Raw genomic sequence first — 69,990 nt, 5'->3', positions numbered from 1 at the left:
CAAAAGGTACTCAAATGGTCAAATCATACATTTAGATCTGGAAAAAAAAAACCCTGAACATTTCAGTAACTTTTTTTTTTTATTTCTAAAAAGGCAAACACAACGTGACAAAAATACGGGCACTAAACAAGCAATGTATAATATGGATAAGTTAACAGCGCTTTACGTGTGCCTTGCTTTTCACAGTGGAAACAAAGAATCAAGCGATCAAAAATAATATGCGATTGTCACTCAAAAAAAAAAAAAAAAATTGATTAACAGCTGCACAGAGCCAAGACGTGTAGGTCATTTGTTGAATGTGTAGTTTTGCCTGAAAATAAAACCTAACACAGTGAAAAGACTAATTGAGAATTTGCGTTAAAATATTCCTTTTTCATTAATCTTCTGAACCAGTCTTGCTGGTTGCCAGCCAATCGCAATTAAATATAATTAAAACATATATATATATATATATAAAAAAAAAAAGATTGTGCACTTCCAAATGTTCACACTGGAAATGTCAAATATTAAAACAGCACACAATGGTGATAATTATATCACACTTAAATATGTCCAGAATATGATTCAGTTTGGGGATTTTACAGCAATACCACACAATCAACAACATAACATTATCCACCACATTAATAAATAAAAATATTTCCTGATTCAGCGCACACAGAAAAAGAAACAGTTTGAGTGTCTTACAAAAATATTTGCACACTATATACATTTTTTTTTATCACTACTCAAGAGTCACATTTGACATCTTCAATTGAAACAACTTCTTCATTTTTGGTTTAACAGGAAATTCAGCAGCGTACACATTTACAAAGCAAACCACCAACGCTATTTCCTCTTCATTCAGACGCAATGTAACAAACACATCACAAAGCAAAATACGTGCAACACACTTTTACCAAGTAAACAAAAACTTTAACATTCTTTACGGTTGTCATGGCTGGAAAAAAAAAAAACTACTAGTCTGAGCTATAATAATAATGGACATTAACTACCAGTATGCGTCTGAAAGGCACACTTGTGTTCTAAGACATCACTGGCTTTTGAATCCTGGAGTCATTGGGCGCTTTACAGTAGCAAAAGGCAGCAGCCAAGAATAAATATATTACCAAAGCTGTTGGTTACATTCAAACCGGCACAAAAGAAAAAAAAAAAGTGCAAGTGTCGTCTTCTGAACTTCATTCTGACAAAATGTTGAGGTTTGACTTGCATGACGACCCCCCCCGCCTTCATTTGCCTAATCCAGCCATGTCTGGTGCTTCTTTGGATTGCGCCAAGGTCAAAAAGTCACAGCAATGATAAAGTAACGCCAGGAAAACAGAAATGGCTTCATTTCTCTTTGTGCGGGAAAACCAACAAAAAAACAAACTGAATGTCTTTGGCATGTTATCATGCAATGTCTATGTCCTCCGTACACAGCATTTGCCTCTGCAAAACAAAAATTATATTCGGGTTCAGTGTCAGTGTCACAAGGCAATCAAAAAGTTGAGTACTAAAATATGTATAGTGACTTCTTTTGGTACAACTGAGTACCAGAAAAAAAACGTATCGTGGGCGCCTAAACTCATTCTTATAAGTTACGACAGTACTCGTGCGGAGAGTTGGCAATTTTCCATGATGCACTTGAACACAGCAGAGTGTAATGAACTCACACAGGCTAAAAAAAAAACATTTCTGGGTTTTAAGCAAGCGAGGTCTTTGGATTACAGTTTCGCACGTCATTTTGCCTCAACGCAATTAATGATCAACTATCAATAATTTGTGAGGATTACCTGCAGATGGACGTAGCCTTCAGAGTTCCTGCAGATTTGCATCTCGTCTTCTGTGGTTTTCTGGTAAACGGGGTTGATAAAGTGCATGGTGTTGGTGTTCCTAAGTCGCCAGTGTCTCCAGAGCAGCATGACTCCAAACAACAGCATGATCATGACCACTGCCGTGAAAAAAGAAGGCACCAAGGTGAGGTTTGAATGTGAGACAATGCAGAGAAAGAGGAAGCTTGACTTGGAGGATGTTTACCAATTGGAATTACGATGAAGAGACCAGCAGTGTGGGACGACTGCTCCTCGGTGGTCCCGTCTGCAAGTCTGTTGGCTAAAAAAAAGAACAGCGAATAATATTTGCTATATGGCTCATTCTTTCATGAAAAATATACAACTGCTAAAATAATTCATAAATAAAAGTGCTAGGGGTGTCAAACTCTGGCCGGCGGGCCAAATGTGGCCCAAGGTGTAATTATATTTGGCCCGCTAAGACAAATTGTGTCAAAACTACAATTGAAAATTGTCTTGACTTTTAAAAAATAGAGAAGTTTCTAGCAATTTTTATTACCATTCATCTTTTTAAAAATTTTGAACAGTTTATGCAAATCTGATTTCAAAACTAGTGAGTCGTTTGTTGTGTAACCTATACTGTATGTAATACGAGACGAGGCCGAGTTCAATACCCCTATTCAGGAGATACTTTTAGAGCGCCACTAGATGTGACTTACTTTGAGCTGGAGCTGAAGGTTTCAGTCCAGGGGAGTCCGGCTTCTGGGAGCTGGTTCTTGAGGTAGTCGTGGTTGTTTCGGCATCAGTTGAGGTATTTGTTGGAAGCGGCCGGTCCTCTGGCGCTACTGAGCCTGATGGCCCAAACACGAATCAGTCTCTGAAGGTTTCACGAGCCACTCTGAGGAAACGCCTACCTTCCACACATTTCCTCATGTCAGCCGCCATGCTCATGTGATCAGGGCAGGCGCAGGTGTATTTCGGCGAGCGTTGGTTGATGACAGGAGCAGGAAGGCACAGGAACTCACAGCCTCCATTTATACGGTTCTTCTCAGCGCACCAGTTGGAACCTACGAGCAGAAGAAAACGTTCAAGAATGGAAGCCTTGTGTTTATCTGAGCTGTGGTGATTTCTGTGTACCGCTCGGTTGCTTGAGGTCGTGGAAGAGCACGATGTCCTCCGGCTGGTACAGGTCGGAGGCCAGCATCTTGATGTCGTGTCCCGTCTCACGGTTGGCGCTGTAAACAGCTTTGTTGCCCGTGTCGGTCCAATACACTTTATCCTGTTTAAAAGAAAATGTATTTTAACCAGTACTTTTTTTTTTTTTCATACAAGAAGTGCACACAACATTTCACACGCTCAGCACGAAATGAGCTTGGCAACATCCAAAAGTGGAGGCCAAATTACTTTGAGATAATTAGTTAATTGTGCACACACCCACATTTGAGGACAGAGTTGTGAAAGAAACACTACGCAGAAAATTTAATTGAGCCAATTTCTCTGCAAGAGGACAAAAAGAAATTTTATAAACTATTTATAGACTTCTTCACTAACCTCAAAAACAGCCAGCGAGAGGGGATGCAAGAGCTTTTCTTTACTGACGATGAGTGTGTGTCTGGTCCCGCCGTTCACGTCCACGCTGGACAGCGTGTGTAACTTGGAGTCCACCCAGTAGAGACGCTGGTTGACGAGGTCTGTCGAGAAACATTATTGCCTATCTTGCTCATCTTGATTGGCTTCAAAATGACAAGTGATGGATGCGAGCTTACCAAGGGTGATTCCATTAGGCCACACAATGTGGGTGGTTACCAAGGCAACACGGTCAGCTCCGTTCAAGCCGCTCTTTTCTATCCTCGGCGTCTCGCCCCAGTCGGTCCAGTACATGAAGCTGACAAAGACGGTTTGAATTACGCTCAGTAACGATTATCAACAAAGCGTTTCAACTTACTTGTTCACGGGATCCACCGTTATGGCTCTTGGCTTCTGAAGATTGTCAGCAATCAGCGTTTTCCTCTTGTGGCCATTTGTGGTGGCCACAGAGATGCTCTGTAAAGAACTGTCGGTCCAGTAGATGTTGCCGTGGATCCAGTCGACGGCGAGGCCTTCCGGGGCCTCGATCCCAGTGCCGATCACCACCGTGTGCTGGGAGGAGTTGGCGGCCGTGTCCATCTCGCAGCTGATTCAAATCGACATAGCATAAATATTTGGCCTATGTTGAGATGATTCATGACAGATGACACTTTGATAGATTTATAACCTGTAGATTTTCTTGTGGGAAAGGTCCGACCAGAAGATGATCTTGTTTGAGATGTCCATGTCCAAAGCCACCGCGTTCTTCAGCCCGTTCATCACAGGCATGTAGTCACTACGATCCACCGTCAGCATCCTCACATCATGCCGATCGGTGAAATAAAGTGCGGCCGTGGTGCCTGGAAGAAACGGCGAGATCAAAAATGTGGTCTCCATTCCGGAGCGTGATTCGTGTTCCCGAGCATTACCTGAAACGGCTTTACACGTCTTGCTAACTGGGTCCATCTCGTAGTCGTCTTTACAATCGCACTTGTAGCTGCCGGGTTCGTTGATGCAAATCTGGCTGCAAGTGTCTGGCTCGGCACATTCGTCGATGTCTGCGAGGTCAAAAAGCTGCGGTTAGCATTTATTGAAATTTGTCCACATATCTCAACCCTTCTGCCATGTTCACCTTCGCAGCTTCTGTTGTCCGCCTTCAGTATGAATCCAACAGGGCAGGAGCAGCTGTAGCCAAGTTTGTGATCAATACAACCATGGGCGCAAGCGCCATTTCCGACCAAGCATTCGTTGTGGTCTGCCAGAACACACATAACAATCAACACAATGATCAACAAAGATTGATTATCTTTGAAAAGACACATTTTTATACTCAATGACTGAAGTGTCCAGTAACAACAGCCAGTCAATTCTACCAGAACAGTGGGGAAAGCGGGAAGGACAACACCTACCACATTGGTCGACGGGTTCATCGGAACCGTCTCGACAGTCTCTCTGCGTGTCGCACACTTTGGCCATGTTGATGCACTCCCCGCTGTGACATTGGAACTCAGTGGTACCGTCACACACATTTTCTAGGATGATCATGAGCAGTCACAGCGGTCATTTAATATGCATTACAAATTTTGATTGTACATGATTTTCAAAACACAAAATTTCCAGATGAGAAATTCAATCCAAATTTATAATTCCCACAAATTTTTATAAATTTTTCAAAAATGACAATAGATTATGTAAAACAATCAGGTTCCAAAAATAAAGAGTCACCTGCATAGCAGTCGATCTCATCGCTGGAGTCCGAACAATCGTTTACTTTGTCGCACTGGCGGCTGCCGTGGATACAAGTGCCGTCACTACACGGGAACTCATCTGGGCGACAAGTGGGGCGAGCTGGAAAGAAAAAAAAACACGGATGAGAAAGAGGGAGATATAGTATTTAAGTGGAATTTGGTTAAAAACAACAAAGGATGGGAAAATTATAATCTGTGGGTAATTTTAGGTTCACCATACAATGCTAAAAACAAAATTGTTAAAAATCACTTTTCCCTAATCTTTCCAGATTTGCACAAAGCACAGAGTTGGGATGTTTTGAAAAATGTCGCTGAGGCAGATTGACCTTCAGGTATTTTAAAATAATCAGCATCAATTTTATCCAGGAAAAAACTTTTGACATTGGTTTCATGGTTGCATCATATTTTTGTGTGCAGGACAAAAAAATAGTCAGGCTTTTATAAAATTAACTAACTATAACTATTAACTCACTGCAGTTGACTTCATCCGACTGATCGTTGCAGTCCGCGCTTCCATCGCAGCGCCATTTCTCGGGAATGCACTCTCCATCAGCACACTGGAACTCATGGTCCTTACAAGTCACAACCTTCTTCTGGGGCGGCTTGTCCGCACAGTTCTCCGGCCACTCGTCCGATCCGTCGCTGCAGTCGTTCTCGCCGTCGCAGCGCCAGAAATCGAACACGCACGCCGTGTTGTTACACTGGAAGAAGAGCGGGCTGCAAGTGGGTGGCGGGCAGGAAGCCTCGTCGGAGCCGTCCGGGCAGTCGTCGTCGTGGTCACACACGAAGCTGGTGGAGATGCATTGGCCGGAATTGCAGCGAAACTGTTCGTCTGTGCATTGTTTTGCAGCTGTGGTTGAGGAGGCAGGAAGATGCAGGTCAACACTAATCTGGCTATTTTTACAGTATTTGATATATAATATTCATGTTGAGTACAAATAAAACAGCACAGATGACAGAAAAGAATATATTCAAGTACACTGTATGTAAAATTTGTTTTCCGAATTACAAACTTACTGCAATTTTGTTCATCAGTGCCGTTTGCACAGTCCACTTTTCCATCGCAGTGCCAGCTCAGCGGCACACACCGATGCTCGGGGGCACCGCAGCTAAACTCCGACGCGAGACATTTTCTGGCCTCTGAGGACACAAACGGAAAGTATTGAAATGCAATCTACTGAAAAAATGTTTTTTATACATAAGCGTTGGAAAATGGATGAGAGGATTCACAACAAATTCCTTCATTGAAAACTCTATTATACAAAATCCAGGTTGATAGAAATGTATACGTGTCGATAAAAAGTTGCATGCAGTAGTGAGAAAAAACATACCGCATGTTTCAGGCAGTTCGTCAGTTCCATCGTCGCAGTCGTCGAAGCCGTCACAAACCCACCTGCGGGTGATGCAACGGCCGTTGGCGCACGTGATTTGATCGGAGCTGCATTCGAATGCTGGATGAGGATGAAAAATAAATGCAAGTTAAATCATGAGAATACGTTAATCAATATTCAGAGCACTTTTTTAGAAAGGTTAGGTTATGTCAATATACACACACAAAAAATACTGATAACCTTGTCGTGTTGTTTAACTTTGCAAACAGGATAAAAGTTCCAGTTAAAAGGCCACTGATAACAAAAACACCTTTAATATTTGCATTTCACAGTAAGTATTCCACAAAAACTGACTTGTCCTCGTGTTGAATCAAAATAAAACATTTGCAAACATTTGCTATTGTAAAACACTGATAAATATTTCTGCACATTTTCTGACATGTTATGGACCAAACCAATTACTAAAAAATTACTATATTACTTTAAATAATAATTATTCAAAAATAACTATGAAATACAATAATGTCTTCTTTTTTTTAGATATTGGGATGAAAATAAAAACGCGCGTTACTCTGATTCATTGACAAACTAAAGCAACAGATCAATTCGACTGGTCCAAAAAAATGATTTTGTTGAAATCCCTCCAATAAGGGTATTTCTGGGCTTATGTGAAACACAGACTGGCCCTTTAAGACAATAGCGCGGAAGGAATATCACGCCACCGGCTGCTGATTGGTCCCACCACAATGTTGCCAAGGTAACCAGACAGTAAGTACTGCCTGACTAATTCTAATACTTATTAAAATCTTCAGATTATCAGTTAGAGCCGACAGGCCCACCTGCTTAGAGAAACAATTTGATACAGAAACCCCGCTCTAACCTCAATCTCCCTCACGATAATCTTTTACAATTTACAAGAATAGTTTCCAAAGTGAATGCAGGTGTTTTGTTGACGCACACCGACGACAAACTGACCACGACATTTGCAACAGCTCCGAAACGCATCCCACCATCTGCTGAAAAGTCACGCACGACTACAACTCAACTCAGACTGAGTCCTTTTTTCAGAGAATGGAAACTAAAGCATGCAAGGCCTTGTTTCAGAGAATGGAAACAAGGCGAATGTTTTCATTTCCCAGAACTAATCTTCCCCTGGCGGCCTCGTGAAATTGGTCAGGAGCCAGAAAATGACGCACAATTCCCACTGAGGACCTGGTTTGTGTCTTACGCACATCAAGTGCATGTACATTAATTTTACAATGATAATATTAATATTTACTTGTATAGTGGCAGCTAGATTCACTTTATGAGAATATCAAACGCCATCACATAGTTACTAGCACTTTTTGACTGACCGTTAGCACATGCTCTGTTTATGGAGGCTATTTTTACCCCACTGACAAGCATCGCTGCCATTTAAGGTCAATTGAAAAGCAACTCAAACACTTTAAAAAAGCATACTAGTCATCTGACAGCGGAAACTCGGATCACATGTGCATCATAATTGAACAATCCTTCTTTATGGCCATGTGTGTGTCTGGAATAAATTACAACATGCAAAAAAAAAAAAAAATCTATTCAAGGGGGGTTTCCTTCCAGAAATGCGTCACACACTCTTTGGGTGGACTTCCCGAAAGCAGGACTGCTTCCTGAAGTGGTACTTAGCAACCAGCATGGTGAAAGCGCGGAGTAATTTGCCACATGAATTTGGAGATGATGAAACTACTACAGGATGTGGCGCAGATGCATGACTCGGATAATTACCACAACAGTTGAAAAGGCTGCCTTGCGCATCACTGGAAGAAAATAACATGTCATCTATTCTAAACAGAAAAGAAACTTGATGGTAATGATGAAAACATTGAATAAAAGTATTTTGTATATCTGGGTCGAGATTTGAAGCTTGAAGTCAACTCATCCCTAATTATTTCGTCTGGACGTGGAGCAAAATGTCGTGCAGAAAAGGTGACACTTGGCCCAAGGAGAAATCCAAACGCATTTTCAACTGTCAAATTCATGATGCAGCAAACAACTCAGCCACGCCCACCGGAAGAACGACAACCGGCCGGCAAATTGATTTTATTTCGTTTTCAATTTTCTTTTTGAACCCAGCTTTAAAACTTAGGTTAGTTAAACATTTCTTGTAAGCAGAGATTTTTAAAAAATATATTTTTTTTATTTATGCATCAACATGTACGCGGTAAAGTGATAACATGCGCGTCCTCACCTGTAAGTGCAGAGCAATGAAGAAGCATCAGTAGGCAAAAGCTCAGTCGCCTCATATCCAACAGTTTTTTTCCCACTTGAACAAGAAAATGATGTTTGGAGGATTGGGCGAGGTTCCAGTGCTGCGTGAGGGCTCCCGTGTTTCGCCTGGACACTGCGTGTTGGAAGAAGCAAATGACAGCGAATGAACGTTACTTGTCATCTTGGAACCAGGACGACCGAGAGGGCGGATCTACAGCAGTGGCGTGATGTTTGAAATCAGACACCGTGGAGGCGGAGGAAATGAGTTGGCATTGGCAACCTTGTTGCGGGCACTTCCCGTCACTCATTATGATAAATTAAAAAGTAGTTTGTTTTTGTCATTGTTAAAGTTGGAACGAAAATGGGTAGAAATTGAAAGTGAGTCATCCATTAACTCACGCACACAAACGCACGAATACTATGAAGATGAGAAATTTGAGGGTTTATATATTATGATGACTCCAACATGCAATTACAAAATTTGTGGCCATGACTATATCCTCTACACGTAGCAAGACACCTTGGCAAAAGAACTGATAGACATTTGCAATTTATTGAACAACACCTTGGATTGGTAGGATGTTGCAAATCATTTCCTTCTGCAGCTATTCCTCGAATTTGTTACAATAAAAAAGAAAAAAAACATTACCCTGATAGTAACTCACAGACATCTCTTTTGCAATAAGAGTTGATTTGCAGCCAACAATTAAAATTGTATGAGCGTGGGTGACGCTGCAGTGACGAACGGCTTTTAGTGGGCGTGGTTTACCTGACGGAATTGCCCAATAAAGGACTTATATGAGAAGGGCAGGGACACACGACTCACTCCTGGGAAGTATTCCTAGAATGGGGAAAAACCTGCTGGATTACATATTTGGACACGACCTCAACCAACCACCCACCTCGCCTAAGCCCTGCCAACGTGTGTGTGCCGATGCGCGATGAGTCCAAGGGCCCATGACGGACACGGTCCTTAAAGTCCGCTCCAATTGCATGGACGCTTATTTATCATTTGAGTTTATGTGACTGTAAAGTTTGGCAAGAATAAAAATAATATCTTGCACGTTTTGCCTTTTATGCAAAGCTGAATTTAAAAGATGGAGAAGCTTCAGACACAACTGTGCCTGCTGTCTACGCAGCTTGATCGGTTCAATTTATGTTAAGGCGCCGTCTTGTGGACAAATAGAGTAATTGCACCTGTCAGATAGCATTGCATTCAATTGATTAAAAGATTTTAGTTTTATATTCTTTTTTATTTACAGAATATGTGGATCTGATTTATGAAGAGTGCTGAATATATAAAAATATAAATATAAGAAAATAGACGGATATCCATCACGCAAATTTCAACAAACACGTTCACGCTAAATTTATTGTTACAATGTTCTTTCCATTGACAACGACACAACACAGCACAGACAAAAGTGTTGATGCTTTGGTTGCATGTTCTTGACTAGCTACCATCATAATAAAATTACAGTACAGTACAATTCTCCAAAGAGAGCCACCAAAACAAATCATACATATACAGAATATCCAACACCGTCCGGCCATGAGGCCTTCACAAGCAGAGAGGAGCCAAAGTCCCTCTGGTCCTTTGTCTTGAAAAAAGAAAAAAAAATAATAATAACAGCAAAAGTATATAGATGAGTTTTGGCAACCTAAAGTCACCACATCCAGAAACCATTAGGAAGCAATTAAAGATACAGTACGAGATCGAAACTTCAGAGCGCTCGATAAAGTTTGAAGTGCTACGAGACATGCTAGCAGCAGCATCCGGGCTGTTATGATGCAAACATACACAAACGTGAAGCGCCGCCGCCTTCGCAAACGTTCACTCATGTTGTCGGTCACCTCTCAATGTCCAACCCAAACATCAGCGTACACAAACATACACGTTGTTTTTGGAACATCTGACTATTTGACTCGGTCGTGACCACAAGTTGAAGAAGGCGGTTGATTTTTGGCAGTTTGAAAATATTTTCTGTGTACATTCAGTATTATTTTTAAACTGGATTTAGTAGTTCTCTGAATTCAATAGGTGGGATAGGGTCATTTTTGTAACTTTAGGCACATATTAAACCTTTACAGCACTAATTGCATGTAAATATATTTAATAGACATGGGATTGTTCCATTTAGGACTCTGGAATTTTTTTTTTGCATTTTGTGGCATGTTGGATTGTGTTTCCCTTGTTGTCTTCCGTGACTAACATCTAAGATGTTTTTTGGAAAGGGTTGCTCAAAAAGTGATTCTATCAGAAGTTTTACAAAATTAGTACACACTATTTTGACCACCGTTATTAATTATTAGTTTGAAGTCAGCAGACTGTGAAAGCAAAAACTTTTTGCAGTATGTGTAGTCTCATTATTTGGCAAGTCAGGCAGCAAAGTGGAAGAGTTTGACTCCTCACTCTTTTTTGTATTATGTGTAAATAACCATTTTATAATTACTCAAAATAAAGTGCCCATAGGACAAAATCAAGTTGAAGGCCGCTCATATTATAACATACATGGGCCGGAATTATGTGTTGATTTAAATGAATTAATCACAGTAAGAAAATACACTCACATTTAATTGTAATTTTCCATTCCACATTCCAAGTAAAACCCAACATGGCGCAAAGTTTAATTTGAGAAAAGTGCCTGATGGAAGTGTGGATAAGAGTATGGGTTTGTGCAAATTGTGCAAAACAAAAATGTCGCTTATCCCCAAAGCACTTTGGGCCTAAACACAAAATATGTTGTAGCGGTCGTGGGAACTAAGGTTAGCGTCAACCGCTAACGAGCAAGACTGATGCAAAGTCAAGTTGCCAATCTCTGTAACGTTTCCCATTTTGTCAATTACTGTATTTGTATTTAATGAAAATGCAATTTAGTGCATATTATGAATTACTACTCTTATCACCGAACTAATAAATGTAGGCTATTGCAGATAAAGCGACACACACATACCCAAGTCATTGACTGAACATGTGAATTTAAACCTTCAGTTTTATCTCAATCTTAAAATTTGAATGGAGGCTTTATGTACCGATGAAAGCAGACAGAATATTCCTTCCTACCACACCTCTCGTTTACATTCTTACATCACGGTACCATTTAGGATTCTTCATCAGTGGCACTGAGCGAGTGTTCCTACCAAATACACACACAGGCAGAAATTTCAGTCTCAATTTGAAGTTTTTCTTGGAATTAATTTTAGATTGAACTACAGTTAATATACATTATAAAAGCTGGAAGAATATACAGTCTACATGTGTTGCAGCACCATTTGTGGACTGATATCCACATAGACACAAACGATGAATTACCTCTTCTTGTTCTTCATCCGAGTCATCGTCACTAACCACAGGTTTGGCTCGAGTGCGTCCCGATCTTCTGCTGCGTCCCTTTCCACGATCCCCACCTCGCTCCTTCTTGCCCAGTCGGATCTTGACCTTGACTGAACGGGCTGAACATACGCAAGACAAGGTTTAAATGAGAGGCATAGAGATGAAGGAATACAGGAGAAGGAAAAACTTACATTCTGATTCGGATTCATCATCCTGCTCGTCCTCCTCTTCCTCGCTGTCATCTCCTTCGCTCTCCTCCTCCTTCTCGATCTTCTGCCTCAGACTGGTGAAGACCGACTGCAGCACGATGGAGTCCTCGTATATCTGCTCGCATCACATGGCAGGGAAACGTCATCATCATTGTTTTTAAAGAGGAGGTCTCGCAAATGCTCTTCACCAGGGATCCCTCCAGGTTGAAGGTTTGAGCATTCTGGAAAAGCAGCATGACGTCTCTCTCCAGGTCGCCAAGACTGCGATAGCGGTGACCTCGAATCCTCTCCTAGAAGAATGTCACTTTTATTTTTTAATAAATAAGGGAACTTTGAGAAAAAGTGAAAGCTGTACTGTGACGTTACTTTGATCTTCCTGAAGTCCACCGGCTTGCGGATCAGCTCGTAGTATTCAGGCAGCTCTTTGCGAGAAGGCAGCTGGATGAAGACCTCGCTGAGCTGACGTCCACTCGTGCTACAGTAAGTGTCATCACCAAGGTGAAAGGTCAGACTCATAGATGTTGAGGAACAGATTCAGATTAATATTGATTTGGGGCTGTCGAACAGTATTTAGTATTTAGTGTATTGCGTCATACTCTGAGGAACAAGTGGATATTAAAAGTCTACACACCCTCGTGCAAATGCCACGATTCTACGACACAAAAATAAAATAACTCATAAACCAATAAAAAAACAGCATATAAATTAAAATCAACATCATAAGAATAATCTATCACAGAAAATAAATGTATAAATTTACAAATAGTGATTTTTATTTTAAATCTATTTAAAAACTAATAGTAATAATATTATTAATGCAGCATTAAATTATTTTTGGCAAAGGGCCAAGCTGTCAAATTTTTCATTTCTGACTGTGTTTGGAACAAAATCAGTAAACCTTTCTACCCTTCTTTGTATCTGATGACGGCATCAATGATCTTCTTCATCTTCTTGGTGAGGGAAGGAGGATTGGGGGATATCTTCTCAACAGGCGGTCTTCCCCTTTTTCGCTGCCTCTTTGCATCTTCGTCTTTGTCCCCACGTCCTCTCCCCCCCGAGGAGCACGAGGGCACGGGGAGGTCCAGGTCTCGATCTCGCTTCCTCTTCCGAGTGGTCTTCTTGTGCCGCACCTCCTCCTCCACCTCCTCCAAGGTGCCCTCCTCGATGGCCTGCTCGGGAGGGAAAACCGAGAGTCAGTCGACCCTTCGCCTTGCTGTCTTCCCTTCTTTTTCCCCGCCCCTTTTCCTCCAATTACCTTGAGCCACTGCTTCTCAGTGAGCGAGTCGCTGTAGTCCACCTCTTTCCTCTGGCGAGAGCCTCGTCCGAACATTTTCTCCTCCTCCTCCTCGCAGGTGAGCCGCTCCACCTCAGCGTCGTCCTTCATGATCCAGGTCGGCAGCTCGTCCTCCTCCATTAGACGAGGTTTGCGACGAGGGTTGCGGGCGTCTTCGCGCCGGCGGTCCAAGTCCATGCGCTGCCAGAGAACAAGACCCCACACAATTTCACGACCTCAGCATGTATTCTTCTGTTGCGCCGTGACTCACGTTTCTCTAATTGACCATTATCATGTGTCGTGGTTTTTTTTTTGCTGGTGTTTGCTCTACCACTAACCATGAACTGATCAAACTCTTCCTCGCTCCTGGCGATCATCTGATTGACCGTCTCGTCATCAGGGACCTCGTCCTCCTCCTGAATGCAGCAGATGCACATTTGCGAACAGAGCATAAGCAAGGTAAACCTTTTTTAGAAACCCCGGCCCCCCAAAAACTGCTGTGTTGTTGGTGCACGCACACACATTAATCCGTAGACACACTTCTTGTCCCCAGACCTCGTCTTGCTCCTCGTGCTCCAGGATGGCCTGCAGGAAGGCCCTGCGCTCGTGGCTGGACGACTTCTGGTCGAACATTCCGGCCTGGATCACCTTTTGGTCTACGTTGAGTTTGTACTTGGCGGCGGCTAAAATTTTCTCCTCCACGCTGTTGACTGTGCACAGGCGCAGCACGCGCACCTCGTTTTGTTGCCCTATGCGGTGAGCTCTGTCCTGGGCTTGCAGGTCCTGCAAAAAAAAGTTTTTATTCAAACCTCACATGAATATTACATTTTTATTTGGAAACAGAGACTCGTTCCATATTAACCAGATATGTTTTTACTTGTCCAAGTTACTTTTAGAACAGTGGTTAACTTTTTTGTACACTTGTATGACAGTTACAGATGTTAGCGCCTCAGCATCAGACATTTTCAGGACGTTGGATTAAATCTAGTAAAGAAAATAAACACAAGAAGAAGAAATAATAATGTGGAACCTGATGCGGGTTCCAGTCCGAGTCAAAGATGATGACGGTGTCGGCAGACTGCAGGTTGAGGCCGAGGCCTCCTGCTCGAGTGCTCAGGAGGAAGATAAAATATTCCGACTCTATATCGTTGAAGGTCTTCAGTAACATTCCTCTGTCTTCGGCCTTTGTGGTGCCTGCCAGGACGACAGTTAATTCCCATTCGTTCTGATTAATTCCCATGGAAAGTCTAAAAAAATATCCCACAAGTCATTAGAGAGATTTTTTAATTTTTTTACCATCCAAACGCAGATACTTGAAGCTGCGGTAGGCAAAGTAGTCCTCCATGATGGTCATGAGTGAGGTCATCTGACAGAAGAGCAGCACTTTATGGTTTGTGACTCGCAATTTGGGGAGGATCCGATCCAACACTTCAAATTTTCCCGAAGCGCGATACAAATCGGGACTGAAAAAAAGAGACGCTGAGATTACATGATATCGAAGGCATGACGTTTGTATGGGAGCCGTCATGAGAACTTACCCCTGGACTATACCACCAGAGAAACCTAAATGTTCGGAGAATGATTCCTGCAAAAACAGTCATTATGTGACAAAGAAATAAGTCGTGAAAATGTTTTAATTTTTTGTCTTGAAATAGGTTTCGCAACAACATTCTGATAATAACTCATATTTTTTCTGTGACTAATAAAAATCCATCCTAACACTCTTTTGTAATACATCATTGGTAAACAAATCCAACATACCTCAATCTGCTGGAACATGTATGGATGGTTACAGATCTTCCTCAGCTGCATGATTGTGTTCATCAACGTTTTGGTGCCTCCTTTGCCCTGATCACACAAAATAAAAAAACAACATTCAAATTTATAAATACATTAGTGTCGACAGTTTGGAAACAAAGCCTCTCGCTTTTAGGGGACTCTCAAAACTTGTGTATCTACTCTACCTTCTTGTCTTTTTCAGAACCATCAGTCAGCAGAACGCCCTTCGCCTGCATGTGCCTGTAGAGCACTCGCTGGAGAGACGACATGTCACACTTGATCACGTACTCCACCTACAGGGATGTGCACAAGATTCAAAACCTCAAGTACACAGGTCTGTAGATTGCAAAAAGAGATTAGTCATGCCTTCTCTGGAAGCTGGGCCTCTACTTCCTTCTTCAACCTGCGCAGCAAGAAGGGGCGGAGCACTTTGTGAAGACGACGGATGATCAAGATGGTCTCCTCTTCATTGAGATCCACCTGCAGGGAAGGATGAATGTAGAAAGTGAACGTTATTTTGATATTTTTAAACCTGACATTTTTACACAACTAGTTTCACCTTCTCTCCGGTCATCGCAAAAGGTGCATTGAACCACTGCTCGAAAGTGTTGCAACTCTTGAAGATGGTGGGCAGGAGGAAGTTGAGTAGTGCCCACAATTCAGGGAGCTTGTTCTGCAGCGGCGTGCCGGTCAGAAGAACCCGCCTGGGTGCCAGGTAGTGCGTGTTCAGCACCTGGGTCAGCTTACAGTGGTGGTTCTTCATGCGATGGCCCTCGTCCACGATCATGTACTTCCAACGGATCTGCGGGAGGTTGACAAAAGGAGGGGAACTGAAAAAAAAGAGTCCCTGGTGATTTAAGCAAATCTGTGATGATTAAAAAAACAAAATGGGAGGATCTTCTAGGACAGCTCGGCTGGGTTCGCATGCTGTGCTGAGAAGAGCAACAAAACTTTTAGCTAGGTCACATTATTTGCTAAACAATATTACGTTTGGGTGCTCGCAAAGCCCACCTTAGCTAGCACTTGCTTGTCCTTGATGATGTACTCGTAGGTGGTGAGGAGGACATTAAACTTGCCACTGCGTAACTGAGGGACAAAAGCTCTTCTGGCAGCTGGAGAACCCTAAAAGAAGGACATCGTTCAGAAAAAGTGTCACTTATCTGGCCTCGTGCCTGGGTGGTCCAAGCATATTTTGGGGAGGCAGTGCCCCTGTGCCCCCCCCTCTAGCTCTGCCAGTGTATTCAAACTGTGCATAACGTTACAATGTCTTTTTCGGAATAAAATCCTTCACGTTTTTAACGAACACTACTGCGCTTCTGTATTTCAATGTTATACTATTTGAATTGTATAAAATGTTTAAAAAAAATTACTAAAAGTGCCAGATAAAGGCCTAACACAAACACACAAAATCTTACCTTATAGGACACTTTAACAACTGTGGGTGCCCACTTGTCAAACTCATAAACCCAGTTTGAAAGAGTCCTGGTGGTCAGACAGAATGTTGAAACATCACGTTGAAATCAATTCTCAATGGAGATTTGTTAGCTCACGAGAGGGGCACGATGATGAGGTAGGGTCCGTTGAGCCGCTTGTGCTCCATGAGGTACGTGATGAGCGCGATGGTCTGGATGGTTTTGCCCAGGCCCATTTCATCAGCCAGGATGCCGTTCAGGTTGTTATTATACAGCGACACCAGCCACTCCAAACCTTTAATCTGACAGCCAGGATCGGAAACGTAAATTTGGTTTCAATCCCACACTTCCGTCACGTGACGTGTTTATTTACCTGATATTGTTTGAGTTGTCCGTTTATCAATAAGGTGGACTGCTTTTCCACCTTCTCAGTGACGGCATGAGCCACGGCGTAGTAAGACTGAAGTCCCCGGGCAAACGCCGCTCCACTGTACTCATCATCCACATCCTGTTTAGCGTTCCTACAGAGTAAATGCTAATTGAGCGCAACTCATTCACTGGCAGCTCAGTTGAATCTTTGACGTCTATAGTTGTCAATGGGAATGAATGAGTGAATCGCATAGGAACGATCAGAATTTTGTTCACTCACTCTATAATGTGCCTCACGTCCACTTCCGACACGTCCTCACAGTCAGGGTCACTGATCTTCTTTTTTTCTTCTGTCGGTGCAGTTGAAGGCTGATGCTCCTCTTCATCTTCCTGCCACACAGCAGGTACAGTAAAATCAAATTTAAAAAAGTGTAACTAAATAAAACAAAAAGTTTAACTGTGGCAGGTACAGTAAATAAACAAACACCCACTTCTTCCTCCTCTTCATCTTCACTGTCTTCACTATCAGAGCGTGGGGCCACCTCATACCTTATAAAAAAAAAAAAAAGTCCAGGACCTTCCATTTGCCAGTGTTTGGTTGTTTATTTAAAAATAAAACTCTTTGTATTTATTTCTCAAAATATTACAGTTTTGCATTGTTTCCCCCAAACATGAATATTTTATATCATAAATATACCAGCATGACTTTAAAAAAAAAAAAAAAATCTTCTCACCCAGGGTTCATCTCCAGCCACGTTTCCAGTTGCCCCGCCTTCGGAGCATCCACCCCGGTCAAGATATTGCCACTGTCCACGTGGATGACCTTCACGGGCAGGTCACTCATCTGACTTGTCTCATCCAGAGGCTGCGGAGGAGGAGAGATCAGGATTTACATTGGCAATAGAAATCACTGACATAAAAAAAAAATGGAAAGAACATCTCACCTCTCCATCAGGCCCCAAAGCTGGAGTCTGTCCTTCTGGACTCTCCAACTAAACAGGGCAAGTAATTTACAATTTTTGAACTCTTTTAAACATTTAGCCCATCTTACATCATCAGCACCATACCTTCTTCTTCTTCTTTTTCTTCTTCTTCTTCTTCTCCTTGAGGGCCTGCGCGGCCTTGTGCGCGCGGACCAGCTCGGTGAGGTTGGCGACGTATTCGTCGGTCTGCTGCAGAAGGTAGGCCAGACGCTTATCTTTCTTTTGGTCGATCAGTTTACGGTAGCCCTCCTCGTCTTCGGCCTGAGTGGGTAGAATGGTGTAAAGGGGAGTGCGCTGGAAGAAGCGAGCGTCGGTCGCATGTTACCATGAGTCTCCTCATTCGCTCTTTCTCGATGCGCTCGTTTTCTTTCTTCTGCTCCCTCTCGGTGTTGGCGTGATAGGTAGCCACAGCTTTGGTCAGCTTTTGGGTTTTGCCCGTGATGGACCGATGATACTCTTTGAAGTCTTTGGCATGTTGAAGGATACTGTTGAGATACTCCTGCAATGATATGGTGAGTGATACAAAAAGGTCTATTCTTCAAATCATTTATAATCCTCATAATATTAGGTGAAGGTGTTCCTAATGGTTTGCCCGGCAAGTGGTTTTCCATGGTGCCCACCTGATGCTTCTGTCTGCGCTTGCGCTCTTGTTCGATCTTCTGCTGTTTCTCCAGTTTCTCTGTGATGCGAGCCTCCCTCAGGCTTTGGCGTTTGCTGCGTTTGTAGGCCTTGGCATCCAGCGCCGTTTCCAGAGCCGTGTCACGGCGCATGCACACCACCACCTCCTGTCGCAGCTGGATCCAACCAAGAACCGTAAAAACACGTCAAATCTTCTTACGGGTTTTGCCTGCCGCGGCGCTCACCTGTCTCTGGAAGTTAAGCAGTCGTAGCGCTTTGAGTTCTATAGTTGCTTTGGTACGTAAATCTCCGGCGAGAGAGCCTGGCAGGTTCTCCAGCTCGGCGATGCGATGCGTGATGCGAGCCTGCAACCTGCAGCGTGCAATTGAGTTATCGTGACTCGTTTTGCTCATTAACGGAACTAGTTTCTGGTACCTGTACTCCCTCTCCTGCAGGATCTCCACAGGGTCTAGGCCGCAGGGCTTCTGGATGGGGGTGATGCGGCTCTGCTTGCTGTGGTAAGGCATCATGGGAGGAGGCTGCGCCGGCTGCCCTGGAGACTGCGTCTGCGGAGGCATGACGGGGGAGGCCGCGGGGGGCACCGAGGGAGGGGCAGGGGAGGGTCGTCCCGTGGGCTGAGGCGGGATCAGCTTTTGGGGAGCGTTGGACGGTGCTGCTGCATTCACCAACGGGCCTGAAGTAAATCAAGAGGTGGGCGCTGATTTTTTCCACATAACCAAAATGTAATGCAATTGAAGCCACAGACCTTCAGGCCAGGACTTGGGAGGTCCATTGTGGTTTTGTCCTTGCATTCCTACTGCTGGGCCTGATGGACCTGGTGGAGGCATATTGGGGCCCATCATACCTAGGAGGGAATTTTTTTGTGTTAATGTATTGTCACAAAAGATCATCAGCAGCAGAAAATCCCGGGAGAGGTTAACGAAGACAAAATGCGGTGCTCACCGTGAGCACGACTGTAGCCTGAACTCATTGGTCCTGGAGGCCCAGCTCCTGGGGTTAAGCTCGTCATAGGCTGCTGCATACCAGGCATAGGCCTTTTCCCTTGGACGGCCATCTGGAGGTGGTCCGGCAGGGGCTGACCTCGGGCCAGCATCTTATAGGCCATGATCTGAGCTCTGAGTTGGTGCAGCTGGCTCTGGTTGAAAGGAGTGGGGCCACCGGGTCCAGAAAGGCCACCGGATTCAAGGCCTGACACGAGGGTGGGGACAGTGGCGCCGAGGCTCGGTCCGGGGCTTGGCCCTGGCCCTGAACCGCCAAGTGTTCCGGGTCGGTTGGCGGGGCCCAGGGAGTGCTGATCGCCACCAGGGCCTTCTAAAGGCGTAGGGGCCGAGCCGGGGCCAATTGAAGAGGAAGATGAGGAGGAGGATGGAAGTAGAGGTCCAGATGGAGGACCGTTAGAAGGGACTGGACTTGAATGATCTGAACCACCTAATGGAGAGTGATAACCTGGAAGCCACCAGGGACTTGTGTCAGGAAAACAGGAATTCATGACGTAAGAATGGAGTGTTTTATTTGCCAACCTTGCGAGTGTTGGTCCAGGGGACTCGGTGGGGGACCCATACCAGTGTGCCCGCCTGGCCTCACTGTCAGTCCTTTCATTTGATTGAAACGACTCTCCTCGCTCACGCTCTTGTCATGCATACTCTCCATGGGCTGAAAAGACAATCAGGAAAAAGCACTGTTGTTAATGTTACCTCCATCAGGGAGCTTTTATATATAAAATATAGAAATATATATAAAATATATAGTTTGACTGTCCTTACTTTGTGCAGGGGGTGCATGCTGTCCTGGCTGTAGCCAGATGGGCCCGGCTGGGAGAGTCCAGAAGAAGGAGGACCGGGACTTGGTCCCATCATGCTGTGAGCAGAACCTGGAGAAGGTCCTGGGCTTGGGCCCAGCATTGCCCCGGGAGAGGGACCTGGACCGGGGGACGGACCCGGGCGGGGATTACCTCCCATGGAGGGATCCGGGGTGGACATTGCGGTGGTCTCCTGCTGCGGGGATCTGGAAGGAAAGCTACACTATGAATGCAAACCTTGAAGAAAAAAAAACATCTGAATAGAGCTGTGCTACCTGATCTTTACTGAGCCAAGGCACAGACTGAATCATCGGGCAGCACATAATGTAAATCCTGAAATAATGACGCGCTGGTCTTAATTTAATTGGACCAATAAAAACTGAAAGGGACAGGATGTGCAAAAAGACATGATGCTGCAAAGAGAGGGCCACCGTACATTCCGTTCAAACGCTTTAATAAGTTGCTGCGCCAAATCATCCCCAGTGCGCATTAACAGTTGCGGCTGCACCGTCCACCCACAGTTAGACTTGGATCATGTAAGGCCGCGTTGGGTATTAAACAAAAAAAAGGAGGCAATGGCGGACTGTGCAAGTCCGACTCATCCACTTGCACTGACACATCTGGCAACCCGTGATGGATTTTGGCGTGGAATTTTGGGAGGATGACATTTTGACGCATCAACGCGACACGCAGCAAACGAATCCACTCACCGTGTTTGCAGTCGAGCGATGAGGATTTTATTTCACCGACGTGGCTCGAGCGCCGCCCCCCCCCTCCACAGAAGGACCCCACATCCACCGCCTCCTCCTCCTGCTCCGGTACCGCCGCCGCAGCTCCTCTCCTATGACCGAATGTCTAGTCCCCGCTGTATCAAATGCGCATGCGTGGACAGTCGAAGCATCGCTCAACACGTACAATGAATACCGCACAGGTAAAGCAGAAGCCACATAAAAAATTAATAGGTGGCGTTTGGCCCCACTAATGATTGTGGAATATAAACGCAACAGAAATGTTTTTTATCCATCACAGGCTGCCATTTTGCCCTGTTGTCGACTATAATTGACGCCACAGTGTCTACGCAAATGTCACATGACCACTCTGTTAATAAAATCATAATTACTGAATGACTTTTCAAACAAAAAAACACCCCGCAAGATGGAAGCTATTTACCACATTTTGTGATGTTGCAATCAAAATGCATCACAACCACATGAACAAACTATTTAACAAGATTCAATAATTCAAAATAACGCTCAATAAACTGCACTGCATTACACCGTCGGCCAATTCTAATAGTGTGACAATGTAATTTAACTGCATCAATCAAAATGTGCATTTTTTTCCTTTATGAGGGAATTTTTCTTATGGGACAGCAGTGAGTGATGTACTTCAGACACAAGATATAAAATAGATCACACCAAGCAGTCAATAAAATGCAGCTATACTATAAAGAACAAACCTAAATATATCTATAACAAGACAGCAAATCTCTTTTTATGTCTAAAATACAACTTTAATACACAATCTTCCGTTTGGGGTGCTTTGTCATACATCTTATTGTCTATTAATGTCATGAAATTTTGTTAAACAAAACTATTTTTTTAAAGGCCACCGGTGAGAACCAGCAGAAAGAGATAATATACAGGCGACGTGATTTCAGTGTGTTTAGTTTAATGAGGAAAATAAACACAGTAGTAGTGCAACCCTCCAGTAGTAATAAACTTTACATACGGTCAAAGACTAGATCATGATCAGTCCCTGTGAAGAGTGACAAGAGAACAACCACAGAGGAAACAAACCCAGAATGTGAAATGAAATCAGGTGTTCTACCATCAGCACCGTTATCGTGTGAAACCCTTGCGTGAAATAAAAGAGCGGCAGATATGCGACGCGATCACGAGTGCACTATTGTGATTAGCGAGTACAAGACAAACACGAACGAACGTACAGCGCTTTGAGACGTCTTACCTTCAGTGTGTTGACACATCATTACTTTTATACCTGCCAAAAGTCCAAACTTAACATGCACACTCGCACATTCATACACTCGATAAATAGTCAAAGAATTAGAAATCTAAAGGAGACACACACACACACACACACACACACCAACACACAACAGCAGAGCTTGCTCCTGACCAAGGATATGTGACATTGAGACTATGAGACTTGTCAGCCCGTTTTTGGTTTTTTTTTTTTTCTTCCAATGACTTCTTGTCCAGGCGTGCCTGTCATGAACGGCAAATGGACCAATGTTAGCTTATAAAACCCATGTTTGTTTTTCCGGGTCAGGTCGCTCCAATAAAACAGACAGATGGCCTCGTGGTCTCACAGGAAGACAAACTCGTCACTGTTTTGTCTGTTGTTAACTCGAGCTGCCTTGCCAGGGGGCAGGATGTGTGGCGCGGGGCCAGTGTGGTTACTGCTGTGCGCCTCGAGGCCATAGTCGTGACTCTCGCCCTCCACGAAAGTGAAGATGGGGTACCTCTCTGTTGACGATGACAGGGCCTGACGGGAAAACAAAACATCACACAAGTGTCATTTGGAGACAAAGATTACCTGCGCAGTTGGAAAATATCCAAAGTATTTCCTCAAATAGTGGCCTCAGGTATATTTGAGTAAATAAAGTAAAACACACATTTTCTTCCCTCAGGAAAAAAAAAAGATCAGGTCAGAGCGCTTCATTGAAACCAGTTGAGCGTTCTTCTGTGTGTGGTAGCATCTGCAAATTTACAACCTTCAGACAAGATGCATTGCTCAAGGCGCTTTCTGTTGAAAATAAATGTTGCTCTAGAAGCTTCCACTTAGGCAAATTCTATCTGACAGGCGTATAAATGGCAGCTGCACCAATTTGGACCAAAGGGGCTGCAGATCCACTTCAAACTTACCAAACTGACAGCAGAACATAAAGACTCAAAGTCTTTCTTGTTCCTGGCATAAAAGCCGATGGTGCAGCTGGGATCCATTCGAGTGAAGGGCATCTTTTTGGGAGAACTACAGTGGAAGGACTAGATAAAGAAATGAAGGGAGGGAGGGAAGATCAACCACATGATTAAACATGTTATCTTTAACGGTCACACTTGGAACAAGTGTGAAAGTCACATTGGTTGCAGTTGGATGAGATCAGAAGAGAGGAAATCCAAATCCACACAGCTTGAAAGCAGTGTGACGCTGCAAAACTGACCTCAAGTGGAAAGTTGACTTGAGTGACGTCCACCACTGGTTGGCAGTAGTGAGGGTCCAAATATAGCAGCTGCTCATCTGGCAAATGGCGAGAAAGGACACACGTCATCGCCGTGCATACTGGTGACATCTCAAGAGAATCTTTTTTTTTTTTTTCTGGAGTATATTGATGACAATGCCACCCATAAATCTATTTTGTAAACAGAACAACGGGAAGAAGCAGTGTCTTACCTTGGAAACCAACAAAGTAGAGAGAGTGCTTTGGTTTGCCTCCAATGATTCCAATACAACATTCCAGCTTTAAGATGTTCTGGAAATAAAAAAATAATAATTCGAATGTAAAACTTTTCAAAGACTTCCCGCCATAAGAGGTTAACATAAAGAACGCCACCTTGACACATTCAATGTAAGACGGGTTGAGGGCCTCCCCGCCCAGGCGGACAGGCACCAGGATGATGACTGACTTCCAGGTTTGGTTGTCCGATTCTGGGGGACTGTGGCCGAGTGGTGGCTCACACAGATGCACTACGTCCTCCTTGTACACTACAACCAAACACAAACTTGATAAGGGAAAGGATGTGCATCACATGTCCACATGAGACTGAAGTGGCAAGTGTCACCTGTACAATCCTGAGCGACATACACAGCCAGGTTGTGTAGAACAGTTGTATTAGCCACAGCTTTCCTAAAAAAAAAGAAAAAAAAGAAAAGAAAATATTGGAATCCAAATTTCTGAACAGTTTCATGGAGCAGCTGAGCCTTACCGCAGTATGTGTGCCACAATGGACGGGCCGTACCAATCCCCGGCCTTCTTTCCCGAACTCCTCCCTATTGCCACCAGCTGGTGCACTCCAAAAGGTGTCGGCGGTTGATCCCCGAACCAGGTGAGCAGTTTCTGATGGATGGGCTCGGCTTGTCGATCCCGTGGAGTTTCGAACTTTTTCTTCTGACTACTCTTGGGCGTCGGATCCCTTTGCGGCATCTTCTCAGGGGTGCCGGACCCTCGCGGGGAGCCGAAAGACGGGATGGGCACCCCGGCGACGCGCACCGGCGAGTTTATTCGCAACACTTCAAAGTCCACGTCTGTTAACTGCTGAGCATCTGGCCAAGTCCAGTCTAGGCAACACAAATAGTCTTCCATTTTTCACTTTGAAGAGCAGATGTATACTCTCTGGTCAAAACATTTGGTACACCAGGACATCTAATGAAATCCAATATTCCGTCTTTAAAAAAATAAGGATGCTGAGTGAGCTTTCAAATGAGCTCTCACGAGATGGCGCAAGTGTACCTAATGTTGTGGCCGGTGAGGCAAATTGATGGAGAGCCAAACCTTGGGGCATGAGATGGACCAGCAGGCCCTGAGCCAGCAGCATCTGGCCGCTGCGCAGCATGCAGCCCCAGCCGCAGTCGGTGGTCCAGCTGGAGCCCTCCAACTGGGGGAACTCCCGTCTGTAGGTCAGCCACAGCCGGGACACAAAAGCCAGGCGGAAACGCTCCACCTGGTCTGAAACACACAAGAGTGAAGAGGGAACAAGGTAGTGAGAGTGTTTGTGGTGTGATGGCCATGTGAAAAGCAGAAGCAAGTTTTCCCATTTTTGGTCTGATGAGACGCTCAGACTTCTCAGTGATGCTACTTTTGAAGTGAAAGAACATTTTGGTCAAGAATATGTCTATTCTCTTTTTATATTTTACTCATTCAAGCGGTTCAGAAATAAATTGATTCATCAACAGCTACTCTACCAAATGAATAGATTGTTACTTTTGATAATCAATTAATCGTTTAGAGACCTTGAATCAAAATGAAACAATGGCTTATGTAATTCAGAATTCCTTCAAACATTTTCAGCGAATCACAGAGACGTCCCAATTACATTTTATTCACACCCAAGTTGAGTCATGTGTTGTATGCTTGTAGGTTTTCCGTTAAATCAAGACGACCCTAAATTGTCCGTTCGTGTGAATGTGAAAGATTGTTTGTCTTTATGTGCTATGCGATTGGCTGGTGACCAGTCACGCCTCTGGCTCAAAGTCAGATGGGATAGCTAACTTGAATGTATCGTTGTATGGTTTGGACTCCACGTGTTCCACTGCGACCTTAAACAGGATAAGCCGTGTGGAAAATGGATGGATGGATGATTGACGCAGGTTACCTTCACTGTTGAGCAGATAGGCGTGTCCAAGGACAGTGACCGGTGAGATCTTATTGAAGGAGGTCTTTGATTTCACAGTCCAACCTAAACCCAAACAATCAGCAAATGTAACATTATTCTTCATCAAGGATGTCTCACAAGGACATAAATTGTCTTTAGATCAGATGAAATTTTCCACAAACCATATTTCACGTTGTTCCATGCTGACATTAATTTGGCTTTGAGTTTATCTATCTCCTCGGGCTCTCCATTTGCTTCTTTGCTTGGATCCGGACTCTGCGGAGGTCTGAGTCCAAAGCCGCCCTGCTGAGCCGGAGCCTGCGGCCTTCGGCTCTCCGTTAACTCATTGAGCATCACGCCGCCAGTGTACTGCACCGCGTTGGGGGAAACGGAGTTCATGGCCCGTAGCGGTCAGAGCTGAACTCTGGAGCGCCTCATTGCAACACAGAAGAACTAAGGACGGGACAGAAGATGAAGAAAATGAGAGGGAGATTTAACGTTTGACTCTTTGGAACATGAAGGCACACCACATTTAAGGGTGTCACTGTAAATAAACTAACTTGCATGGTCCAATACAGTTCAGCCAGTGAGGTTATGGTTACAACTTTTTCATATATATATATATATATATATATATATATATATATATATATTTTTTTTTAAATTAAATAAAAAGTGACAACTTTATTCTCAGCAAAGCTCATTGATAACAATGAAGTTTTTGAAGAGCCCAACAGGAATTTGTCTGCCAACAGTTACAAGTATTTATTAAGAGACTTTTGTGCCAGTAAACTATACTGTTAGTGAGTTATGAATTAATAACAAATAGCTTTATAGCTTTGAGCAGGTACAATAGAGCAATTGAGACGCGGGGTTTTATGACTCACTTATGTAAGATTATTATTGTTGTCTGCGCTATTATGATCACTTCCAGGAAAAAGCATGAATGGGTGCAGCGTCGACAGTTTCAATGCAAATTCACGTCATCTGCCTACGACAATATTGCGCAACAATAAGGGCTCACAATAAAGTGAATTCCCCAATAAGGAACATCAAATGGTGAGCGACTATTTGAAGAAACCACGAGACTGTCATTTGACTGCAGACGCAACTGTTTCCCGCTAATCTGCAAATGCGCAATTTTCGACTATTTCACAACAAACATGGATACAACAACGACATTTTAACAGAAATAATCCAGCCAGGCAATTACGACATCAGGTGACTCTTATTCAAATATTTGCACATTGAACATGGCAATAAACAAATACATTGTTACACATTGCATAGCTAGGTCCTTGGAACTTACTCTAATTAGATGTACATACCTGTTCGACTGCTCGATCAGTAGGCTCATTTTGGTGATTCCCTTTCTTGCTTATTGACTCTTTCAGTGCTGTTTATTTCGTTGCATTATTAGCTTGAAAAAGCTAGCCGATATTAGCATGATTTCCAGCCGGCGGCGAAAGCGAGCTCGGGGTCAAGCCCGACTCACCGTAACCCTTCCTCCAAAAGAAAACGACACATAATTTAGATGATAATTCGAATATGTCTACTGTAAACACAACTGACTTTACAGCCAGAAGTGCAAAAAAATAAAAAGTGTCGATGGGAGGAGAAGATTTTCTTCTGTGGGACACTTCCTGATGGCTCGCCTGGACGCAATGCGATTGGTTGACACAGGTCTATGTGTAAGGTGATTGGTGGAATGTCATACTCGTTTCCTATTGGTCCACGGGATAAACGCGGAACAGTTGTGGCAGCAAATTTGTATTTAAATAAATAAACATCTAAAGGTTAAATAAAACTAAACTTTACTTTAATATTATTACTTACTTTATTATATTATATTTAATATTTCATTCCGTGATACTTGTACGGAACCCTATTTTGAGAAGTCAATGTAACATGCGCATTTAGAATATAGTTTTAGCATTTAGAATATAGTTTCCATATAAAATGTGTTTGTTTTACCAGTGTTTTACTGTAAATAAGTGAATAAATTATATGAAATCTTCTTGCAGCAGGAACAAATGGAAGTGGAAAAACTTTTTTTTTTAAAGTCAATGATAATTATCAGCACGGCCGGCATTTAAAAACACCACACAACAAAATTAAAAATTCGGGAACAACTCTCCACATTTTATTCCACTGACTGCACTTCAGGTGTCTATCACAAACAAAAATTAAAGTCAAGGTACAAATAATTACACGATCAGTGAACAGATAAAAGTGGAATGTTTTCAATAAATCATTAAACTAAAAAATGTATTTTTTTTACCTCAGATTAACACACATACAAATGCCACCCCCTCAAATAAAGTGCATTCAAATAACTCAGCAGTCTCAAATGTGTAACACTAGTGTAAACACTACTGTGTTGTAAAAGGCCTGAAAATGGTAACAATAGCAGTAAAATATTACAATTAGTTAATGAACCTAAGGAGGGCCTCAAATTGTGTCAATACATAACAGAATCCCATCCTGACCTGTACAGCAAATTTAATAGAATCGTTTGTTTGCTCATTACTACCAAGAAAAATTGAGCACACAAATACAGAAAACTTAAGAAACAAAGATGTGATTTTTTTTTTTTTTTACAATACTGCTAACACATGTAAATGCATATTAAGTAAACCAAGTTGCAGCTACCAACGTCTGTCCTACACCACATTAAGGTCCTTCGTTTTGTTTGGATTGCAGTGAGTTATTGCACATTTCAGTGATTAAAGTTGGATCCACTGGGGGGCAGTACAGTACCATTAAATAACAAACTGCATAAAGTCCACGCTGTACTGCATTTCTAACCTTTTTTTTTTTTTAAACCAGTGGGAGTAACAATGGAACTGCAGTATATGTTGATCACAAAATTATTCATCCGATCAAAATCAATTAATGCCTTATAAAAGACAAAATCTTCTATATAATGGCCCGGTGATGTGTAACCTTCACGTGACTTTGGTTTTCGGATGTAACTGTAGTCGTTTGGAAGATCAAATGAAAGTTTTTAAAAGTCGAACATTTGAATGTCTGATCTATCCAAGTGTTTTCAAATTAAACTGGTAAACAATGCACTTAAACAACTGAAGTGAGCTCATGTCGTCCTACTGTCTGTCACGTGCACAGTTTGCATACTGTCTAGCTATTGTTATGAATTACATGGAGATGAATGTGATCATTTTTCTGATTGACATTAAACACTATATAGCAATATTTCGGCTACCTTACACCACTATATCTTTTATTTTTTTTATTTATATAGAACCCTATTACAAAGTATTTAATATATATGTATAGCCCACCCTTTGCTATTGAGCCCTTTTTACAAAAGCGTTTCTTTCGGTTATTTCCACAACTTCCCCCCAGTTTAGGCTCAAATCAACGTTTTCTTTTTGTGTGTGCATGTGCTCATGTGTATTTTTGTATTAAGGAAGGGTGCACAAATACCGGGCCAGTTGTTGCTTCTAAACATATCCTGCATGTCATCCTTTCATGATACCATACTGCTTTAAAGCATTTTTATTTTTTTTTGGGGGGGGGGCTTATCTTCAGTTGTTATGATTATTTTCATGAGTATTAGGGCTACACTGAGAAGACACAAATAGTAACATTAGGAGTAGTGATGTTGCCAGAATGAAGCGATGGGAATATTCAAATTTGAACTCAAATGCTTAGAGCATTTGTTCCCCGTGTTGCCCTAATAGTTTTATATGATTATGCAAATTAACAACTGTCTGGAGGAACAATGTCATTAATTGTAAATACATTGAGTGCACGAAAAAGCATACTACCACTAACCCCCCCACCCCTCTCCCTCAAACTGAGCCACTTCTGTCATGCTGTGCTTGATGACCAACCTTTTCACCCCCCTCCACCCAAAGTGTGCTAAATTCTTTCAGGCTTCAGCACATCCCTTGGCAAAATGACAAATTCTACCCAGGGGCAAGGCCAGAAATTTGGTGTATAACAGCAATCGGGCGCCCTTATTGTTTTATTTCCAGCGGTGTGTCATTTCTGAGCACCATGTGTACCGACCGCTTGGCTCTCCGTCAGGCAAACACATTTCATCGAGCTCTGGATTAAAATTGCAGCAATATCAGCTGCTGACCTGCTTGCCTCCCGTGGCAATGTGCATGTGTGAAGGCTTCAATCATAGTGGAGGCAGAAGGGCTGCGGTGGCCCTCCTGTGTGGAGGAGATAAGCGCTGAGCCTGAGCTGTCAGCACCGGAACCACCAATAACAGACCCTCGCTCACGCTTGCACGCACACACATGCGAGATGTGGCACCCTCTGACAGCGCCATCCGCTGGGCCAAAATAAACAGCTGCGTGGAGCCCAATCATCTCATCCCCGTGTGTCGTCAGATGCGAACATTCCAGCGTGACTGTGCGGCGATTGACGACAAAACGCAGTCGCTGAATTTGGTCTTCACAGTTTTGATGACTAAAGCACTTTTCCACCTTCTTATACCTACTTTACATGTACAGTACATACCAAAGGACATGCATCCACGTGGACTCACACATAAAGACATCTGATAAAGTGTTCCACAATACATTAAGAATCTTCTTATTAAAATAATCCAAAGTTAATGCACCTTTACAGTGGATTTTTTCCTCATTGAAGGTAGAACCAGTCAATGATTGGAATCAATAAATAAGATTTGATAAGCTCTAAAATTGGAATGTACAAGGTTTTAAGTGCTCGACATTGTTCCTCCCGTGAAGGCATTTTAGTTTGTGGTTTAGGGATCACATTTTGGTTGGGCTGCCTTCTCTTGGGATGAACTTGCGGGGCTTTGCGTCACCGCGGCCACGAGCCCCCGACCACCTCCCGCAGGGTCACATCTCGCAGCTGTGGCCGCTTGCTTGTCGTCCACCGTCTTGCTCTGCTGCTCTTTGCTTCTGGAGCCCTCCTGGGAGCCCAGCTTGATTGGGCCCAGCACGTTTTTGGCCACGGTAGTCAGCTGGCTGACGAAACTCGTCTTGTCACCGGGGGAGACTGGCCGCGACTTACACAGCGAGGGGCCGCAGAGGGAGGGGGTGACCGCGGTGGGGGAGGGCGACGGAGAGGGAGAATGCTCTTCGAGAACCTCCAGGCGACATTTGTCCTCCCAGTCCAGGGTTCCCCGATAGCAGTTGACTTGCCCCAGACCCTGTCGAACTTTTGCCAGACTCAGTTGCGGCCCGTGCGGGGGGACTGCGGGGGCAAGGATCCGAGCGGGCAGTTTGGGGCTCTTGGAGCTCAGGTCTGAAGTTCTTGAGTCAGTGCTCTCAGCTTTTCTCAAGCTGTCCCCCATACCTGAGGGTTTAAAGGCTTTCCGCAAAGCGAGTGGACTACCCATCAGTGTAGCGTTGATGATTTTGTCAGGAGTGGCGGAGGAGTTTTTCCGTAAACAAGGACCGTTATTAGTGTCTCCCTCCTGCTTGGTTTCCCTTCCACTTCCTACAAGGTGCTCTTGAGATGATTTACAACCAAATAGTATACTTTTGGCTGCCTTGAGGTCGAGTTGTTTGGGAGTTGGACGCTGGGTGACCTTCTCGGACCCTTTGTGCCCTTCTGGACCTTCTTCTCTTTTGGCGGAGTTGCTCGTAGCGGTTGTTGTTTCTCCACCTGGTCTTGAACTCAAAGGCTCTGCGTGATGTCTTCTTGTCAAGGATGTCTGCAGTGCCGCCGCTTCGACCCGACTCAATCGCTCCTGGACCGACTCGCTCCCGGTCTCCCTTTCTCGCTCCCTTCCCCTCTCCTTCTCTTCCCTCTCTCTGCTAGCCAGCAACGTCTCCCTGCTAAGCGGCGACTCTTGCCTTCCTAATCTCCTCACGGGCTTCAGCACACGAGTCTCCGAGCTTGGGGAAGACGAGGAGCACGGCAGGGGTGGAGGATTAGGTGGCAAACTCTCCCCATCTGTCTCCAGCAGACTCTGGAGTCCCAGTTCAGACAGGAAGGCGTCCTTGCGGTATTCGGAGTGCTGCACTTCGAGGCTGTGCTTCCTCAACGGACCCCCGAGTCCTCCCGTTGTACTGGACTGGGTTAAAGGCGAGCCGAGCTTCTCTGCCGACTGCACGCGTTTCAGAAGGGGCGAGCGTGGCGGCTCCGCGCTCTTCGGCCTGGGACGGACCACCGGGGGGGATGAGTGGAGCTTGACGGGGAAGGACTGAGTGGTGTTGGAACTTCCCACAGTGTGGCCCGGTAAAGGAGGGGGTGAGGACTGGGTGGGGGATGGGGTGTGGGCCAGCGGGGATAAGGGGATGTTGCCAGCGGACTTGCAACGGGCAGAGCGGTACTGACGGTGGAGTTTGGGGGAGAGGCCATGGAGGGAACTGGGCCGCATGTGCTGAGAGGGAGCGGGGGAGTTTGGAGTGCTTGAGGCTGGAGAGCTGCTTTGAGATGAAGCGCCTAAAAAGTTGAGGCTCGGTTTCAATGCAAAAATTTGAGAATAGCAAATGGGGTTCACTAATATTATCTAATAACGTACCCAGGTATGATGGCTCAGCGGAGGAACGGTACCCCTGAGTCGGGGAGCGGGCAGAGAGGCTGTGGGTCGGCGAGCCGGGAAGACTCTCGCTGGAGGACAGTGAGCGATTCAAAGAGGATAAACTGCGGCTGGTGTGGAGGAGATTGGACTGCTTTGTGATCTTGCGGAACAGCGAGCTTCGTTTCTTACTGCGCCACGTAAAAACAGAGCAAAATATATTCAGTGAGGAGCTCGTCAGGGCTTGCGGTAATGATGCGGGGGCTCATACCTGTCTTGACCGTCCTTGCCAATGGTCCTCTTGTGTCTCCGGGCCATCTTGCACTTATAACTGGCCTTGCGGGCAGGACCCACTTTAATGGAGGTGTTCTCAAACGGCGTGGTTGTCACTGTCACCTTATTGCCGCTCTATGAGAGCCAATAAATGATTGATGCAAATGAAATGAACCAAATGCTGTCATTAATATTACATGCATTTTAAACACAAGCACGTTCAGCAGATATAATAACGCTAATCCTATGCAAACTCATTTATTCCTACCTTGAGGATGAGCTCAACCACCTCAGTGTGGACCAGACCATGGACCGGCTCACCGTTCACATGAGTGATGAGGTCGCCTGCACACAGACCAGCTTCCTGGGCTGGACCACCTTCCTCCACATGCTGACAACACAGAATTAGGAATAAGGAATCGGCAGTTTCTAAAATAAATCTAATGAATTCATATCTTAGGCAGGGAGTCAGTGCTGGACTGAGACAGTCTTGATTTATGCAAGAAGTGACCGCAAGTTTTCCTACCCAGACTATGTGATGCACGCTGTAGATATCGCTGTCTCCAATGTAGACCCTGATGGCCCTGAGGGTGAAGCCGTATTTCTTTCCAGAGCGATGGATGGTGATGGGCGAGCGGAGTACGTTGACAGTCGGGAAGAAGTCTCGACTGGGCGACGAGTCGCGAGATGAGGGATTGGAGGAGAAGGAGTGGGGGGACATGGGGCTAGCCAACGGAGAGAAGCCACCATGCTGCTCCACTGGAAAGAGATAGAGAGTAAGAGTCACTCTGTTAAGTTAGCTGTTTTTCTGTTTTTAATAAAATAAAAACATTAAAAAAATTAAAATTAAAAAAATTTAAATATAATAAAAATTAAAAAATAAATAAATACAAAAAATTAAAATAAACGCATAGTTGTTGGGTGGAAGACAAATAAATGCCTCCATCAAATAGACTAGCTTTCCCCCCATCCTTCTTACCAGATGGTATGATGACAGATAGAGCTGTCGCCGAGGCAGATTTGATGACCTTGTTTCCAGCTCTGGAGTTACGTTTCTCCCCATCGCCAGACAAATGCGGGTGACGCGCCCTCCTGAGGACCAGGTCATTGGTGGCCCGGGCCCCCAGGGGGTCATACAGAGGCGTCATCACATCGCGACCGATTGTTGTGGGAGGAGCTGGACCCAACGTGTTAATGCTCACAACTCCAGGTGTCTCTCCTTGCTTGGGTGATTTATCTGTAAAAAAAAAATCACATTGGAAGTAGTGCAAAATGTGCTCACAAGTCGGTCATGAAGTCATTCAAGCACGCACCGGCTCCGTTGATTTCTTTCAAACTGCTCCTCGACTCCATGTGGTGTATGGATGGAACACCGGTCCCATCCAGGGAAGTTCCCCGGACCCTGATGGGGGTCGGCCTGGACACAAAGTCCGATTCTCCCTCGATGGGAGAGGCGAAACGATGCGTGTCCATCAGCGCTGAGAATCGTCGCCGTGCCCCCAATGGCGGACTGGCGTCACCCTCCATGTAGAGCGACTCTGAGCAGGAGAGGCGCTTCCTGTACACAATACCATGAAACAATCATGTAATGGATTTAGTTTTCTTAACTGGGACATGATTTGAGCTCATATGAAATATTAAAAACTAATTTATGATTTCTGACTGGAGTATTAAAGTCAGAATTAAACACAAAAACTGTTGAGAGCTTGCAGTTTGATGACCCTAAAGGGAAAAATTAAATAAGGTCCATGTTAACATGGACAATCCAACAATCAAGGAAACTATATTCAACTAAATTAAATACTGCATGACAGTGACTGGTGGTCAGGTCATCCCACTCGGTAATATTCAGATTCCAATCACTCGTAATAATTTAGAAAAGAATGTATAACAAAAAAAACATAGCCGGATTTTTCTCCAATATATGAGCCAAGTGAGAAATGACTCATAACTGGAGAGATGGAATCAGATACCTGGTGTATAAAAAATGAAAATCCAATATGTACCTTATCAATGAGCTCAATCTTGCTTGAATTCAGAATGTATGAATGATTCATTTCATTTGAATGATTTTTGCTTGAAGGACTAAAATAGAGTTATGGGATATAATTGCAAGCTGGTTGTGTTACGTGTGCTCCTCATCTCATTTCGAATGGATCAAACCAGCAGGTAGCTGTGGCATAGATATAGCGACACTGCGGAATTATGTTTAATAACTCCCAAGATCAGCTTGCATTTTTCATGTCGTCAGGCTAAAAATGGAAACCCTGCGGCGGTGCGAAGTCGCATTAGCTTTTCTGTTCGACACCATTGTGACAGACGAGGGGCGAAGGAGCAACGACTGAAGTGTGACTGATGCACTTGTAGTTCTGTGTATGAAATCTACCTGCAATCATTTCTTTTTTAAAATGGCTAAAACGTTTTTTAATGACGCAATCGGGCAAATTTGGGTCGTTCAACACATCCTAGAAAAGAAAGGACTAGTTTGTGACGTCAGAGATGCTGAAAGTGGCCATGTTGACTTACATCTCAGGAGATCCAGTCCTCCAACTCTTGTCTCGCATGTTAAAGCTTCCCAGGCTCTCTCTCTTGGTCACCTTGTCCTCCCTTGAACTCTTGTGCTCCCGACGGGACCCGGAGGTGGACGTTTTCTGCTCCAGTTGAGAGAGATGCTCCATGCTGCTGTACACCTTCAACAGACATACGAGCACACGGTCAACACCTTTTTGGATTATAATATAACGTCCATGTTCTCGGCGGGTCCGTGGTTTGAGCTTCTTGTTTGAACTATTGGGTCATTTACAATGTAAAAATAAACATCAACAACACCTGAAGATTAAGACGAATAAAGCCGGTGGGCCTCAAGCGACCAAACATTTATTCAGCTTCATTACCTGTTAGAGAAACGCATGTGGGGGAGGACAAGAAGAAGTAGCGCTGAATCAAGACAAACTGGAAGGGACTTCATCTGTTCACCATGGTAACAAGACTCAGCAGCTAAGTGATGTCGGCAGCCGGAATATATTTCAGGCATATTTCATCAGCGTATAAGGAGGCCGCTCACGTTTTCTTTTGGCCTTTCTGGGGTGCTATTAGGTCAACTGCTCCACTTAGTTGGATTTCTTAAGAACATTTGTGTTCCTGTTCTCATTTAACCATGCCGAGGGGCCGACACGGTCGAGGTGGCCCGGCTACGGAGAGAAGAATCTCAGAGAGATAAATAGGAGAGGTTGACAGGAGCTTCCCGACCTTGCTGAATCGAGGGGAGCAGGAGGAAAACTGTCTGATCTCCACCGGCTCGTCATCGTTGGTGTCGTCCCCGTCGTACGTGTTGATGTGGTGGTAACGATCGGAGCGTGCTGGCAGGGGTAGTAAAAAAATATATGAGGTGTCACTTGAACGTGTGACAGAATCATTGCACGTCCTAATAGAGACGTAGCGTACTATCAAAGTAGCTGGTGTCCTCCTCCGACTCCAGGTGAGGGACGAACTCGGCTTTCTGTCGCAGCAGACTGTTCCAGTCGAGCTCTGTGAAGAATGGGTGCTCCTTCACTTCAAACGCTCCACCTAGCACATACAACTTCTGTGAGTAAATGTGCTTTTAAAAAATGGGTTAGGGTGGAAAAGCTGGCGGCAGAGTTAGCACCTGTGCCCAGCCTCACGAGGGGGTTGGTCTGCAGCAGGGTGGAGATGAGGGCTTGTGCTTCCTCAGGTAAGGCATCATCACCGTCAGGCCAAACCATATTATCTGATGGAACCACAATGCACGTGCACAACAGATATACTCTGTATTAAACACAAATATAAAAGTCAAAAAGGTCCATGCACCAGGCGGTTCCATCCATCCATCCATCCATCCATCCATCCATCCATCCATCCATCCATCCATCCATCCATCCATCCATCCATCCATCCATCCATCCCTCCCTCCCTCCCTCCCTCCCTCCCTCCCTCCCTCCCTCCCTCCCTCCCTCCCTCCCTCCATCCATCCATCCATCCATCCATCCATCCATCCATCCATCCATCCATCCATCCATCCATCCATCCATCCATCCAATCCTCACCAGTGATGACCTGCCCAAACAGCTCCTCAGGAGTGTCTCCAAAGAAAGGCACACAGCCCACAAGGAACTCGTAGAGGATGATGCCCATCGCCCACCAATCCACCGGCTTTCCGTAGCCCTGACGGAGAATCACCTCTGGAGCGATGTACTCTGGAGTCCCGCACACCTGAGGGCCGAAGAAGGCGGTAAAAAAGATGGAGGAACAACTGAAAAAAAAGAAATCAACGGGTCGTCTGAGTACAAAATCGGTCTTGTTAAATTGCTGTGCGGAAGGCAAAACAGAGTTGCCAGAGGGACTCATGCATCACACTGACTGATTACAACTCGTATCATTTGTAAAGAGCATAAACAATAGCTATAATGGGATTGCCACAAAGATGGAAAGCCTCATGCTCCACTGGTTTAGGCAGCATGATTTTGTGAAGATGAACGACTTTGGGGTAGGACTCGGCAGGGTGGTGGGATGCACGACTGCAAAAGATGGAATGATTCTTTGATTGCCGTTTGCCCGTGCATCAATCAAACCTCCTGATTTGGACTCATTTCATCTCATTGTCCTGCTCATGAAGGAGACCTGGAGAAAAGTACCTGCTTATCCAGGAACTCTCTGGCGTCTTTCTCAATGTGTCCTTCGTATAGATTGGTGGTGAGGCTCATCAGGCCCATTTTGGACAAGCCAAAGTCGGTCAGCTTGATGTGGCCCATGGAGGTGATTAATAGACTGAAATAGGAGAGACAAAAGCTTGTGTCAAAAATTCATTGGGCCTTTGTTACTACTAAGAATTCCTTTCTGCTGTTTGCTAGTTTCCAGGAAATACAAACTGCTTATAAATATTGGCAGAACTGTACAATACAGAAGCCATGGAGGATTTTTCATCATTGTTAATCGTCCTCTGACAACTGATGGTAGCAGGTGGATTGCGGCTGATCCAAATTGAATCATTTGGCCTTGGCAGAGGTTTGCCATTCGGGTTTGTCGAGTATCCAGTTTTGTCCAATTGCTGCTATTTGGGGGGGTCTTTTCTGCCAGGTGAAGGTCTTTTCAGCCGTTTAAAATTAGAATGTAGATACTTGAACCCATTGTGCTACTTTGTCAATTGGATTGCATCTCAAATGGCCTCACTGAAGGACCAGTACATTTCCATGTTTATTAAGTCACAACCCGATTTAACAGAAGCACTTTAAAAAAATATGAAATGTTAAAATATATTTTTTTCAGAGCACAATATATGTAAAAGTGAATATATATATATTTTTTCAAGTATCACAAACCATAATTCTGCTTCACTATTAATAAAATAAACATTGTTTACTGACTTGTCTGGCTTCAGGTCTCTGTGAACGATGCCATAGTTGTGCAAGTACTCGAGGGCCAAAACGGTTTCAGCAAAGTACATCCTGGCCAGCTCCAATGGAAGAGCACCAATGTTCTTCAACAAGGTGGCACAGTCACCACCTGCACGAATATGGAATAACACCGTGCAATGCGTGATTGCTCAATTTGAGACTTCAAACACCTGAGAAGTAAACTATTTGAAACTGAGGATGTGACATGCATGGAAATAATTGTACTGTATGTGTGGTATAGATGTCAGAAAACAGATGATGACGACTAATTACTGTCATATGAAAAGCACGTGAGTCCCAAATTCATTTTTTATAAGCTGAGTAGTATTAGGGAAACAAAATGGCCGCCTCTTAATCTTACCCTCAACGTACTCCAGCACCATGCACAAGTGTCTGCGCGTTTCAAAGGAACAAAACATGGAAACAACGAAGGGGTTCTCCGCAAAGGTGAGAATGTCTCTCTCCACAAAGGCTTGCTGGATCTGGTTCCTCAAGATCAGATTCTGCTTGTTGATTTTCTTCATGGCAAAGCGCTGTCGGGTCTCCCGGTGGCGCACCAGGTACACGGCCCTGGAAAGACCATACCGATACCAAGTCCCGATACAACTAGCAATTTTTTATACATACCCCTCCAAAAAAAATTGAAATCAAGAGCTACATTTTTAACATAGCAATGTTCCTTAAAATTCACAGCCCAAATGTGAATTGTTAAATATTCTTTACCCGTAAGCGCCATTGCTGATTAGTTTGATGCTTTGAAAGTCTTCCTCACTTGGTGGCTTGATGGCTCTCCCCTTACCCTGGCAACAGAGACAAGACATCATGCACTTAAAAAGGCAAATCAATACATTTTTGTTTTTACCTTTATCACTGCTGACTTGGAATGTGCAGAAATTAATTTCCACATTTGTAGATGAAGAATCCAAATAACAGATTTCAGATTTTTTTTCATCATCATCCTCAACATAATGCAAATGCAGTCTTCATTTTTTATTTTTTTTATTGAGGTGGTATCTGGCCTACGAATTAATTATTAGTTTGTTTTTTTTTCCTTCCTGCGTGTTACTATATTTCATTTTGTAGGCTACCTCTGTTGAGTCATCGGTCTCTGGCGTGTGTGGTCCTTCGCTGTCGTAGCTGTCGAGACTCACGATATCTGAAGGACAAACACAATCGTTAACGAGCCAACCGAGCTTCAAAACAAAAAACGATGCTTATTTTAGCTACGGCGTCTCGCGTCACAACGCAGACGTGGTGGACACAAAGTGATTCCATTTCACTACAGCCAAACATGTCACATAGGGAAACGCAGCATCAAGAAGAACGCTCCTATTAAATTTCTCACAATTCCTCCCACTCGTCTTATTCCCTGCCAGCATAAAGCTGCTAATTTCCACTCTTCTTGTACCGCATGTCCCGTGCGTGACAGCTGCTGGAGCACAATGATTATTATTTAAATGCTTCGTTAGAGCGTCGAAAAACAAGAAGGATGCTACAAAGCACTGAACGGAACAGAGGACCATCAATTGTGGCAATTTGAGTTTGATGCGGCGCAAGCAGCCTTCTATTGTGTGCCAAGAAAAACAAAGTGGGAGCAGCGATGTGGTTGAAGAACGCGCCCACGTGTGAAGCTGCAAAAACTGTTTTATCTTGAGCGAAATTGATCAGAAAGAAGCCAAATGTTTCTCGTGGGGGTCATTCCAGGCCATTTAGTTTTGGTTTAGACCCATCTGACAGGTGCTAATTAAAGGTTTGGAGGCGGTGATGGTGTCGTTACAGTCGCGATGATTAATTAGAGAGGCTGATGCTGCCACCGGTGCGCCGCTTCCGGCGCCGTCGATTCCAGATGTCACGTCGTGTCTCATCGAAAATATCTCATTAATACGACATCAGACAATAGCTTGGACGCATACGTGGGAGGTAAAATGCAATGCAGTTGTAAACGCTGTCTTCGAGGTGTTGTAGTGATTCATAATAACAATGTGTCGGGTCAGTGAGAAACAAAGGCACGGCTGGTTAAGTGTGAGGTGGTGTGGCTGCAGAAAACAGATGAATGGAAATATTGAGGTCAGGCCTAAAATCCCAAAAAAGATGGAGTTTATATTTATATTTTGGACCTGGCCAAAATTTTGTTTTCCTCCCGCTCACCTTCCAGGGGGTCCCTGGTGAGCCCAAGTTGGCTGATGATGTATCGAGGGATGTCCGCCTTCATCAACTGGCCCTCCTTGGCGTGATCCTCGGCTGCCTCCAACAGATGGTAGAACTCTTCCGGATTAAACTCCTATTACGTGGGCACACAGATTTAACAGGCATGAAAATGTGGCAGAAAGCCTGGCGCTAATCAAACGGATGCACAGAAATAAAAATAATAAGTTCAAGTGTTAAAAGTCTACCTTGCTACCTTGTGAGTGTGTGTTCAGGCCCAAATAATGTTTTGTGACACATTGATATAAGTGTGAAAGACAATTTACACTTGGCCCAAGTGTTAATATCCCCATAAAGATTGCAAAAAAACATTACAATGAAATATACAAATACTAACAGACAGGAAACAGAATTGATATTTACCGAATTCACGCCTTGAGTCATCTTAATTTACATAACTTCATTTTTTATTTTTGGTAATGTCCAAAGAATGTTTATATTCGTGCAACGTAAGAAGCAATTTCAGAAGTGCCACACAAATTATAGTCATAACATGAAAAAACAACAGCACACCATTGTACAACAGCCACATTTAAATTACTTTTCCAAAGTAGCCCTTTTTCCTGTTTTGGGGTCCTCTGGGATCACATTGTGATTTTGATTACAAGGCAGAGCCGGGGGGCTGCTGGGATCATTTCCTCCCGTGTCAGACACACCCCCACACTCACTTCTTCTTGGCCAAAAAGAAAAAAAAAACAGCGATAAAGGATTAACCTCTTCCTCTCTTTGATAGCTCTCGCTTCAATGATCATATTTTTGCTGCTAACAGGCTCTTGACTAGCTGACATTTCCACAATAGAAGACCTCAGCGTTACAATTTGGTCACAATGTCTTATTCTTGCCAAGCTAAAGGGCCATGACAACAAAAAAGAATTCCATTCGCATCTTGTCTGACCCCATCGACCCCCTTCTCGACGGTCGTCTTGGCAACGGAATGATGAGCTAAATGTAGGTGGAGCGTCGCCAGCGACAAATGTGCGAGGTTATCCGGCAGTTCAGCGTCGCATTGACTGTATGCAACATGCCAAGGTCACCACCTGATTATATTAAAGCTGTCTTGTTTTAAAAAAAAAAAAAAAAAAAGAAAAAAAAAAAAAGCATCTTACACCTAAGGCCTCTGAAAAATTGGATTGGAAATGACAATTGCAAAAATCAAAACTTACAAATAAGCTTTGTAACCCTCTTTTTTTCCAGCATGACTTTCCTGAGACATTAAAATTGTTTTTTCCTTCACGGATAACGTGAACGTGCTTCCTCAGGAAAAAGGTGATTTGAAAATTCCACTCATATTCTCAATGTTTTATTGGACACCCCTAGGTTATATTTCTATATTATCACCGAGCATATGCTTATTACTTCAAAAAATACATTTTGCAGAACGGTTTGGGTACTGAGGAGCACGTTTGTACACACTCCAGGTGAGAAAACCAAGAAGCATATTGATTTAGTTCAGTCTATAAATACCACTGACTCTCTAACTAGCAACCTTGTGGCTACCTGATGTGATACGCCGATATTCATTACTTCAAGACTCTCCCACTTCCAATTGATTATTGACCGAAGTATTCTAGGTAACTCGGGGTGAAGGGGGGAAAAAAAAAAAGTCTCACCAAGCACTCCAGCAACCTGGCCGGCCGCGATATGATGATAAAGAGCTTTTTGACCAGCTCGATGACGAAGGTGAGCTCCGAACTCTCTGAGCGCTCGTACGCCTGAAGGCAATTAGAAATAAGTTAAATAAAGTTAATCGATTTAATCAATGTAGCTGAGAAGCTTTGATACTCACATCATTCATGAGTTTCTCCAAGTTTTCCTGAAGTTCACAGAAGTAAACACTTGTAATGAGGCCCTCTCGCGATTTGGTCAGGCAGTCTCGAGACAGCTCGGCTATCTGGTGATGGATGAAGCTGAGGACGCCGTCGGCCAGAGGCAGAACGCTCTCTGGGGAGTAGTTGTGGATGAACTCTGATAACCTCTCCTCCATCTGAGCTGTGGCCTAACGGAGGACAACGCACCGATTAGTCATCTATTATTGCTAACTTAGACGGGTGATCACTGTCTGTCACCAAATTGTCAGGTGGGGCGGTGCATTATCATGACACAGTGAATTTGTTTCACAAAAAGGAAGTAAGGACTCACTGGATTTAAAAAAAATAATAATTCTACGCCACATCACAGCTCGTGTCTGACCTTGGGGAAGCGTTCCTTGTACACATGGTTCATCATCACTATTTCATTGTCGTAGCAGGATGGCGAGCGCCCCGGGCTGAGGAGAGACAAAGGCGCGGAAATCTAAGACACATCATCGCCCGATGAGGAAAATCAAAGAGCGAGTAAAATATGCAAGCAAAAGTGAATTGTTTTTTCCCCCCACGGCTTTTCGACATTCTGCCCACATATTATAATAATTTGCGACAGTCTCTTTAATGAATGGAGACTTTTTCCATAAAACACTCTCCTCCATCCTTGGAGAGACACTAAAAAGGGATTGAAAATATAATATAATCCCGCTACAATGGCACATAGGATGATGAAAAGATGTCTTGTGGGCAAACACACGAGAGACAAACCTCACAGGCTGACGTGACGTGAATAGTAACAATGAGGCATGTCAAGGTACGCAATAGGGGGGCGCTGTGGAAAAGCCGCATATTATCTAGGACGGGGATCTTATGAGCGGATTAATTCGACAGCCGAGGGACGATAAGTAGTCATGCGTGGTGTGTTGTTTGGGGATCCAGAGAGGATGCTGGGATGTGCACCTTGTCACCCTGGAAAGAAAGGAGGCGCTGTTCTCTGGAGGCACCCGAAAACCACAGGGGGCAAAGATACACACATTAGAAGAGGGATAAGATATTCTTTACGATTATGTGTCAGGAATAGGTCTAGAAGCTTTTTGGGCTTCTTGACAGCACCCGCAGAGTGTGTACTTGCACCCAACACTGTTGCAATAAAGTTTTTAGCTTTTACTGTTACTCACAAATGTTTTGAAATATATAGAGTTTCTATTTCACGACGCTACAGGGTAGTAAAAATGACTCAGCGGGCAGCTAACCAGACAGGAAATTGGTGGCTCCAAAGTTATATTTTTCTGTGGCGCATATTTATCTGTATTTATTGGCTTATGCACACAAGGTAGTCAAATTTTAATGTAGCCTGCCATGCATTTGCTATGTGATGCTTGCAAAACCATCAGGATCAATTTGAGTGAATTGGTAAGGACACATTGACATTCTGCAGTAATTTAACCTCCCTGATTATTAAACTTTAATTAATCCCAAATTACAGTCTGCCAGTCAGAGCTGGCACCATGACAGCAGTGCATCTAATGTAGCTAACGTAATGAGATGCAAAGTGTTGATATATTATCACACATCCCCTCTCTGTTATTGGAATTTAATTTTTTTTGCCATTACGATCATCGATGAGCACCACCGAATCCATCGGATCTGTTTGCTGGGGAAAAAATATGTTTTAACGACTGACACCGAAAGGTGTGGAGTGGAATATCATGCTTCATCTTTTTTTTTTTTTTTTTATAAAAGAAACATTTAGTTTTTTCCTCAACGAAGGTCTCACCTGAGGCTCCGAGAGCGAGGACGGACGTGCGGCGAGCGGCGGCCCCCGTCGTCGTCCGTGATGCTCTCCGTGCTGCCAAAGTGCTTGGACAGGAAGTGCAGCTCGTCCATGGTGGGCTGGAAGGGGAGCTGGTGCAGACGTTCCTGGGACGAACTGGATGACTGAAAAGGAACCAGCAGCAGGCAGAAGAGAGAGAATAATCTTGTTTTTATCTTGGATTTTCTTTCCTCCTTTGATGCCTGTGAAGCAGCTAATAATTTGATATGAACGAGGGAGACGAGAAGCGAGGAGGAGGAAAGGCAAGTACACAGTGTACCGTCATGTGAGTGGGTGCGAAAAGACATGAACAACGTAAGGAAGCAAAGAACAGAGGAAATATCAAGACAGACACAATGGTAGCGGAACAAAAGGTTAAACGGCAAGGAATGAAACAGTCTCGCCGAATAAAAGTGGCCTGCTGCCTTTGGCGGCTTTTTTTTTTGCTAGCTCAGCGGGGAAAACGGCAGCCTGGATCAATAGCAGACTGAATGAACGCACCTCCCAATGCTTGGCATTGACCACACAATCATTTCTGCTGGAAGAAAAGTGCTTGCAGCCATTTGGAAGCTGAAGAATGGAATAATGACCAGGAAGGCAGGAAGTCCAGTCAAAGAAATATGGTAGAGCTTCCCCATGGACATATAGAGCAAAACGCCACAGGATTGAAGAAAAAAAATCCATCTCGTACAGTCCACCATTTTTTTCGTCAACATTCGCACATCGATGAAGCTACCATGATTTAATATTAATATATATCGAATATACAGCAGAGCATTTTACCGAGTACGCTGAAACGTGACGGGTTCTTATTTATGCTATCCGCCGCGGCTTCCCGTTTCTGAGAATTTGATGAATTTGACCTATGAATTCTTTCATCTGCTCTGATCAACATGCAGCGCTGAGACTGCAGCTAACCAGGCGAGTAATGGCTCCAACGGGTAAGAAGGAATGGAGAGGAACATGTGGAGACTGCACGACGAGGGAAAGTGGACCTACGGTGTCGTCGTGGTAGTTCAGACTGTGTTGCTAATAATTAAAAAAATGTCAACAGTGGATTTTTAGTGAACCCACGTAAAGCAATTGAAGACATTCCTGCCTAAATGATCTTGTAATCACCTCTGTGCCACCCACCCCTTCCTCATTAACTATCCACGCCAGAGGGAACACATAGCGAGGTGTGCGGAAATTTATTGGAACACGTTGTGACTGCGAGGCACAATTCATTTCAATTATCTCTGCTCTACTTTTTTTTTCGTGTTTTTTTTTCCAAGTGACGGTGCGCAGACAAATCAGGTCAATCATTTCTTGGCAACCGATGAGGTATTTTTAAGTTTTGCGCGTCTGTGTTTTTTTTTTTTTTAGTGCCGCTCGGATGCTCGTGCGGCGTGAAATCTTTTCAAAGCGTGAAAAAAAAAAAAACTTCAGAGCATGATTATATGACCAGTGCAACAATAATTGATTCCATGCATGAAAATGTATACACACAAACATCTATGAAGGAGACAAATATTCACACACAAGACACACAATAGATGATGAAAACAAAATTATTTTGGCTGTCCTGCCTGCTTCACCTGATTTTAAACATAAATATCAAAAATGCTCTTTTCACCCACTCTTACCGTTGAACTGGGAGTATTGGTGCCATATCCAGAGGAAGGAAGCGAAGCCAGGGACCATCGACGACCATCAGGCCTGAAGGAGACAAAGAACAAGAAGCGGCAAAAATCACAACATGGGCTGGAAGGGAATTTTTGTTATCAGTTTAAGCAGCATAACAGGACACACACACGCGTGCTCGTCGCTCACTCGATAAAAGACCTGCCCCCATTTTGAGCGTGATTATTATCACCTCCTGTTTCACTGCGCATGAGAAATTAATCCCATCAACAATTTCACAGTTAGCCCTTCACAATAAAAAAAAGGGATGCGAACCTTCTTGAAGAAGCGAAAGAAAAGTGGGCGGGACCACTTGGTGAGAAGTTGCGTGGGCTGTCCAATGGGCTGCTTCCTAGAGACACACAGAAAGGAGGATTTGATTTCTGGAAGGGGAGAACAACCAAATCATGCAAGACATGTCCACATGACGAAGAACCTCATTTGAGGGCAATTTAGTATTTCAGGGATTGACTCAACCTAACTTTTTGTTACTTTGTACTAAGTTTGAGTCACCCTGCAGCACTCGAGGGAGCTGTCTGACACGCTCTTGTCAAATTTAAAAGCCTTATTCCAAGTGCATGAAACAATCAAGGTTCATATCGAGTTGAAGCTGAGTGAAAAAAAATATTTCGAACACAGGGACAGATTTCGTGACAAATCCAACTGTTCTTCATTTAAGAGTCAAGTTTGAATTTGTTTTATGGACAACCCAATCAATGACACTAAGAAGCTCTTGTCTCACAAAACAATATTTTTCTTAGAAGCTAGTTTACGAATCACATTAAATGTTAGTCGTGAAGAATTTCAAATATCAAATAAGATACACTGGGCAAAAATCAATGTGATGGCTGGCAATAAAAAAAATAGCATCACTGTCTTTGCCCGACTGTATCATTTTCCATACTGACCGATGTGTCCAGGCAGTGGGGAGTGAGGCCTGGGCAGGGTGGGAGACGTACTGGTCAGGATGAGGCTTTTCCGGTTACTTGTTCTGCAACTGGAACAAAAACACAATCAATCAATGAATTAGCATGAGGATAAACATAGCATGATGTTATTGATAAATGAAACCACATTTGATCTGCTTTTACATCATATTGGCAAAACCTAATGTGTGTGATAATCCAAGTCAAACTGATATAAAACAAACCCTAAATTATTATAATCCTTTTTGTACTGACAATTTTATTGATTAATCAATTGAGGCCCGTTGACCTTTGCCCTCGTCGTGTTTAATAAATGTGATAAACACTTTCTGCAGCTTCTTGCACAAGTGCCTTACGCAATTGTTGTCATGTGCTTGGGGGCTCTATAACCACATGAAACAGCGAACGTAACTTTTAAGTATGACTTAATATTTGTTCGGTGACTCAACTCAAACGGAATATTGCTTCAGCCTGCTCCATATCTATTTGGGATGTGCAATAAACATTTCTTGATACATCTCCAAGAAGACACAAAGTCTGTATTGTTGTAATCTATCCTTCAATGCCTGAAAGCCCCCTCTTATCTCTCCTACTTTCCAAGTCTTGTTTGCTGTAGAAACATCAAAACCTCAATTTTATGGACGGCAGTACACCTCCGTGGTTCTGGCCAAGGGAGCACATGTTCAGACTTGTCGAATGGAGGAGTGGCGTCTTGAAATATTTAGGGGAAATGCATTAGCTCTAGAAGGGGAGCTGGATGAGCCTTCTGTGGTTCAAGTGGAGGGGGAGGGCGGAGGGATTTCACAAAGACAAAAAAAAACATGAGGCAACTTGCCGTCATGGCAAACACGCAAGTATTTTTCATTCCACTTCATATTTCACCTTGGTATCTCATACATGCACATTTACATTTATTGACATTGAAAGGCTGAATCAGTGCAGTGCACACTCGTCGGGCTTGTTGTGTCTTTATTGCTGATTCATCAATCATCTTGTCTCCAGGAGAACCACACAGGAATCAACAAGTAGCTGTGACTCATCAAGTCAAAGTCTTAATGTTTAGAGTTATTTTTGTCCAACTATATCTTGAGTAATGTCAACATTATGACGTGGATGCCAGGCAAGAATTTTCAAAATGTGTTATGTGCCAGGGGGTGTTAACATTCACTCTGGTGTTTTTTTTTTTTTTCTTCACATGTTGTCACATTGAGATGTTTTTTTTTTGGGGTGGTTTTTACAATCACAGTAGCAAACATCTTAGCTGGTTCACCCAGACTATTAATATTGAAAGCAGCCAGTGCAAAATAACCAAGTGACATTGTTTTAACTATAGATTAGATTACTTCCGAGTCTTGCCCTTAACGACAAGATTAATTGAAAGCACCCCGATGAAGGTGACACAAAAGCAGCTTTGTGTGACTGCGTGTTAAAAGGTTTATAACAAACAATTCATTTAATAGGCAAAGCCAAGAAGACAAAAGTCAGTCGCCAGCCCGGTTTAACAATGTGGAGAAATCCTTGCACGTACAAAACGTAAAAAAACACTTAGTGTGCTTCAATTAAAACAAAAGACCTTTACATTATTCAAACGAATTCAGATCCAATTAGATTAATCAAGAAACACATTTTCTTTACGTGCAACTAATTAACCGAGACGGAAGATGAGGAACAATGCCGGAGGGAGGAGGCAACATTTTTTTTACGTCCTTGCCCAAAATATGAGCTCATCCTACTGTGACAACACTGCAAATGTGCTGGGACAACAAAGTCTGCGTGTGTTTGCTTTATGCGGTTGCCGATTGTATAATCAATCATAATCCATTGTGTAATCCATCATGTGGGTTTAGTGTGTTTGCGTGACAGAGGACTAGCGCTGTGGCCACCAGGGCTGTCAGGTAGATGAAGTACGATTGATGGTGGCCAGCTTCCCGTGCGGCCATTGTAGTGAGTGCCACCGAGTCGGCATTACAGCGTGTCAGACTTGAAAACCGCTTCCTTATGTGAACAAATCATACAATTAGATTTAAAAAAAAAAAGATGATATTATTAGATTGCTAGGAATACAAATGCTCATGATCCAAAGCATACCACATCATGTCTCAAACATGGCGGAAACAGTGTTATGGCAGTGGCCTGTATTCAATTTGGTAAATTGGTATGTATGAGAGGATGAGAATAAGCAACTGCGAATGTAACTAATAAGGAATCTGAGTCAAGCAACTGGAAATCAATAATAAGAGTTGGGATGAATAAAAAAATTCAATAATAAAAGAGTTGGTATAAGTAAAATATTACATGACAAAACAATTACATGACGAATTAGTCATCCAATAATAAAGCCGAAGAGCTTACAACAAAAGAAACTTGTAAATGTGGAAGTAAAATAAACAAGTAAGGTAATGAAGTGTTTAAATTACATGTGAGAAACAAAAAAACATGTATATGGTGATTTTGTCATAAGGGTGAATAAGTGAATAAACAATAACAGGTGCAGCACAAAGCAAACAATTACTGTATTTTAATGGTTTCATTATTTTAAAATGTCATTTATACAAAAGTAATGCAGACATATGGAGCAATATTATGATTTATATGTACTAGATAATTTGAATGATTATAGCTTACAGCAAATGAAAAGCCCAAAGTCACTCACTCAAAATATTTCTCAATGCGCTTAATGAATCCATGTAAAGAGTTTTGCATATTCAAAGCGAACTATTATAAATGAATGTTTCTATTATGTTCTAATTTCCTGAGAGACACAAGTTCATTTGAGAGAATGACTAACAGTCATTAAATCAGCCGAAGACAAAAATAAATGAACGAGTCAGTTGCTTAAAAAAAAATAACAGCCCTGATCATGTGACCGCTAAACAAAAATAAAATCCATTCATTAAACTGGAGATGCAGTATTAAGGGACATGAATATAAATTAATGTTGTTTTTTTAACACTTATGTCAAGTCATGACAGAAAAAGCAAAAGTGACACAAACTAAACAGGCAATGATGTAATGGCCTTAATTGTGACTCACGGCCGACAGTGGTCAAGTTAATGCTCCGGGTAACGTGCGCTAGGAAGGTCAACGATTAAGTCTGCGGTAATGATTCGTGCAGAAACACTGACGACCAATTATCCCCCCTGCGGGCATTGAGCTGGCACAGGGCCACCGGTGTCTTCAAAAGACGTGACCGTGAATATAAAATGGGAGGTGGGAACAATAACACTCATTTTAACTGTGTGATACTGACCCAAAAGAATAACCATTTTCTCAAAGATGCTATGCTCAAATTAAATTGCTGTTATTGTGATCCAAAAAATCAAAATGCTCTGATGGAAAAAAAAAAAAAGTCACAAAATACTTTGTATGAATTTGAAATAATTAAACAGATTTTGTCGCTTTGTATTACTCAATAATCTATCCTCACTTTAAAGTCAGAATTCTGGGAATAAAGTCAGAATTCTGAGAAAAAAGTCTGAATCCTGTCAACCTTTTTATTTCTTCTGGACATTCTTCTTTCCAAATGTGAGTCACTAGTTACTACAGCCCATGTTTTTGCACGTTCAGAAGAGGAAATACTTTAAATGACTGGACCTAACCGTCAAATTGAAAGTGGATTAACGTAGGAGCCCGAAAGGAAATGGAAAGTTAAGACACTAAGCTGATCGTCTGCTGACTCACAGAGCACAGAGGACACTACATACATCCGGACGGTTCAGCCATCGATCCATCCAGACACGCTTCCTGTCAGGTGACGTCTCTCGCTTTTTTTTTTTCTCTCTCGCTGCTTGGATCCTTTTAAAGATGAGTGCATGTTTACGGGTTTGGGATATGGAGCGGAAATGAAAATCATGAAATGGTACCCCCTTTAGAGGCTCTCTTGACTATCGGGCTACTCCCCAATCAATTCTTCTAATATGCAATATCCACAGCTATGGCTACAATTAGGGACAATTTCCTCATCAAATCCTGTGGAATCTATTCATCCATTTGGTTTAGAAATTTTTCAACAGCAAAAATAATAAATAAAAATATGTTATTAATAGCTGCACTGCACCTTCTGTGGATCTTTTTTCCCACTTCAAGTAAGTAACGATATATTAGAAAGTGCTCCTGTTATTCTAGTGACACCACAATGATAAACACTATGAAAGTCAATAATAAAATAAACCACAGTTTTGAACAGATTATTTTTTTGGAGGGATTTAGCTCTTATAGTAGGTCTCTGAAATGTGCAAGTGTACTTTATGAAGGGTCTGGCGCTGGTATAGCATTATGAAATGAAAATCAGTTTATTTACTTAACAATTAAAAAAAAAACTGACACGCAATAATTAAACACAGAAAGTGATAAATAGCAAGTTGCCAAAATTCCATGTTTGCGAATAATTAAGTCTCCGGGCTGACAGCAGCATCTGCATTGTGTAAAACTATCAAAAGAAAAACACTGGGCGTGATGCTCGGGGTCAACCTGAACACCAGTCAACAACAGATGGTGCTGTCATGGTACAAACAACACGAGCGGAAGACGGAAAGAAGTTTCCGTGTTTGATGCTGTGTTTGCCTACTTCGGTGCAGCTGATTTATTTTAACAGAGCGGCCATGCGATATATTGTACGCCATCATTTACATGCTGCTAAAGAAAGCTAAAGGCGTGATTTACAATGGCACTAATTGCGATTTAAAGAATATATCCGCTGGCTATTTCCATGTACCATACATAAACACTGACACGTAATAATATAAAATATTTAACATTTTTAACCAGTGTTTGCGCTCCGATTAGCCAGTTAATTAGCATTTCCCGCTAATGTCATCATCCTTTTTTTTTTTAATCAATATCAAAAGCCACGCTAGGTGATTTACCAGTATTTTCTATGGCACATTAACAATTAATATAACAAGACCTTTGTCTTTTTGAGTCAAGTTTCCCTTTAACCACTTGCCAGCGTAGCAAGACTGCCCTTTCACATACAACGTGAGCCCTGGTGAAGCCAATGGTGGCCATAAATCTTTTTGAACACCACCTGAGATCTCCTTTTGATATGGTGTCAACAAGCAAAGCCCCCACGGAACGGCAAGAAGATGGATTCAGCCAAACAAGCAGACAGAGTGAATGACTTAAAGGCTAACGTCCTGGCTACAGTTAACCTCGGTGCGCTTCTCTGAAATGTGGGCTGAGACATGGCCTGCGGCAGCGCCTTTTATCCCACCTCACTCTTGTCTTTTGTCCGATCTCTTATTCTCTCTCTCTCTCACTGTTGTTTGCTCTTTTTTTCCCTTCCTTTTAGCTAAGCCTGTTTGGCAGTGTGCATATAACATTATCCCGCCGCCGACCCGGGAAAACATCCTTATTACGCTCTTTAGGGACGAGAGAGTTAGCCTGAACTAAAATATCTGAGTGGCCATAAAATGGATTCAGATGTGATTTTTTTGTGTGTGTACAGACATTGGCGGGTGGCCTGGCGGTGAACCCTATTGACTGCGTTAATCGCCTTTTCAAGCAAGGTGACGAGACAATTTGGTCTCGCTCTTGGCAGATATGAGACTAGCCTGGAATTTATTGCACACACAAGCACAAAATGATGAGCAATAAGTGGAATACGCTAATAAAAAGCTTTATTCAGCAACATGAGACGCCATGGGATCTCTGGGTTCTCGTTTTTCCACTACCTTAATGTGTCTTATTCTCCCCCCCCTCGATTTTAGCATGCATCCCGACGCTTCCATTGTTGTTTCTGCTCCTCCATATTCCTGTCCCTGAAGTCCACCATCTGTCGCCCAGATTTCCATTACCTCTCTTCTCTTCTTCATGATGTGTTTACTAGAGTAGCTTAAGCAGCTCAACGGGAATATTATTCTTTTACACATTGAGCGGCCACAACTTTAGGTGCACCTAAGCACTGCATTTAAAAAAATACACTACAATACACCATGACTCAAATGTATTGTAACATAGAATTAGAAACACACAGATTTAATTCTGCTTTCATAATTCTTTAAATGATGTCATCAAGGTACATTTTCACAAAGTATCGTTCAACAGAGTGCTGCAAAAAAATCACCTCATGAAGCTTTTGTTTTGGAACGGATTAATGGAATGCCTATTCATTTCAATGGGTAATGGTGATTTAAGATACAAGTATTAAGGCACCAAAGTATTTTATGTACAATACATCGTATGCTGTGTTGTTCATTTAGAGTAAACATACTCAATTTATCCTCCTCAGATTTGGGGCCTCCCAAATTTTCAGCACATGTATACCCTGCTTAGATTTCACTGGTGTTCCTAATGCAGGTCCCCTTTGAGATTTTTGCCATTCCGCAACAAACACACAAAGTAGACCTCCTCCACATCATCCATGACAGAGGCGAGGAAATCGAAAGTCAGACGACAGATGGTGGACATGAACGACATAAAATAAAAGTCTCGAGCGGAGGAAAGGCAACAACAACAATAGAGGCACAGGGAGAAGAAAATAGCAAGTGGTGTCCAGAGAGCGGAAAGAGCCCGGATTGGTGCCAGCCAGACAGCACTCTCAGCACTGCACTGCCCACTATTGGCTCTCCACTACACAAGCACTCCCTGGACGCTCCCAATAATGCCTTTACTTCATAATGCGACCTACTGCTCTTTCTTTTTTTTTTTACACACACAAAGAGGCAAGTATAAGTTTGTCCATGCTACACATGTAAGATAATTTTACCTACTCGACACCTCCTTGACCTGTTTGCCCATTTTAGCCGCTGCCCTTGACCATCACAACTGTAAACAAGATTTGATCTTTGACCTTCAACCTAAATCACATTCCACTGCAACAAAAATGAAATCCAACCAAGATTAAATATCTCAAATGAAGGGTTGTGGTTGTCGTCTTTTTTTGGTGTGCATTTTATTTGCTTCAAGCATTTTTATCAAATGAATGGTTTTAAGTTTTGCATATATGAGCAGAAAATTATGAATCGGATCAATTGTTCAGCACACAAACACACACACACACACATGAATTATTATCTTTACATTATTATACATCTGTGTAATATTTCTCACACCAAGAGGTGTGCAACTGGGCATGATAACACAACAAAAGCACTCACGGGGCATACACACCATATTGCTGAAGCTAAATGGAGACAGCTGTGAGACAGCACGATTGTTGGCAGGGACAATGGAAATATCACCCGAAAATAAAACACGCACACGCACGCACATGCACACACAGTTCAAGCAGCAAGCTAAATGCTAATGAGAGCGGAGGAGCAAACGGAAGCATCGTTACCTTTTTGTGCGTCGAAACATGTCGCTAGCAGCAGAGGCTGTGTTGGCAGGTGAACATGAGCGGAGATGAGTCTCCACACACACAGAGCGCAGTCAAGAGGCAACCGCTAACATGCCAGTTGAACACACACACACATCACAAGTGGAAGATTCAGGCAAGAGACAAGAGTTAAAAGCGCGAGGGCTGCATCCCCTGGATTGTGTGTGCCAAGCCGGGAAGAGATGCGCAAGGGAGGGGTGGGTGAAAGAGGGGGGGAGCACAAATCGACAGACGGAGAAGAGAGAGAGAGAATCGAAAAGATGAGAGGGCGAGACACGGGATGCGAGAGGGAGGCGGTGGAGACATGACGGAGCAGCCGAGCGGAGACTAATTTGAGGAGAGACAGCGCGGGGCGGAAAGAAGGGAGGGGGGCATGGGGGTTTAATGGGGGCGCATGTGTTATTTTGCACAATTTGACTTGCTGGCAAAAGAAAAACCGACTGGCACGTTTGGTTTTTTTTTGAAAGTATGAGTCAATCTTCTTACTGCTTTTCAACAAGATGAACTGGACTGGAATTTTTGTCAATATGAATAAATTCTAAATTTAACAATTCATTTCATGCAGCAATCACAGCCTGAAGTATTGCTATTATTCACTACTGGGCTCTTGAAGTCTAATTTCGTTCTTTGACCATGCTCAAAACTTAAAACACTGGCATATGAAATCATTTTTCCTCATTTACACATGAATGGAAATTCAAATAATCATTACCACGCCCCCCCCAAAAATATTCCTTACTACTGATTACAGTTTCACTTGTTTCTGTCCATATGCAAAGCACTTTATCACTGTTGATTTCAAGTAAGTATACATAATATATACGTATATATTATGTATATACACTATATACATATACACTCACTTTGTAATTCCTACTGGTTCAAAGAAAATAATCTTCTACGAATAATTCACCAGTACAATATCAGATTGGATGAATTCTCGTCATGTCGTACATGTCACAGGCACAGCTCAGCAGTGTGCCACTCAGGGAGGCATTATCATTGTGTGACAGTGTGTACACACACATATACACACACGCACGCACACAACACACACAACGCTGCCTCCCCCCTTTCAAGCTTAAACAAACCCAGCAAACGTTAAAGCTGACGCGAGGCGACAGTTACACAGTGGTGCCGAGTGGACTAATTGAATAATGGATGTCGTCTCCAATGTAGGAATGGATAAAATATACATGGTGGAGAATAGATGGAGGTTGTCATATCCAAATGTGGGCGCCGTGATATGATAAAGATGGAATTTTTCATAGAGTCAATAATTGCTTATCTGTGGCTAACTCGCTCATAAAGAGACACTTGAGCTTCACCCCGGGATGACCCCAAGTAAGCTTTTTCTCCCTTATCTCCCACTGTGACATATGTTGCAAGTCAAAGGCCACGGACAAAACCAAGGACACGCGTGTGCAGAGGTGCAACAATCAGGCCGTAAAAGTGAAGAGTGGTCGTAATTACTCAAACATTGAGATGCACAGTGTGTGCGTCGACCACCTCTGCCCTCAAGGTGTACGCAGAATACTGAGACAATTAAATAAGACACACACGCACATAACATATTTAGCTAAACATTCAATCTTCAATTGCTTCTACAGTTTATATGATAAGCATACGGATAACAAGGCAGCAGTAATAAAATGTATTCATGGCTGCGGGCTGCAACAATTTCAAGACAGATTTAATTGATTTCCACACCCCAAATGATAAGCATATTCAGGGGATTTAGCACTCCCCCTCCCCATACCCCCCCCCCCCTTTTGTTTTTCAACTCAGCTTTTTTAGCAGACAAAAGACATGCAGTCAATTTGGTTTAAATTTTGGAGGCTGCAATCTAGCAGCGGGGAACTCAAATTTGTCTCTCAGTGTGACACAAAGGATTTCAGCACCATGGATAGGGACACATGCACATTTTCTGTCCAATATCAATCTGTTATGGAATGGCTGGTTGACTTTTGATTTGGTGGAATTTAGATTCAATTGTCCCATTGGAAAATATGTCAATTTAATGTCTTCTCAGGACAAAGCGTCCCTCTCATAAAATTCATTTTCATTATACAGGCAATTTTTTAAGTAATGTTTTCAAAATTTGAATTGTCCCACAAGTATTAAAAAATACAAAACGATTAAAATTTAGAGCTGAAATAAATCCACCAATCAAACTATTAACTGGTCCAAAAATATGCAAAAAAAAGAGAATAAAACTTGGAATTCACATGACGAAATCCACCTGTGATCCTGCTTTGCAAAGCTGTCGTAGAATGTTAATCTCCGGCTTTAAATGTGACATTTAGAGGGCGAGTTTGTTAATCCTTTCATTAAAAAAAAAAAAAAAGTGTGCGCTGCAATAAAACATGTCTCCCTTGCTTCCGCAATTTCAACATGATGGCTCTGTTTCTCAATTTGGCTCTAAAAGATTAGCCATCATTATAAAGGTGTTTGTGGAGTTTCAATAATTGAGAGATTTAAACATCAGAAATGTCATATGCTTATTAGTAATTCACTCAGATATGAAATTAAATGCAGATATTTATAAATTAAACAATTAGGTATACAAAATGACCAACAGAGAGAATAATGAACAGCTCTTAAGATTCAAATTACACTTCAGGGGCCCCCCCACGAGTGGTTAAGGGTCCTTGTGCTCCGTCTCTCGATGACATCTAAATAAAGCAGTGAGTTCTGCCTCCTTCATTTCTATTTGCTCCAATTGCCACAGTTGCATTCAGAAAAACACCCATGCAATGCATAAGATGGCAAATGATATCTAATAATAGGCAGCATCATGTTGTGCAATTATAAAAATAACATTTAATACAAAAAGAGCATACCTGCTACTTTTCCGTGGCAGTGGAAGATCCTTCTGGCAACAAAGAAAAAGATGACTGTTAGATTTCTCAAAACACAATAATCCGTGTGTACTGTTACCGTAGATAAAATGCTACTGGCGACTATTGGCTTGATTGAAACTTGAAATGTGCTAATGAGCTCATAAAAAAAGGGCATTAATTTATTCAAAGAGAGCAGTAGCTAATTTACAGACTGAAGTGGGCTCAAGCAATTATACCCACATAATTACCATACCTTACAGTCTGATATTTAACTTTTTGAAAGATGAGAGGGTTTCTAATTTGAATTATTTTTTACACGAGGGCCTTCATCCTCTCATGACTGCATAGAGAAAAATCTTTCACAAATGGGCTTTTGTGTCTTGCACATTTTTTTTTTAGATATTTTTGATTTTATTTGTAAAGTTGCTAATGAGTTGCAAAAGTCAATCAAAGTCAACCTAGAAAAGGTTGCGCAATACAGATTTCACCATGCATTGTAATTTACAGCTATGAGGTTTCAGAAATAAATTACACCTGTTTCTGAACCAAACCCTTGAATCATAAATATTAACATATTATTATTATATTAATAATCAAGGGCAGATTTTGATCATCTCAGAAGGTTTACTTACATTCCTGATTAAAAAATGTATAGAAATTTGTTGACCTGAAAGTGAATTGCAATATAATGCCAGTCTCAAAAATTCTTGAAGAAATTGTAGCACAGTGGATCAAAAATCCACTTTTTTTTTTTTAGTTGGAAAGGTTTTGGAATGATCCATCCTGCTCTACTTTTTCTACATCAGGCAAGTGAGCAGGGGTGTGTAGATTTTTTCATCCACTGTAGGGGGCAACCTGCACTCACTATACAGTCAAACAAAATCACTATAAAATGGCAAACTTACAAAACAGAGGTTGTGATTTTGAACTCTAGTTTTGGACATTGTATTTCACCTCTGATCAGATTTATATAAAAAATCTACATATATTTTCAGACAAAGACTATTGGCGATATAAACAGATCAGGACATCCAATCAAAGTAAACTCATCTCGGTTGAGAGCCGTAATGTTGCCTATGAATCAGCCACGGCCAGGTTTGTGATTAGGCCGCTAATCCAATGAGCGGCGCAACAGCCGATCTCGTCAATGCTCGGGGGCTTTCTGAGTGACAGGAAACGGCAGGTCGAGTGAAGCAAAAGTCAATTTTAAAACGGTTTCTGCTCATTTTATGACGACGGGACACAGCAGCGAGGACACTGATGTGATTAAGATCAAGTGGGACGCACCCTCTCCGCTGTGCTCGTTGCGCCATCCATTGCCAATTTGAGTCTATTAGACTCCATGTTGGAGAGATCGGCTTACATATCTCTTGTCAGATTAGTCTGTTCAAACTAACAACGTTAAGGTCAGATGTTGAAAATCAACAACTGCTAGACAACTAATGACGTCCCAAAAGGAAATACTCTTCTGTCTAATCATTTGAGTTGCCCTCAATTCATTTCCCTCGCCTGCGTCGGACTCTTTGTAATATAAACATAAGCGTCCTAAAAACGGCAACAAAGGCGAGTTGATGAAACGAGACTTGACAGCTGGAGCTTTCACATCAAAACAATCTTACCATGCGCCTGCAAAATCAAACACGACCAGTTTGAGTTTGGCATCCACCCACCCCCTACTCCTTGATCTTAAATAACAGCAGTGGAAAAGGGTCATTAATAAACATTGCAATCAGAAATCATTCGTACCGCTAATCCAGAGAAAAGACAATAAAACAAGTAAAAAAAAAATGTGAATGTAAAATTGAATCCAGTCCTTTTGAATTGCATTATTTATAATTAATGAATATATACCGTATTTTCCGCACTATAAGGCGCACCGGATTATAAGGCACACCTTCAATGAATGGCCCATTTTAAAACTTTGTCCATATATAAGGCGCACCGGATTATAATGCGCACCTTCAATGGATGGTCCATTTTAAAATTTTGTCCAGATATGTACATTTGGCCCGCGGGCCGGACTTTGGACACGCCTGCTGTAGTGGCTCAATATTGGTCCATATATAAGGCGCACCTGATTATAAGGCGCACTGTCGGCTTTTGAGAAAATTGGAGGTTTTTAGGTGCGCCTTATAGTGCGGAAAATACGGTAGGTACAATTTCTGAGCAAATTTAATTCCAGGTCAACGTCAACAATTAGGTTAGACTTTGGAACAATTTCACTGATGTAAAGTTGTGCTTAGCAGAACACAGTCAATTCTTTTCTACCTAGTGATTTTCTCTCCATCAATTATATTGAAAGTCTGACTCCATTAAAGAAAAAAAAATTGAATCTACTCAAATAATTAACAAAGGCTTGTCTATCAGCCTGAAAGCTCGTGGACAGAAAAAGCCTCAATTAGGTTGACGTCAAAAGATCAATATGTAGATATTTGACCTTCAGCGGCATTAGTATGGCATAGTCTTATATAAAGCAAAGGCCGCAAAACATTCGATATTATATAGTAACATTATATTACATGTCTGACATGTTCTTTCAAGGAACAATATAAAGTATCACAGCTTCAAAATCACTTATTAATGTTACGGAACACACCTGAATACATACAAGTCAATCGATCTTAAATTTGACTTTAAATATTGAAATCTTTCCGAGCCGGTAATCTGTTGTGAGCTTTCGTGATGAGAGCCGGGATGTCGGTACCTGTCTGATGGTGCTCTTGTGGGATTGTGATCACTTATTTTTTTTAATGAGAATGACTTCACCCATCACGGGGCGCTTTTCCTGGGATGGCTAATGAATTACATCATCAAGAGGAAGTAAGCTTGGCCAGAGTGACTCAGAGGAACATGTGCTAACGTGTGTGTGTTCCGATACGGGGTGTGGCAAGGGGTAGCTAATGGCTAAAAACCCGACACCTGCTCCCTCTTTATGTGTGCCCAGTCGGAGGCGACTGGACGTGATGTATCCATCTTGTTTTGTTCTCATTTCAGGTCAAAGGACTATGACAACCTTGGCAAGTCCAAGTACTGTAAATTTATCTTTTCGTGTAGTGAACAAACAGGGAGGGGGGTGCGCAATATTTTTCTTTATTTTGTAATATTTTTGTCTATTTGTTGTCTAATATTTTGTATATTTTGTTTAGCTTAAACTTTTTTTATTCTCCAATTTTTATTGGATTTTTCCCAAAAAAATATATCAATATTTTGGGTATTTTCATTTCACTTTTTCTTAATTTTGTATTCATTATTTTGTGTCATTAAATATTTACCCCTAATATTTTTAAATGTCTGAATATTTTTAAGTATATTTAAAGTAATGTTTATATTAGAAGTAAGATATAATAATATTGATAAATAATTAATATATTTCTGCTTTTTATTTTAAGATATAATATTGTAAATTATATTTTGGAGCATTTGGCTTATTTTGACTTGTGCTTCTGCTGTTTGAAAATTATATCTCTCATGTTGACAAAACAATCGAGACATTTTGTGCGTGATTTTTCAGGCAGAGTCAACGATGCACGCACGCAGTGACATCTTTGGGAAAATGAATGCATTATGCATCCGTGCAACAACTACAAATAATTAATTTGCTTTTCGGTCACCTTGCTATGTTCCAAGAGGACCCTTTAAAAACATTGAAATATTTAACTTGTTCTCCTTAACAGATAACAGAAGGCTGAAGCCTGTGTTTTTTACTCGGTTTATATTAACCCAAAAAAGGGAAAGAACACGAACTGGAATCTGGAGTGAAGAAAAAAAAGCAATTGTGTCGGCGCTCTGGGCGGAATCAAAGCTTCTGTTCTGTTTCTGCTGCCAAAAAAAGTGACAGCTGATTGCAAGGCAAATGTCACACTGTGTATTTTTCACTTGAATGGTCCACCAGACTTCAAGACTTCAACTTTACAGCTTTGTCTCTTCTCAGAGCCTTGTGAGGATGCTCGACCTTCACATTTATTACCTCCCCGTTGGATTCATTTTTAAATACAACCCCAGATGTTATTTTACCATTTTCGGGGTTACACAGGTTGTTTCTGGATTGCTAGCAGCTTTCTTATTTTTAATCTGTCGTCAGTCTCTAATACATCTAATAGATTTTGGAATGCACGAGAAAGCGACCAACGGAAACAATGTCTCCATACAGACGACGTCCGAGTGTTGTTTACAGCCCGTCTCGATGAAGCGGAACAAAGCAGTGAGTGACAGAAGTGAGCTAGCTGTCACTTCTGGAGTGACTCTTATCCCCATGTGCTTAGCATATTGAAAACAGGCACAGTGCCCAGAACAAAATATTGGACAAATTATTCTCAGTGTGTGTCGGGTGTTCTCCATAACGCTGATGGCGCACAGGGTGATTTGCGACCAGAGCAGTGTATTAAGCGAGTTCCTGACACCTAGCGTAACTGATGGCCCAATAACCTTCACTTCTGTAGCTGTGATGGAAATGTCTCATTTCAATACTAAAGAATTCAAATATCCTCTTAAAGGAGGAAAATAAAATAGTCAAGCCACAAACCACACAGGAGAAGTTAGTCCGAAAAAGCCTACACAGACAATCAGAATTCAATAATTCAAGTCAGCGATTGTCGAATGTCACTGAAAGGTTATCCTGAGGGATTATTCTGTGGCTGGTGGTAACGTGAGCGTGCCTACTTGGCGCTGACGTATTTCTGCACGTTCAGTTTATTCCTCGAAATTACGTTAGCGCCATCGTAAACCGAGAAGCGCCCCCGTACTGACTCGTTAGGCAGGACCAGGTGTGATAAAAACCACTTTATGGAAGCGATATGTGAAACATAACCCTGAAATCAAAATTCTACACATCTGCGCCCTCCCCAGTTCCTCAAGTGAACATTGACCCACACTCAAAAAGGATCCTGATATTGTAACAAGCACTTAAATGGGGTCTGCAGGAGCCCACGGCTACACTTGCCTTCTTCTCTCCCACCGCCTTCATCTAAGCCTCGAGGCTTTTTAGGGCACCCCTCTGCTTCCTCCCTGAGGGTACACGGTGCTCTTAGGCCACCATTAGTCCTGCTAATGGGCCTGACAACTGTGCCACATCCTCAACATTTAGACCTCCTCTGTCTCCGATATTGATATCGACCACTTCAGTGGGAAGCGGAGAGTGTTGGGGGGAGGTAATGGGTCGATTTCATATTGTACATATGGACATCGACACACTCACACCGTCAAAGTACAGTCAAACTGAGTGAGTAGGTGCACCAGCTCATTAAACCAAAAAAAATAAAGTTCGACTTGAGTAGAGTCACAATTAAAAGGGAGAAAGGAAAATGATAAAATTGTTATACTTGAGAAATTACAACTATTCTCAAAAATACAAATCTGCCTTAACTGTCATATTAAATGATTACATTTTTTGGGTGAAAATTCTGAGATTATCCTTATAATAATAATATCGTATATTTCAACATACCAGTGTAATGCTACAATTTAAAGTGTGGCTTCTACATTTCAATGATGTTGTGAGCATTTGGTGTGTATAGTTCCTCGGCTGCCCACATCCTTGAAATGTATTCAAAACCCGATTATTATCTTCCTGCAATAACGATTCTGCGGTTGTATGATGGCTTTAATGTGCATGTCTAACATTTCCCCGCATCCTACGATAAGAGAGATGCAAATCGAGCAAATTTCAAACAAGAGATATGCATGAGCCAACGTCATTATTTAGTACATTTTGTGTTCTTTAATCCAACCTACAGTCAGACCCAGTAATTACCAACTGGGCGGATAGTCGTCCAATTGGGCACGTCTATATTTCATAAATGATGAGTAGCCTTGTGAAGCAGATGGCAAGATGAGCAGCCGAGTGCTTTAATTGTAAATTAATACACGTTGAGGCAGCTAAGTGGCAGTCGGTAGTTGTGCACTGAGGGCCTGTGCTGCTTTACTCGAGTCATTTCACGGCTAGAAAAACCTTGACGGAATCTCACCCCTGATGTTTGCTGCCAGCCATCGGTGTACGAGATATCGACTAACCTACTTCGTTCGCGAGATGTGGACTAAGCTGCTTTTAGCGCTCAAGGCTCAAGTCAGCTTAATGTACATCTGAAACCCGTACCAGAGTTTTGTCATCCACTCTGCCCGACAGAGCTGCCTTCAGTCACAACTTGAGAAATGAATGAATTGATCTCAATTGTAAACAAGGGTGGCCATTTTGGTGTGTGGTATGAAGCGGTTAAAGCTATTTGGTTGGATTAGATAATTGCAATGTGTACTAATGTGATAAGATAAAGCTACAGCACAACGGTACATTAGACCTATTTTTGTCTCCTTCATTACTTTTGTGATTAAGGGTTATAAATAAACTTGTTCTGCCAAAGGTGACTTCTGCAGAAAAAAAAAATCAATGAGCATAGTGGTTAAGGTTATATAGAGAACAAAAAAATGGGAACCAATCTAATAGCCCAACGATGGCATTGTGGCTAACAAGTAAAATAGGCTTCTTTCTGATATATCATTATTTAATGTGTCAATGGTTAGCTAAAACTATGCTACATGCTAACTAACTTCCACACAAATACTTTACAACTTCCCTTTTTTTTAAAAATCTATTTGCATTGTTCTTGTTCGGTTCAGTTGTTCGTAGAATGTGACAAAGCAGTGAAATTGACTCATTGCTTTAATATATTTTTTACATGCCAGTGTAGGCGACGTTGTAGAAGTATTTTAATTAGCTGCATAAATGCTTTTAGTGGTGGCTAGAAGCAAGTTGACTGTGTGAACTCAATGTGATTGGCTAAAACGGTGTACCACCTGCAATTACCAATAATCGACCCAAATTTCAGCATTTTGCTTCCCTTCCCGTCAGAGTCAATGATTGACAATGGCAATATGGTTATGCTGTATTGTTCACCTTACATGTTTTAAAAAAAAATGGGAATCACATGGAAAATTGCCACATACACTGATTTACACAACACCAAATACCTATGAGCAGTCAATCTTAACTCTGTATAAAAGCTATATTATACAGTGCAGGGTAAAAGAAGCTACTCAGTGGGAATCTGATGTCAATTGTGCATCAATATGACATCAAACCTGAATGCTGGATGTCAATTTAAATCAGATACCCACTGGGTAGTTTGAGCCATGTTAAAATAAACAAAAAATACAAATTCAGATAAATAGGCTGTTTCTGTGATACCAATGTATCTGTACACTTATGTAAAGGACTAACAATAAGTGGACAATAAATTGGACAAAATCTAAGAATTGCTGGTGTTCTTGGTTTTTAGCTTGCAAAGTAGGCTGGCTACAAGACTCTTATTGTGTGGGTTGTTTTAAAAAAAAACTGAATTTAATAAAGTACAAAAAATGACATTGTTAAACATGAACTAACAAAGAATAGTTCCTACCTGGAGCCTTCTTCTTCGAATGATGCCAGAGTCGTCCATGGTGATACCTCTTGGAGGGTGTCTCGGCCCCCTGTAGTTCTTTTTCCTAAACGAGTTCGCAAGACGACGCCACGATGTCACGTGACTCCCCCCAGCACGCGCCGCGAGTCAATTTAGCTAAAAAATCAAAGCCAGTGTGGACATCGTTCACCGGCAATATAAATAAATTCCACGATGACAACGAATATCACTGGTAAGAATCAATACACTACAAATCTAACGCATGGAAGTAAAAAAAATAAAAATAAAGCCTCTGCGGTGTCGGGTCCAGAAATCCACGATAGTGACACCGCGCAGGAGTTCCGTGAACGCAACACCATATCATCACGCCCGATTAACTGCACATCAATGTAAACACGCAAATAAAGGCAACGCCGTTGCGGCAGCTTTCAGATCCACACGAAAGCACCATTCACGCAAAAGGGATGTGTCCGAGCGCCCCTCACACGCACGCGGCTTCGTGTCATTGTGTTCCTCCCTTTCCACTGCCTCTTCTACTCCATCCTCAGCTCCGCCACAACAACCGCTTCCTACTACCCGGTGACGTTGACCCACCCCTCAGAGACCAGACGCTCCGCACTGACGATCCGGGAGGGAGGGGCGGGGATCCGATGGAGCTCAGTTCACACATGGGACCCCTTACGGCCCCGCCCCTCTCCGGCAAAGTGGCTGAGCAAAGAATGTGGATCGATTCGATGCAATATTTGTGAGCACGAGCCATCGATCTAAAAGGAAATGAACTAAAGTCTAATGGAGCTTGCAGCACCTTATCGTTTTTGCGCCACGGGAAAAGAACCAAAACCAAACTTGAGCTGTAAGCAGCTTAAAGGGCCCTCATAACTCTCCCAATTTGGGGTATTGGCTCATAGGACCATAACTCTCTAAAACACAGGTGTCAAACTGAAGGCCCGGGGGCCAGATACGGCCCGCCATATCATTCTATGTGGCCCGCGAAGACAAATTGTGCATAGTGTCATTACTAGAATTGCAAATTGTCTTCACTTTTAATATATTTTTTAAATATTTGACCAGTCTTTACTCATCTGATTTAAAAACGCGTTATTTGTCAGTTTGTTTTGTAGCTTTTACTGTATATAATATGAGGTGCTCATACATTTATTTGGGTTGACAGTCATAATGGCCCTCCGAAAGAAGCTAATACTACAATGCGGCCCGTGAAAAAAATTAGTTTGACACCTCTGCTCTAAAATCTAAAAGGTTTTTGCCAGACGTGATGTTTGCGCAAGAGTTTTCACGCAGGTTTAGACCCTTAAAATTGGCATCATTTTCCATTGCAAATGGCATATTGCCATAGCAACAGCTTGCAAAGAAATAAAATGATTTCAATAACTTTTCATCTTAACACCCCCAAGTTTGAAGACGATCAGGGTGTGTTGACTTTTTATATCCACAGTATATACAAAATTATTCATCTGAATAAAACATGATAAATACACCAATCCTGGTTTACTCTAATCACTGTCACAGAGGATCATTTGCAGGAAGTATTACGTCTGCCTTGAGTCAGTGCCCAACTGTTAATGACCAAGCTTTTGAAACATTGTGCCATCATGGTGATTTAAAGAGCAACATCTTCTCCACAGACACATTACACAAGAAAAACCTCCAGGGAAGGGATCAACTAAACTTCCCGCTCACACGTTGTGGTTGTATTGACAAGTGAAGGGATGAGCCAATCAACTCTTAATGGAACTTTAACTTTTTAACTTTATATTAGTATAAGCAGTTACTAATACACCGCAGAGGGAACATGTCCATCACCATGTCCCTGTTGGACATTTTGTCTTTCCTACATATTGCCTCTTGTGGTTTAATTTAATATGTTGTATTTGTACAAATCACAATTAGATTTTTTTTTTTATCAGTCATCCTTACTATACAGCTCTTAATGCAACTTTCAAAAAAACCCACAGCTACTAAGAATAGAAGATGTGTACCTATCTACTTTAAGACTCCTTTGTTCTTCATTTTGAATTCCCTTTGTTGTCCATAATGCAAAACACAAAAGACCGAGCACGTGGCGATATGTGGCTGCAGAGTAAAAATATTTCCAAAACGTCAAAGTGTGAACCAGTAACAGCAGGTGAAATATTCCGTTTGAGAGCGTGACCCAGTTAGCAGCTTGTCGGACTCCTCTATTATGCCGCTTTTTGTTATTAGCGTTTAATAATTGATGAGCGTGCATGAATTTTGCATTTTTCTTCCCTCATTCATTAATTGTGTGATTCGGGAAGGGCAGCGTGGCACGGTTGGCAAAAACAGGCACAGACAAAAGCTTTTAGGAATGATGTCAGCCTGTTTGAAAAGACGCCCTGAGGGAGGTCGCATGGGGTCAGCACTCCCGAGCAGAAGCCCGGCATGGGGGCCGGGATGCAGAAGATGTCGGCAGCTTGCGCCATTGCATTTCCCGACACGGTGAGCCCGTCTCACAAACGCTACGTCAGCTCACATCTCTTCGTGTGCTTTAAGTGCGTGCCAGTGTGTCAATAAAATAATAGGGGCAGGGGGGGGGCATGCAGACATTTTTTTTGCTGATTTATTAAAGTAGTTGCTTAGGTTATACGAGTTCACCGTCTTTGTACGTTAAATGTGAATTTAGGCAGTTAAAACGATATACGAACGTCACATTTGCTGTAAAGCGGTGAATCGATTCTTATTCTGTTGTGGCTGCCGTGCGTTTTTATTGTATCATGAGATGTTGTTTCTGTTATTCACAAGGTTCTCATTTTAATCGTAAACTCACACGGAAACAATATAAATCACTTCGAGTGCCCTTGAAAATGAATGCTCCGTCGGCTCATTCGGATGCGAGTCATCCATCAGGACTGAACGATTTCATTTCAACCTCATCTTACAATAGTGTTAAAATTTGATCTAAAAAGCAAAATCCCCTTGGAGCGCGTTTACAAGCAGAAAACACTCTCCATAACTTCCCTTAGCCTAACTAAGCTCCTCCCTGACACACAAAAATCTCATTCTGGATACATCACTTCTGCTTACTTCCTTGACACCAATTACTACTTTCCTATGAGTCTTTAGTGACATCTTAGAGCTCAAAATAAAAAGATAGCGAAGATATGTTCTGCAAAAAAAAGAAAATCCTAATGATAATAAAAAGGCAAATCACAAATTTGTAGAGGTTAATTCAAAGCGTTCGCAATCATTATTTCCGAGTAACCGCCCTGGTGTGAGAAGGACCGTATCACTTTTTAACAAGTTCTCCCTTTTCTCATCCGCCATCTCCTCCGAATGCCTCCAGTCATCAAGGCTTCTGCTCGCTCTCTTTCCTTCTCTCTGTCTGCGTACAAGTGGGTCAAACTGCAGGAGTGCTAAAAGCTCTGCTCACTGCAGAGAAGCTCCTCTAAATAAAAGAACACGCAATCAGCAGTCATACATGCACAGAGCTGCCAGAGATGCAGACGAGAAGTGAGCTAAGGTGACCAGCGGGTCAAGTGATATCAGCAGTGTCAGGGGTTAAGTGGCTTTTAAACTGTGGCAGTGTGACCCGACATGGCCAGATCGTTGTGACTAGATCTAATTTAGTGGTTTACTTTACGCCATTGGTCCGAATCATTTTGGTTGAACGGTGACACCATGTGGTAAGAGGACACAACATACATAGTATGTTAAAATGATTTTTTTTTTTTTTTGATATTGTGGTTACTGGTTAATGATTTATTGGCATGTTTTGAAATATGGTTATGTAAGATGAAAAAAAGAAAAAAGTTCTTCTCAGCCTTGCGTGAGTTGTCAGCGTACATGCAATCTTTCATGGAGACTTTCTGTGTCAATCGGAGGAGAAGAACGGGCACAATCCAATTAGTGTAGTTAAAAGAGACACCATGAAAGGAAACTGGGACTATGTGTAAGAAGATGAAGGATTACGAACACTGTGTGAGCTCAGCTATCAGGTATTTGGTGCTTCTATAACAAGCAAGTGTCATACAGTATTTGGGTACAGTGTTAGTTAGAGTTGTCAGCTAGTCACCTCAAAGTAATCACTGAAATTACTCAAAGTGGTAAATGCATTATTCAGTAGGTGGTTTAATTAAAAGCATAAATGTGTACAAAGTGTTCCCATGACTGAAAAATCAATGCAACTGTTATTGCGGGATTTATACGATATCAGACATTCTTGTCTTACATTAATACGCCATAATGAAGAATGAACGTCCACAATATTTTTGTGACTGACCAGGTACTCGGAGCAGTGCAGATATTTGTTGAAAATAACCATTTGTAAATGTAAAAAAAAAAAAAAAAGGCTGATTTGACAATCTAAAAGAACAAAACGCTCAGATAAACTAGCCAATTGATCATATTTGAAAATTCTGTAAACATACAGCGACTTGCCTGAAGTTCTATTTTGTATTTTTCTTCAAAGGACATTCATCAAGAAGCCTTGAGGCTTTGCATTATGCATTTAAGTACATTCCAGTCTCATTCGTTTCGGGTTATTTCTGTGAGCTTTGTGGCTTTAACATTTCTCTAATCAACAAAAGTGTACCATCAATGTTTTTTCTGGGATAAACAAACTAAAAGTGTTGACCAACTCTAATAATAATCCAGAGTCAATCATTCCCTCACGCTGACCAAAGCCAACACAAACAAGCCGCCAGTTTCTAACTTCACCTCATGTGCCCCTTCGAACTTTTTGGTTTTCCTGCTTCTTTTTTTTTTAAAGTCATCTCACCTAAAGTGATGACACTGACATTTTCCAGTTTGGCTTAGCTAAAGAACTCCACTAATACTGTCGGACAACGATCTAATGGCATTAGGGCACCCCGTCTTGATCTGAAATAGATCTCCACCTTTGTCCTCGGCGGCCATGCAAACTATTTTGAATCCCATTGACGCAGGGGAAGAAGTCTTAAGAGGGATGAGACACAAAGCAGGGGAGGTTATAAATTGACCGCATAGGACGAATCAGACAGAACTGGATACATTAAAGGCGGCAAGGTGTTGTCTTCCTGCCTCGCACCAAAGACACACAAGAACGGCTTGAGAAGCTGAACCAGCCATGGAAGCTACCGCCCAGAGCGCGACGGTCACCGGGGCCTTCGACCGGGAGTCATTCTCCAAGAAAGCCTTGAGGGCCACCACCAGAGGGGCTTCGTCTCATTTTGTGGGGAGCTCCATTATCATCCTGTCTTCTTTCGCCGTGTCCACTCTGGCTATGAACTGCGGGAAAAAGATCCAGGAGTCTCGGCACAAACCCAATGCCAATTGACAGCAGGCTGCAGGTGGCCGGGGCATCTTTCTGGTTCGTGATTTCGTCTTACACAAAATGATGTCTTCATTCAAGTAGCGGCAGAGGTGTCATTGCAAAACAGCGACTGCACGGGAACGCTGCGAAATTTGTCATCCATCTCAAGAGCAGCGCAACGCCTTAACATCTTGCAAAGGAGGGAACCTAGCGTATGTCTTCATGCCTCATCCTTTGAGTATGTCTCAACACAGAAGCTCTAGATGTGATTTTCATGCCTGTTAGTCACAAAAGCAAGACTGATGTCAAAGATCTAAAAGTCTTGAAATGTGTCTAAGAGCCTGAAGCCGGCTTTAAACGCGTCTTTTGTTTTCTTCAATCAAGTACTTGCTTCTGAAAGTTATTTATTATCTCCATTTAAGTGAAGCAATTGTGTTGAGTTCAAACATCTACCAATCCTTTGTTGTTATTGTGCAAGAAAGTGTCATTCCTCTGTATTTATTGGCAATATGTTACATGAAAAATGTGCAACATTAGCCAATACAACCTACCATGTGTGATTAGAGGGATCTTTTTTTGCCTTTTATTTGCATAACTAATGTGGATTTCAGCCATGTAAAACAAAGGCTTTTACCAACACATATGCAGTTATTGATACTGCCACTAGAGGGCAGAATTGGAATGAAAATATTTTATGCAACCCTGCCTCATGTTTTGTTACCGCTCCTCTTCAAACTAACCCCTGCTGGATATGTTTTATAAAAAAAATATTTCATGAGTAAAACGGATACTAAATACAATTTGAGTAAGCCAAGACTTTC

At 42.5% G+C, this 69,990-nt stretch overlaps 5 protein-coding genes across 15 annotated transcripts in view; all 5 read right to left on the bottom strand.

Moving 5' to 3' along the window:
* Positions 1–60: 60 nt before the first annotated feature.
* On the bottom strand, positions 61–8,846 carry ldlrb (low density lipoprotein receptor b). Its single transcript, XM_088373638.1, has 18 exons — positions 8,642–8,846; positions 6,415–6,534; positions 6,101–6,223; positions 5,556–5,933; positions 5,061–5,183; positions 4,745–4,867; positions 4,468–4,590; positions 4,265–4,393; positions 4,024–4,195; positions 3,715–3,942; positions 3,536–3,654; positions 3,321–3,460; positions 2,907–3,048; positions 2,684–2,836; positions 2,489–2,620; positions 2,017–2,091; positions 1,773–1,930; positions 61–1,428 (listed from the first exon to the last, which is right to left on the bottom strand). The coding sequence occupies exons 1-18, from the start codon at positions 8,694–8,696 to the stop codon at positions 1,390–1,392; spliced, it is 2,532 nt and encodes an 843-aa protein (XP_088229764.1). The 5' UTR covers positions 8,697–8,846; the 3' UTR covers positions 61–1,389.
* Positions 8,847–10,015: 1,169 nt separating this feature from the next.
* Positions 10,016–21,955, bottom strand: smarca4b (SWI/SNF related BAF chromatin remodeling complex subunit ATPase 4b). 3 transcript variants are annotated; one of them, XM_088372750.1, is made up of 34 exons: positions 21,168–21,955; positions 20,423–20,663; positions 20,180–20,312; positions 19,602–20,105; positions 19,405–19,503; positions 19,074–19,332; positions 18,884–19,010; positions 18,641–18,814; positions 18,346–18,519; positions 18,105–18,281; positions 17,982–18,029; positions 17,772–17,902; positions 17,529–17,586; positions 17,318–17,427; positions 17,042–17,189; positions 16,807–16,970; positions 16,672–16,738; positions 16,268–16,378; positions 15,816–16,058; positions 15,623–15,736; positions 15,442–15,549; positions 15,239–15,325; positions 15,016–15,062; positions 14,774–14,940; positions 14,508–14,671; positions 14,000–14,260; positions 13,816–13,893; positions 13,460–13,678; positions 13,111–13,376; positions 12,571–12,679; positions 12,393–12,494; positions 12,187–12,319; positions 11,975–12,114; positions 10,016–11,798 (listed from the first exon to the last, which is right to left on the bottom strand). In XM_088372750.1, exons 2-34 carry the CDS (start codon positions 20,636–20,638, stop codon positions 11,763–11,765), a joined length of 4,974 nt encoding a protein of 1,657 aa, XP_088228876.1. In that variant the 5' UTR covers positions 20,639–20,663; positions 21,168–21,955; the 3' UTR covers positions 10,016–11,762. The 3 variants fall into 3 exon arrangements, with proteins under 3 accessions (XP_088228876.1, XP_088228877.1, XP_088228878.1); XM_088372751.1 differs by having other exon boundaries at positions 13,111–13,373; XM_088372752.1 differs by having other exon boundaries at positions 19,074–19,314.
* A 153-nt stretch (positions 21,956–22,108) lies between these two features.
* atg4da (autophagy related 4D, cysteine peptidase a) lies at positions 22,109–27,455 on the bottom strand. Its single transcript, XM_088372753.1, has 11 exons — positions 27,119–27,455; positions 25,973–26,243; positions 25,791–25,874; positions 24,971–25,144; positions 24,405–24,756; positions 24,261–24,325; positions 24,032–24,183; positions 23,872–23,950; positions 23,642–23,718; positions 23,346–23,465; positions 22,109–22,965 (listed from the first exon to the last, which is right to left on the bottom strand). The coding sequence occupies exons 2-11, from the start codon at positions 26,187–26,189 to the stop codon at positions 22,786–22,788; spliced, it is 1,500 nt and encodes a 499-aa protein (XP_088228879.1). The 5' UTR covers positions 26,190–26,243; positions 27,119–27,455; the 3' UTR covers positions 22,109–22,785.
* A 456-nt stretch (positions 27,456–27,911) lies between these two features.
* LOC148399448 (microtubule-associated serine/threonine-protein kinase 1-like) lies at positions 27,912–64,502 on the bottom strand. 6 transcript variants are annotated; one of them, XM_088372743.1, is made up of 27 exons: positions 63,904–64,502; positions 56,516–56,547; positions 46,337–46,425; positions 45,705–45,780; positions 45,392–45,464; positions 43,731–43,891; positions 42,342–42,417; positions 41,938–42,147; positions 41,762–41,863; positions 40,095–40,227; positions 39,035–39,102; positions 38,670–38,746; positions 38,308–38,516; positions 37,917–38,055; positions 37,188–37,320; positions 36,600–36,765; positions 36,182–36,283; positions 35,980–36,102; positions 35,785–35,894; positions 35,062–35,225; positions 33,849–34,093; positions 33,515–33,772; positions 33,062–33,294; positions 32,804–32,926; positions 32,534–32,670; positions 32,266–32,453; positions 27,912–32,186 (listed from the first exon to the last, which is right to left on the bottom strand). In XM_088372743.1, the coding sequence occupies exons 1-27, from the start codon at positions 63,940–63,942 to the stop codon at positions 30,535–30,537; spliced, it is 5,118 nt and encodes a 1,705-aa protein (XP_088228869.1). In that variant the 5' UTR covers positions 63,943–64,502; the 3' UTR covers positions 27,912–30,534. The 6 variants fall into 6 exon arrangements, with proteins under 6 accessions (XP_088228869.1, XP_088228870.1, XP_088228872.1 ...); XM_088372744.1 differs by having other exon boundaries at positions 56,516–56,544; XM_088372746.1 differs by lacking the exons at positions 56,516–56,547; positions 63,904–64,502 and adding an exon at positions 53,634–53,838.
* Positions 64,503–67,987: 3,485 nt separating this feature from the next.
* The window catches only part of rnaseh2a (ribonuclease H2, subunit A), a 4,503-nt gene continuing 2,500 nt past the window's right edge, over positions 67,988–69,990 (bottom strand). For 2 of the 4 annotated variants that reach the window (XM_088374324.1, XM_088374321.1), the window contains one exon: positions 67,988–69,990. This exon is cut by the window's right edge and continues 201 nt beyond it. The gene's annotated coding sequence lies outside the window, so the exon portion shown is untranslated. The other 2 variants (XM_088374322.1, XM_088374323.1) reach the window with 2 other exon arrangements.

The sequence above is a fragment of the Syngnathus floridae genome, chromosome 4 (genome assembly GCF_059516105.1).
Source record: "Syngnathus floridae isolate MCC-2025c chromosome 4, RoL_Sflo_1.0, whole genome shotgun sequence".
NCBI classification, from domain to species: Eukaryota; Metazoa; Chordata; class Actinopteri; order Syngnathiformes; family Syngnathidae; genus Syngnathus; species Syngnathus floridae.
This window is presented reverse-complemented; position numbering and strand designations above follow the sequence as displayed.

Excerpts from the sequence above, each read along its gene's own strand:
- ldlrb (XM_088373638.1), bottom strand. The coding sequence starts at position 8,696 with ATGAGGCGACTGAGCTTTTGCCTACTGATGCTTCTTCATTGCTCTGCA. Across the intron at positions 6,535-8,641 it reads TCATTGCTCTGCACTTACAG|CATTCGAATGCAGCTCCGAT; the intron begins GTGAGGACGCGC and ends ATCCTCATCCAG. Across the intron at positions 4,196-4,264 it reads GACGTGTAAAGCCGTTTCAG|GCACCACGGCCGCACTTTAT; the intron begins GTAATGCTCGGG and ends CGTTTCTTCCAG.
- smarca4b (XM_088372750.1), bottom strand. The coding sequence starts at position 20,638 with ATGTCCACCCCGGATCCCTCCATGGGAGGTAATCCCCGCCCGGGTCCG. Across the intron at positions 19,504-19,601 it reads AGGCTACAGTCGTGCTCACG|GTATGATGGGCCCCAATATG; the intron begins GTGAGCACCGCA and ends ATTCCCTCCTAG. Across the intron at positions 16,379-16,671 it reads TTGTTAAAGTGTCCTATAAG|GGTTCTCCAGCTGCCAGAAG; the intron begins GTAAGATTTTGT and ends TCCTTCTTTTAG.
- atg4da (XM_088372753.1), bottom strand. The coding sequence starts at position 26,189 with ATGAACTCCGTTTCCCCCAACGCGGTGCAGTACACTGGCGGCGTGATG. Across the intron at positions 24,184-24,260 it reads TGTCGCTCAGGATTGTACAG|TGTACAAGGAGGACGTAGTG; the intron begins GTGACACTTGCC and ends GTTTGGTTGTAG. Across the intron at positions 23,719-23,871 it reads CTACTTTGTTGGTTTCCAAG|ATGAGCAGCTGCTATATTTG; the intron begins GTAAGACACTGC and ends GCCATTTGCCAG.
- LOC148399448 (XM_088372743.1), bottom strand. The coding sequence starts at position 63,942 with ATGGACGACTCTGGCATCATTCGAAGAAGAAGGCTCCAG. Across the intron at positions 56,548-63,903 it reads TTCGAAGAAGAAGGCTCCAG|AAGGATCTTCCACTGCCACG; the intron begins GTAGGAACTATT and ends CTTTGTTGCCAG. Across the intron at positions 32,187-32,265 it reads CGCTGAGCCATCATACCTGG|GCGCTTCATCTCAAAGCAGC; the intron begins GTACGTTATTAG and ends TCAACTTTTTAG.